The sequence below is a fragment of the Carlito syrichta genome, unplaced genomic scaffold, assembly GCF_000164805.1.
Source record: "Carlito syrichta isolate Samal-C Ts95f unplaced genomic scaffold, Tarsius_syrichta-2.0.1 Scaffold301822, whole genome shotgun sequence".
Classification (NCBI taxonomy): Eukaryota; Metazoa; Chordata; class Mammalia; order Primates; family Tarsiidae; genus Carlito; species Carlito syrichta.
Genome location: NW_007245918.1, coordinates 71,725 through 143,813, shown reverse-complemented (window position 1 = coordinate 143,813; position 72,089 = coordinate 71,725).

Sequence of the window (72,089 nt, the reverse complement as noted above, 5' to 3'; positions counted from 1 at the left end):
CCCTTGATTTTTAAAGGAAAACATAATAATGCATAATAATAAATAAGGGTTAAATACCAACTGAATACATATAAGAAGTTTATATATATGTCACTCTATTTCCAGAGGCAAACAGAAAATAAAAAGATATAGCACGGATGTGAGTCTCCTACAGATGATGTAACGGGAAGGAGGAAACTATTATTTTTATAAGCAAAATATATTTTGAGCTAGTAAATTTAGAAGGCAAACAGAATTTCTCCGAGAGAGAAAACTTTTCTTTTGGTTAGAAAAAAAATGTGCCAAAATATTTGATTTTGGAAGATGAGGACCCCTAGAAAAGGTATAGACAAAGAAAAAGTCCATTGTTTTAGCTAGGTAAGTCACAAGAATTAAGAAGTTTATTGGTGGCTGCTGCTCACTAGTAACTGAAGAGATTTGGGGACCATGAAAAGAACAAAAAAGTTAAACGGGTGACAGGAAGCCCAGTTGAATAAAAAAGTTGGGAGAAAAGTTAGAGAGAAATTCACCTGATAGAAAGAGCCAAGGGATGTATAATATACAATAAAACATTGCCTCTAATTTGCAGTGTAATCCCAAATCTTGGGTAACATCTACTATAGGAAAGATTCTTGGGCCAGAAGAACTTTGTGAAACGGATGGGGGCTCGATGCAACATTCAAGACAATGCAGGACAGAAAAAATGAGATAAAAACAGTAAGACACACATGGAAGCAAAATTTCAGCAGCAACAAGAAATCAGAGTTAGAGGCAGCCACAGAATACCCACCCTTTAAGAATCTGCAGAAATATAAAGTAGAGCTCTAGACTTGAACCAAAGTTTTTTTATCCCAGTTAAAGCTAACCCTCAAAACTAAAGGCATCTCATTTTTACCTCCAGAATTGAAGCTACTAAATATTTGAAGGAAAAAGGGAGAAAGAGAAGAAAGGAAGAAGAACAAAGTCCAAAAGAAAAAGATAGGAGTCTGATGGCCAAAATTTTATATGGAATCAGTGTAGTCCTGAAGGACAGGTATAATTTAGACATTGCAGAAAGGACAAGTAATATTGATATTAATAATGAGATAAAATAAAATGTAAAATAAAGCAGGTGAAATAAATGCAAGTAAACTTAATTACAGCATACAGAAACAATATATTTTAAACAGGTTAAGAAAGATACTCTCGAGTCAGACTTCCCAGGTTCAATTCCCAGCCCTAGAATTTCCTCATCAAACTATCTAAACAATTTACCTAGCCCTCTTTGAGCTTTTTTCTCACCCACAAGAAGGGGATAATAATAATAATACTTTCCATAGTATTAGGAAATATAGTGGGGAATAACTGAAATAATGTTTATCTATTAGAGTTCCATTTCTGGCAATGACTAACTGGTTGTTATGGACCAACATTCCCACTGAGATAAATCAGAAAAACTGAACAAACTGTTTGTTCAAAAAAATTAAATACATTTGACAGCATTGGAGAGTTAAGATAGCGAGAATTTGAGGGACCAAGATCTGGAAAAGGAGAGAAATGAAGGCATGTAATCCTGACATTTTAGGGCCACTTTTTTCCATGAGGTAAGTGCTAGTTCTGAACGTAAAGCAGCTGATAGTTGAGGTGAGCAGAGCCATCTCGAATTCCATGGGTTGGAGGGTCAAAAATTTGACTTCAAGGCCCACCAAATAGAGGGGCCCTGGTAAATACAAAGAATAAATCAGAAATAGTGCAGCCCTCACAAAGAATAAAGTCCAAATTAATTCAATCCCTGATTGGGTTTTTTAGGTGATCTGCCCTTAAGATAACTGCTGCTAGAAGAAAACATCAATGCTCTCTGGAGTAAGCATGACCCGAGCATCAAATTGTCTTTACAATTTTTTATACATAATGCTCAGGATATGATCCAAAATAACCAAGCAAACGAAAAGATAAGAAAGAATCAAAAATCCAGGTAAAAAAAAAATCAGACAATAAAAATAAGCATATAGAAAATCCAGACACGGGTGTTATCCAACCCAGACTTTAAAGCAACAACTAATATGCTCAAAAAATTAAATTACAAGATGTAGAATTTCATCAGAGAATTACAACTACATAAGAAAGAATTCAGTGAAATTCTAGAAAACAAAAAAAAACAATTACTGAAATTAAGAACCGAATGAATGGGCTTAACAACTAATAAGACGCAGCTGAGAATGTGTGACCCGAAAGATAAAGAATGGCAACAAAAATACTAAAAGATTAAAAATTTACAAGCAAAGAGCAAGAGGCATAAAGGATACAGTGAAAAGATTTAATATATTTGCATGAGAGAAGAGAGAATTGGGCATAAGTAATATTTGAAGAGATAGTGACTGATATTTTTACTAAATTCATAAAAGAAATTAAGCCATAGATTCTAAAACTCCAAGGGAATTCATTTTAAAAGAAAATCATGAAAAACTGCTAAAAAAAATCAAAGGGAGACAGAAAAGACCTGGTACATCGTATTTTTCAATGTCTTCAAAAAAGTGACCCACAGCTCTGCTTTTATGGACAGGGAGTATTCTAACTTTCTAGACAGAAGTAAGTTGACATACTCTTAAAACAAAATTACCTAGTTGGAATTCCCACTTACTGCTCTTTTGGCAAATAAATAAATAAATCACACACACACACACACACACAGAGAGAGAGAGAGAGAGAGAGAGAGAGAGAGAGAGATGTTGACAAAAATACCAAACTCTAAAATATTTAAAGAGCTTTATTCGGTGTCAAATGTGAGTGACATAGGCCTGTGGCACAGTCCCAGGAGGCTCTGAGAACATATGCCCCAAAAGTTTGAATTATAGCTTGGTTTTACACATTTTTAGGGAGACAGAAGTTGCAGGCAAAACATAAATCAATACATGTGAGGTTTACATTGGTCAGGCCCGGAAAGGCAGACATCGTCAAGCATAGGAACTTGCAGGTCAAAGGTGGATTAAAAACTTTGCATCTTTCAGAAGACTGTCAATTGGTAGAAAGAGTTAAGCTCTATCATTAAAAAGAAACAAGTATTGAAATCTATAAAAGAAATGCTGAGTTAAGATAAAGGGGGTGGGGAGAGAGGTTGAAGAAGCCAAGGTTCTTGATTGATAGGCGTATGAAAGCTCCAAGTAGCCGCATCAGAGAGAATAGGTGGTAAATGTCTTTTAAAGTGTCTCAAAAGGAGATTCTCTACAGATGTACCTTTCCCCAAGAAACAGCTTTGCAGGGTCACTCCAAAATATGTCAAATAAACATATTTTGGAGTAAAGTATTTTTATTTCCTTTAGGGTCTGCTATCTGTCACGTGGCACTATATCAGCATCAAGTTGGAATTTGGTATTTTATTGCTGCTGAGTCTCTTTTGTCAGTCTTAGGATCTCTATTTAATGTTAATGCTGGTCAGCTGTGCCTAAAAGTCCACAAGGAGAAAAGTATAAGGAGGTGCATCCAGCATCCTTTTCTGTCATGGCCTGGAATTTAGTTTTTCAGGTTTCCCTTGGCCCAGAGGGGCATCTGTTCAATTAACTGGGGGGAGGGAGGCTTAAACTTTTATTTTTGGTTTACATATATATAAATTCATTTACATGTATCTACTTATAATAAATGTACATATTTATTATTATTTAACGCATTCAAATTTTCAGGCCTCACAACTTAGAGCCTATGATAGATTCATCCCAAAACTTAACATTAAAATTAAAAAGTGATGGTGTAAAAATGTATGCTACTATTCAGTTCCAATTGCCTAGCATTAACAATCCACAGTAAGTTTTCTCAAATCCTTTTCACAGAAGGAAAAAGACCCACAAATCTTTAAGGTCTCCTCCTGGACCTAGACCCAACATCTTCTCTTCCCTATTCCATGAGTTCAACTGTCAGAAAAAGAGCTGAAATTTCAGTCAGTACCTTCTTCACCTGTCCCTATATGAAAGCCTGGAAACATGGCTCACTGCACACCATCGATCACCAAAAAAATGCTCCTTTCCATAATTCCACTGAAGCAAAAATGTGTGTGCAGTTTGTAGATGTTGTCAGAGGAAATTGGGACCAGACAGTAGTTAAAGTAATTAAACATATTTTATTCAGGACTGTTGCAATAGTGTGACTGATGCAAGCTTGGCCATTCATTGTCCAAAGCCAAACCAAGAGACAAGCGATGGTGAAATGAAAGTGACTTATTCCAAAAGCTGATAGAGGTGGAAATGACCAGACTCATGCCTCAAAGAAACCATTTTAGTATAAGGCCTTAAAAAAGAAAACTTGGTATGTTGAATAAGTAGGCATGGCACCTGGTATGTCTTGATGGTTTATCTTATGTGGTGGTCCTCTTGGAGGTCTGGTTGGTGTTACCTCACTGCAGTCAGATTATGGATCAAGCATCTTGTGACTCGCCCCAAGTGGGAGGATCCCACCCACGGTCAGGATGTTTTAAGATTAGCCCCTGGGATTTCTAAGCTAGCAAACAGTCAGATAAGCATGCATGGTAAAAAGTAGTGTCTAAAACATGTTTCAAGGCTTAAGATTGAGAGGAAAAAACTTTAAAATACATTTAAAGGCTGAGATAGTTACAACAGAGGAACAGAAACTTCAATATAGAGCTGCGCTCAGTTCTGAATATAGCAAGAGCAAGTGGTAATTTTATAGCCAAGGAGTAGGGTGGAGGTCAGCAGATAGGAAACTACAAAGAGAAAAATCAAGGGAAACGGGGATTCTGGCTAAACCAACCTAATAGGATTCTTGCTGAAGGCAGGCCAAGGTAATCAGAGAATCATCCTGGAGAGTGGTGGAGGGTGAGGAATCCAATTAAATACTAGATATGAAGGTGATCAGATATGAAAGATGGGAGGGAAGGTTCTTGTTAAACTGTCTTAGCAGGATTCTTGCTAAAATTGGTCAATGCAGAGACACTTAAATGAAAAAAAAAAAGTCCAGGGAGCCTGACTAAAGTTTGATTAAGAAGATAATCTTTTTCAATGAGTTATTTTTGTTTTTGTTTTTGTTTTTCCATTTACAATAACTCTATTCTATTTGAAATCTGTTTATTTATACCCAGAGAGTACATTTTAATAAGTTGCCTAGAAGATATCACTTAGTCAATTTATAACTTACTGGTGTTTTACTGGGGGAAAAATTTCAAGAAAGAAAGGAAAGACAGAAAGAGGTAGAGATAGATAAGGAGAGAGGTAGAAGGAAAAAGATGAGGTAGGAAAAGAGAATCTGGAGAGAGAGAATAAAAAATAAGGAGCAGAAGAACAAAAAGGAAGAGGAAAGTGAACGTGGCCACTGAGAGCTAGTGCCAACCACCAGTCCAGTAGAGAACAGGATGTGGCTGACCCAAGAACAAGATACTGAAGAAACTGCACTTATCAACATGGCTTTGTTATTTGGGTTGAATTCTTGTGAACACCTGGATCCTCAGAAAAACTCATATTTATATGCAAGTAAACAAGTGTGCATGGAGTATTTTGTGTATTCAAAAGGAAAACCCAGGGTTTCTTGAACTTGTTTTTGAAGTTGATTCTTTCTACCAAGGATATCAAACTAAGGTTCTGGTAGGTTTCACTCATCCTCATAATGACTTGGGGAAAAATATAAAACTCTTACAATTATTCACATTTCTGGTCTCATGTTGGAACTTGTATAAAAAATAAGAGGTCTTGCCAAAATATAGAATACAATATATCAAAAATAACCCTGTTTGCCATGGTGAAGTTAGAGGGAAAGAGTGTGTGTGTGTGTGTGTGTGTGTGTGTGTGAGAGAGAGAGAGAGAGAGAGAGAGAGAGAGAGAGAGAGAGAGAGAGAGAAACACTGAATAATTTTACATAAACCTGCTTATCTGCTCCCTAAGATTTCTCCAGAACTCTAAGCAATATATCAAGGTACTTTACCCGGTAAATGACATCCTGATCTTTACAACTGAAATCATCTGCTTCTATCCAGGGAAAAGTGGAAATTCTGCAATGACAGACCTCCAACTCTGAAACCTAGTCTTCTTAAGGCTTGATACAATCAGGTGAAGAGGTATAAAGCATGCTAAAGCCTATTCATGATACCAGTCTTCAACAAACAGAATCTAATTAAGGAGTCTCTACACCTCTTCGTTTGTTTTTCCAAGAGTTTTCTTTCTACTGATATTAACTTTTGCTTGACACTGTGAGCTAACATTGGGTTTAGTTGTTCCTTATTAAAATATAGTATGCAAGAAGGAAAACAAGGGTAAGAGCACAGATGAAGCTTATCTTGTTAGAGAACAAGCTCCCTGTGGGAAGAGACATATTCTGTGGTCTAGGTGAACACTTGTGAATGTTTAATGACGCATTTTGTTTCTGGTTCTTAATCTAATGAGAGGAACATGACCGAGTATTTGTTGCACAGACATATTCTTAAAAACAGACTAAAGAACATAAGACAGTTTCCATTCTCAAAGTCCTAAATTCAAGTTGAGAAGACAATAAATTAAAAAATGAAGAGTTAATTAAAGAACAACACAAGGTTAATTAATAAGACAACAACAAAAGACAAGTCATAAAGCAATGCATTTTTAATTTCCGTATGAATTGCACAGCTAATACCTCAAGAGAACATAGAGATTACTTCAAGCTGTGGTGGAAATGAAAACTTTCATGAAGGAAGTAGGACTCAAGCTGGGCTTTAAATTTGCATCATATTTGGATAAGAATCACAGCTTACTATGTGCCCAGGAACATGCTATGTGCTTCAAATGCAGTATCTCATGAATTGTTGCAAAAACCAGGATTGTGTTGATATTCTTGTCTCCATTCTACAGAAAAGAAAACTAAGGCTCACTAAGGCTGTGTAATGTTGCCCAAGTTCAGGATTCAAACCCAAATTTAGTCCTGAAACTCATACCCATAGCATAGTGCATGGTTATTTGATACTCTGTAAAGGTTTAAGCAAAATCAGAGATGGAAATTGCAGTGGCTGATGCACCAAATACACTTACAGCGTGAAGGAGAGGTCATTTGGGCCCTTCAAGATTGAAATTTCTGGGGAACCGAGTGATTCTACTGAACAGATAGGTGGAGTGAACATTACCTATATCCACCAAATTGTAAACAGTTGGGTATGGTATTATTGCAGATTGAGTTATGAGAACTTAACTGTATAACTCAAAATATTTCTATTTCCTGTTTTCTATGAGATTCAACAGTACTGAATTTCTATTAAAGAAAAATGCCAGACTTCCAGAACACTTCATTTGGAACCTGGTTTAATCTACATATTATTTTGCATACGTTTGCATATAGAGTTCAAGAGCTTCCCCACCACCACCACCCCACCACCACCTTATGTGATGTTAATTAATTGACTTGTGCAACCTCCAGCAGCTTCCCCTCCCTTGCTGTCCCTGCTAGCGGCCCACCCAAGGCGCAGGTGTTTCACTCCAGGGCAAATCAGGGACCATTTTGGCAGAAAGCAGTTGACACGACTGCTTATCAGTCCTGGTTTTGAAGCTTTGGAGAAGAGAGGCTGCCCCACCTTGTCCGGAAGAATGACAGTGAGCACCTGACCCCAAGATCCCTGCCCGCCCTCCTTGCAGCTCAGTGGCACAGAGGAGGTATCCGGAAGCCCTTGGACTTTAAATAACAACTTGGGAGAAGAAGAGCGTGGGGGAGAGTAGCCTTGGATTACCTGCAGAGAAGAAAGCAGAACTAAAGATAGAATGGAAAATAAGAAAATCACAGCCAGACAGGGTAAGACAGCTGAAAGGGTAAGACTTTCAGCTGTTTATCTTTCTCTTTGTTCTTCACTCAGTCAAAAACCATGGAGCTATGGAATCCAAAACCCCACGATTTGATGATAAATGGATGACACTCCTTACCTGGAAGGGAAATACAAACTCCCCTGCCTGCGGCAGTTACCATGACCTACAAGATACCCACAGTTAGCTTCCAAATGCCTCGGGAGAAGTCTCCCTTACAAGCTAGAGAACATCCACCCCCGCCGCCGCCCCCAAATTCCCTGTCCTGCCAGTCACCTTGATCGACCACCTATACAACCCAATGCTGGTAGTTGTGTCCTTTCATGCCTGTTTTCCAGAATTGGCAAAAGCCTGGATTCTTGGTTCCTAGAAATTCAGGCATGAGTATCCAGCATATGGTTCTCTCAAAACTGAATAATAATCACCCTTTCTAGCACCTAAAACACCTCCCCACTCAGCTTTTCTCTGGAGAGGTGAGAATGACTTCAGTCCAAGTGTTCCCTCTCCTTGAGCTCAGAAAATGGAATGCGCAAAACAATGAAATAATTTCAGCAAATAGAGATTGGCAACTCAGAGGACAGAAGAAACTTCCTTTTGCCCCCTCCAAATGACATCACACCTGTTTGTGGACCACCTTATAAGGTTGATCTTGAAGGTAAACCAGCTTTAATTATTTTAAGATATTCTGAGGGGAAAAAATGCACAATAATCTGCAGCCTTGAGTCATAAATGATTAGCACAAAAGTTATTGGGACCAGTATCTCTGAGGAATTAGATTTCAGTATTATCTTTTGACATATCTGTGAAGTGAGTATGCTTGGTCTGGGTTGCCTGAGATGAGAATTAAACTATGTCTGTGGTGTCAAGCAGAGTTGATATGATAGCATTATCTAAAAACACTGAAGAACTTGCAGAGCCAGAAAAGAACAACTATAAAAACACAGTTCCTTCCTTAAAAATAATTAGTACTATCATTTGCATAAACCATTAACATTTATTACCTAATTAATATATAACAATAAGCATGAATATTAGTAAATGCCAGATAAACTTTTAACATTTATTTATTACAACCCTGAAATGTTTATGTGAATTTAATGGGACAAAGTTATTAATAATTTTAGTCTTTCTCTTCCCTAACACAGAAGTATATTCTGACTTTCCTGACTCAGTTTATTCCCCCCCCCTTTTTTTGAGTTGGAGTCTCACTCTTGTCGCCCAGGCTAGTCCCTTTCATTTTAAGAAGGTCTAAGCCATTGCCAGGTTTGTTCTTCAGTGTTTTTCTAAAGCCGAATTTAGAGGAAGGATGGGGGAAAGCAGGGGATAGAAAAGGAACAGAAACACCGAGGCTAGACCTGATGGGAGGGTGGTTTTTCAGAAAGTTTAAAGAGCCACTCTGAGAACCAAGGAAATGTAAGAGAATTATAATTGTCAGATAGCAAAGGCAAATGTTTAGAAGTGTTGCTGTGGGCTTTTTAACCAATTCATGATGTTTAAAAATTAACAAGAACTAGAAATATTATAAAATTGCATTTGAGGCTATTTTTTTGATTGCAGTTTTGAGACTGGACCACATGTGGTCACAGCTTCAGTAGGGTTGTATGTGCTAATCCTTCTTAGCTTGTGCTTAAAATGTGAAGTAAAACTGGAAAACTTAAAAAGAAATTCAGAACCACTTTATAACTGCAACCTCTACCCCTTGCCCCCACCTCCATCAACGAAGAGCCTTGCATGCTAACACTTCTTTCCTGTATTGAAATTGGGTTGAGTATTGTGTTTCCATGTACAACTAGTTAAGTAATTTTGTGAGAGCAAACTAAGTGCATGGCAATAGATCAGCATTCCCAGAGCGACCTGAGTTTTCAACTTACCTCCCGAAGTGGCTGTGAAATAACGCAAAGTGTTCATTAACTGTAAAGAATTATACAACTGTGACATCCTGGCAATCGATCTTGGACTGCAAACTGCAAAAAGATACAGAGGCCTGAAGCAACAATCATTGTAATTCAGACTTCTATTGAAACTTCAAGAAAACAGAAGCAAATATATTCTGTCTAGGTAAACCTCTGGGGTCCCATTGCTTTTAAATCTGGAAGGAAATCGGACTTAAGCCCCATCCCATGAATTGATTTTTGGCTGGTTCCCAGGGTACATATATGGACACCCTTTGCTCAGATTTTCTGTCTTGGAGATGTCTCAAACTATCACATCTCGCCTTCTGTGGCCACCCTTTTCTTTTTGTGCTGTACCAAGCTGAATGCACCTTTGCCCGTTAAACTTCCAAAGCGGCCAGATTCAGTGGCTCAGCCTGTAATCACAGCCCTTTGGGAGGCCAAGACCAGTGGATTGCCTGAGCCCGCGGCTTAAAATTAGCCGGGCATGGGAGCGTACGCCTGTAGTTCTGGCTAATTGGAAGACTGAGGCGGAAAGATCACTGGAACCCAGCAGATCGACGCTGGGGTGGCCGTGAGTGTGCCACTGCCCTTCAGCCTGGTTGACGGAGTGAGACTCCAACTCAAAAAAAAATTCCACACTCAAGTTGTTGCATATCACAAACAGACTTTGACTGCAGGTTGGGAATTACAGAGAGAATTCTATCAGAGTGCCATGAACAACTTAAAACTAGAACTTCTGGGTCATTTTCACCTCAGGGTCTCCCCACTGGACTCTGGTCTTTTCTCCACATCCCATTTCCCATCAGACAGCTTGTTTGGGGATCACCCTCCCTGCACCCATCCACCCTATTGTGCTCACTTTTAATATGCAGAGTAATTCTGATCTCTATCTCATGTCCCTTTCAAATCATTCTCTAGAGTTGGGGGAGTGGGGTGGGGTGGGGGAAGCTTCATCTTTCACACCAAATAGGCCATTCGTTTCCTAAACCATGAGCCATCTCCCCTAATGTGAGTATGCCACTGACCTAGCACGAAAACCAGCTGCAGTCCTTGGTTCTTGTTTTCAATAGAGCTTTTCTTTCTTCCTGCTCTATATGCAAGTGCTAGTGAAGGACAAGGAGGGGCTTGAGCTTTTCTTGAATTATCCAGACTATTCCTTCCACTTAGTGCTTGATTTTACATGGCTGGAGAGAGCCTGAGTGTGCTTCAGCGTTCCTGCTGTTTTCCATGTCTGTATAATGAGAGCACAGCTGATCCCTTGCTTTAAAAAAATCCAGCAAAATAGCCAATAGCTTAAGTGTGCAAATTGAAGTTATTACACTGGCCCAGATTGGGTCAATGGCCAATTAAGTGGTTCTGTAGAGGCATACTTCATACTTAGGTGAGGATCCTTCTGCTGCAAAAACAACTTGGAGGGAATAAGTGTGGATCAGCTGAGATTCAGCTAAACCTGTTTCTTGACAATTAATTGCAAAAGGCTGGACATATGGTCCTTGGCTTGGATTTTTAAGTGATTTTAAGAGAATCTAAGAGAATCATGGTGTGGGGGGAAGAGTAACAGCGAATGGAGAAAGGTTCAGATGTGAGCACTGCCTCTACCTAGCAGTGAGAATCTGGGTACCTCATTTGGAAACTGCCTTAAATCATTTCTGCACAGGGATGTCAGGCTCCTGCTGGTCTCCCATAAATCTCTTGGCTTTATTTGTGCGATTGGTTTTACTTGTGGCAGCCACAGCTCTAAGCAATGCCCACATTCAAATGCAGGAAGAGGGCAAAGTCCTAGGCTTTCTTTTTAGAACACTAGAAAGTTTTCCAGTGGCCCACAAGTGTCTCCTCATATTCAGAAGATGGATGGATGGATGGACGGACGGATAGACGGACAGACGAATTGGACATTCATCTGTAAAAGAGAGATAATAGTGCCCACTGAGCCTATTTTCAGGGGTTATTAAACATCTGAAAGAGATTGGTGTTATTGTGGGGTGTTTTGTGTTTTTTTTCTACACCCAGAAGAAATGCTAAGTTTTTCTGGAAATGCAGATATCGTTTATTTCTAAAGGACCATTACTAATGGAAGTTCTGTTGTTGTGGATGACATCTCTTAGAACAAGGCAAAAGGACAGCAAACAAGCTCTCTCTGGCACTTCACCTGCTAGTTGCCCCCCCACCCCATATTCCACATTTGCTATCCATCATCTCCCACCCTGTCCCTTTTATCCTAAAGCGTGCCTGTTAAAGGCTCTGTGACCACTCCAGCTATTTCCTTTGAGGATGATAACACTGCTGCTGAACCTTCATTATTATGCTAATCGAGCTTGGTCTGAGCTGCTTTCATAACTGCCACATTAAAGCGTCCCACGGAGGAGCGTCCTCCAGAACGATTTACATTGCACTTGGTGAATATTAATGAAGGATGAGTTTGGACGAGTTGTTTTTGAACCTGGCCATCAGGTGAAAGGGTCTAGCTTTCACTGCCATAAATAAATAAATAAGTAAACAACCAAACAAACAAGCAGATTACAAAACACAAAGGAGAGGGAACAAAGCTTCAGAGGAGGGAAAAAGGAAGGAGATTTGTGCACAGCACTAACGATTTCCATTTATAATATGCATTGCTTTTTATCAAGCTGAGGATAATTGTCCCTATTTTAGAGACCAGGAACTTAGGCCTCGTAATTGCGAAGAGGCTTATTCAAGGCCTTACTGCTCCTTAGTTACAAGGTTTTACCCCACTTCAGCAGGCAGACCAGTCAGCGACAGAACTAGGAAACCAAATTAAGTCCAACCGCTGAAGGTAAGAAACAGTGGCGACAGAGCAAAGACTTGAGTCAAGTGGGATGCCTTCCAAATTCGAGCCCTAGGCACAGCAAAAGTGCACAGCTGTCTTGTATCCTGATGAAAAGCTATAATAAGCCATCCCCACCCCCCACCCCTGCTTGCTTGGGCTACTTCTCAGAGATGTCCCATGGCAAAGGAAGGAAGACCTGCATGCCCCAGGGGCATTTCTGGACAACTCAGAGGGGAAGATGAAAGGCCCTATCCTGGCAGCATGGCGGGGGGAGGAAACAAATCACCCTTCCCAGCTATAAACCAAGAAACTGGGCTAAAAGAGGAGGTCTGTGCCGCTCCCAGCCCCTGCATGCCAGGGTCCACCAGGGGAGTTCTCATGAGCAGTCCTTCACAACGTCTCAGATCTTCTAAAGGACTCCCAGTTCTTTCTGCTTCTAGCCCAAAGCAATTCTGAAAAAAAGCATTACTGACTTCTGCCCCCTTGAGTTAGAGATGACAACAACATTACATATCCTTCTTACTAAGACAAGTGCGGCCCTGAAATCTTTCCAGTCAAACATGAACATCCCTCATTTATATTAGATACATGGTTTAGTCTTTCCAACTAGCGAGATTAAGCCTCTTATGCATGGTCACTACCTAAGAGTCACTCCTAGCCCCTTCTTTCCTTGCAGGCCCAAGTCTTCTCCAGATGTTTGCAGCAAAACTCCCTTTCTCCCCTATGTCTTCAGCCAAGGACACTCCCTTCCCATCACAAGGATAAACGTTAAATGTTGGATTCATTCAAGTGAGTCATGCTGATTCCTTCACTTGCCAATGATAGATCCAGGCCCAAGCCTGTGATATAATCTTGGCCCATAAGATACAAGGAGAAGATTGCTCTGGGTCATTGGGAAAGTTTCCCAAGGGGACACAAGCCTGGGACTTTGCCCTTTTGCTGTATTAGAATGTGGGCATTGCTTAGAATTGTGGCAATCATGAGTAAAAGCAATCGCATAGGCAAAGCCAAGAGAATCATGGGAGGCCAGCAGAAACCTGACATCCCTTTGCTGCTAAATCTACCAGCTCTGGAACCACCTACTGCAATCTTCTTGTTGTGTAAAAAAATAAACTCTTATTACAGTTTAGGTCATTTTTATCTGGACGTCCTCACACAAGATTGTCCTCATATGCTCCCTTGTTTTGTGGAACAGAATTTCAATTTTGTTTGGATATCCTACACCACTACTAGACTATAGGTTAAACTAATGGCAGTCATCCCATTTTCTTATAGGCATCGGTCTAGGTTGCAAATGTGACCCAAATCTGCCAATGAAATGGGAGTGGGAGTCTTCTGGGGACCCCTAGAGAAGGGTTCTTACTTCAGGAGAAAAAAAGACACAAAGAAGAGTGAGTTTTTCCTTCCTGCTGAATGTCCTCATACTTGGATATCACATACTTGGAGTGGCAGCAGTCACCCAGCGACCATGAGGGACACTGGTCTGAGGATCAAGTTATGGTGCTGAGGTCGGTGAATCCTGCTGTTAAAGGAATTTCAAGTTGGATTTTCAATTACATGGTCATGTAATGAGAAGCTTTAGCCTTATAGTTTCAGAATAGATTACTTGTAGTTCTCTATCTCCCAAATACTCTCTTGAGTGAAAGAGGAAGGGGTAGTATAGCAGCCAGATAAAAGAAACTCACAAACACTGATATCCTATCCTATCTAGGCCAAAGAAGGTGAGTGCCAGTTAAGGATGTACCATAAATACTTGTGGCAATTACAAGTTACTGTAGAGTTGTGAGTTTTTCTTTTATTATGACTTCCGTTTTAATTTAATCATCACTAAATTTTTTATAAGGAAGAAGGAAAGCAAGGACAGATTAAGAAAGCCTGTAAAATGCATTACATCTTTAAAAGATGGATTTCATTACTCACATGCTTGTAAAATGCTTTCATGAATATCAAGTCTCTTCACACTCCTCCCCCACCACAAAAATAAAAGAAAATGAGATAAAGGAAATGGTTGTGGTTCCCTTTGCTTTATTTTCCTGCAAAATGGTTTGAATTGAAAAGCTGGGTGGATTCATTGGCACGTACACTGCATACAGCTATCATCCAGGGTGGGTATTAGGGCAGAACATGGACAAGGACCACTGTTTGGCCTGTGGCCAAATGATCATTCCAGCCGTGGTTGCTACCTATTAGGGCTCTACTTAGGAGCACCAAATGCTTCTAGCCTGTGCAAAGACAAAGTTAAGGAACATATCATTTTAATTAACAAGAGCTTGAGTGACTGCCATTAATCATCAAATACAATTATGCCAAATAGATATAATCAGCTCAGCAAAAAAATTTATTTTGTGATCCTTTATCTTCATTTCCAAACAGAAAACAACATCACCTTCACAAACCAGTTTGACTGTTATTTGGACTGGATTGACTAATGTGCTTTGGGCCAATAGAGGGTTGACAGTCAATTCCCAATTTGAAAAAGGAGTTCTAATACAGGGGGGAAAAATTAATACATTCATAGGGGTGCCAAAAAATGTATACACATTTTAAGTATGACATTCACTCAAAAGATGACATTAATCAAATGACTGCTAGTATCAACATGCGACAGGCAAGACAGTGAAAGAAAATGGTGGAAGCCCGGTTGAGAGAATATCATACTACACATTGCTACCATAATTTAATTCCACTTAGAAAGTAATACACCGCTTAAAATGTGTATACATTTTTTGGCAACCCCTATGTATGTGTATGTGTGTTTATATATAATATATATGTAATACACACACTTACACATATCTATATCAACGACTTGGTTGATATATATATCATATCAATATATAACTTGGTTAATATATATATATTGGTTGATATATATTTTAATTAATATAGTGCAAAGAGTACTTGTCTAGGACCAAAAGATCTATTGTGGTTCTGATTTTGTCAATAAGCAGCTATATGTCTTAAACAAGTCACATTGCCTCTTGGGATCTCATGGCCCAGTCTTATATCCTCCAAAAAGATGTGTCCAAGTACTAATCACTGGTGACTGAGAATGTGACCTTATTTGGAAATAGCATCTTTGCACATGTAATGAAATTAAAGATCTCAAGACCATCATGGATTTAGGATGGGCCCTAACTTTACTGACTGGTGTTCTTATAAGAGAAAAGAGAGGGGACAGGAACATAGAGACAGGGAGGGGAAGATGGAAAGAGATTGGAGGGATAAATCTACAAACCAAGGACTGCCAGCAGCCACCAGAAGCTGGAGGAGAGGTATGAAACAGACTTTCCATCAGAGCCTCCAGAAGAAACCAACCCTGCTGACATCTTGATTTCAGACTTTTGGCCTCCAGAATTATGAGAGAATATATTTCTGTTGTTTTTAGTCACCCCGTTTGTGGTACTTTGTTAGGGCAGCCCTAGGAAAGTAATGCAGATTCTCCAGTTCAGAGATTACACCTGAAGGCATTGGTTTAGAGTCATCACTCTTCCTTCTGTGATTTTGGGTGGAGTTGCAGGGAAATTAAATTGACATAAAAAATGAAGACATCTGAATCCTTTGTTTTGGAATTAGAGTGACGAATGATGTTCAAAATCTCAAATTCTTTTTCTTTTTTCATCTGGATGAGACGTTAAAACACTTCAGACAGGGCTGTTTTAAAAATATTCTCAGCCTGTCAAAAGTAAAAGTGATATAAATCTAAGAGGAAGATCTGTAATTCGACCAGGACAATTAGGGCCTGTATTTACACTGCTGATGAGATTCCAGTAAAACTGCATCTTGTTGGGACATGGAGAATAAAGAAATCAAAAGGGATGATTATTTCTGCAAGACCATTTTGGCTTTAAAAGTTTCTCCCAAAAAGTGAAATTATAACTCAAGAATGAATCTTGTATTCAAGTTGATAGACAGCTAAAGACAAATATGCCACTGCACTCATTCATCAATTCACTTATTCATTCATTCAACAAGTACCCACTGAACTTTGTGCACCAGGAGCTGAGCTACGGGCTGGGGATATATTGGAAACAAGACAAGACCCTGGCCTGATGGAGTTACAACCTAAAGAAGGGGAAAGGTGGGGGAGGCAAGGGGAGAAGGAAAATAAGCAAGTAAACCAACACATATATAATTACAAATTGTGATCAGTTCTATAAAGTAAACATTGCAGGGTCAGACAATGGTAACAAGGAATCTGAGTTATGGGAGGGCCTCTTCCTGGATGTATTATTTAAGCCTATAATATTTAAGTTCTGAAGATGCAAAGGAGACACCCAAATGGCAAGAAGGTAAGGGGAGAGGGAACATTCCAGGTATAGGGAACTGCAGGTAAAATCCCCAGTGTGGGAGAAGGAAGACAGTGTGTCCCAAAGACCTGAAATGTAGCCCGTGTGGATAGAGGGTAGGGTTGGGGAATGACCCTGGAGAAGTAAGCAGGGACCAGATCTTGCCAGGCCTTAAAGACCATGATGACATGTCTAGGTTTTATTAAATGTGCAGTGGGAAGATGCTGAAATGTTTTTAGCAATCTGTGTTTAAAACAAACAAAAAAGCATATTCTGGAGGCTGTGTAGAGGACAGATTGAAAAGGGGCAGGAATAAGCATAGGGAGATATTAGGAGGCTCCAGTTATAATCCAAGAGAGAAACAACAGGGCCTGGACAAGGTGGTAACAGTACAAATGGAAAGAAGTGGATGAATTGAGAGGCATTTCCACTAAATGGCAGCTCGGAACAGTTTGCTTCAATCCACTCTGTGTGCATTTGTGGGGCAGCCAGTCTGTTCTCTGGGTGAAATCACCAAAGAGAAAGGTCCAAGTAAATGTTCACACATGCCAACACTTGGGATATGAACTTGGATTGATTCCAGAATTTCACCAGAAACCCAAATTATTGCCTTTGTATGTTGAGATTATTGCTCCATTTCAGAAACCTGGGTTTGACAGCAACCAAAGAGGCCAAGGCAAACTTAACTCAGCATTCAAAGAACGAGGGAGATAAAATTGTCCTGCCAGGATGTCCCAACAAGGATCACCGGATATGAAGCTGTAGAAAGCAGGGAATGGATGGAAGAGTAGCAGATGTAGGGTGCTTAACCTGGAAATTAGAGTCTCGGAGGACACATCACAAGTGCCTTCAACCATTTAAAAACTCTGACCAAGAAGATCAAGTTCTGTGTGGCTACCAAGTGCAGACTTCGACCCAAGTTAGAAGTTGCAAGAGGCGACTAAATGAAGAGAAACTTTTAAACTGAGAGCAACCCCAGTGGGCTGTGCCACCTTTTGGTGGTGAGATTCTCATCTGTAGAGGTATTTAGGCAGACAGTGGAATACTGAATACTGCCTACCAGGAATTTTGTAGGTTTCATATATCTGGTATGGGCTGGATGGTCCCTAAGGGTCTATTAATCTCCCTTTTAGCATCTATTTGAGTGTACAATGTTCCACAGGTTGGAAGAAGATCCATTCCTCCAAAAATTCCCCAGTCTTAAAAGAAGGCTGTCCAAGACCAAATTCTTCTTCTCCCGAGTGGTATACCAGCTGACACTGTGGACTCCATGTTAAACAAAGAACTGCCAAGAAACTTGGCATTCGTCTATCATTCCTTTACCCGATCCCACTGCCAAGTGGAATCAGGACTCTCACTGGTACCTGCATAGCTGCCTCTCTAACCTTTCTGTGTGAGGAACCACATCAAAACCTTGTCATTGCGATCTATCACAGAAACAAAGACTTGAATATCGCATGTTCTCACTCAAAAGTGGGACCTGAATATTAATCACATCAGCACAAGGGAGGGAGCGGCTGTCACTGGGCACTGCCAGGTGAGGTGAAGGCATGTAACAAGACAAAGCGTACTGGTCCTATACCAGGGGAAGTGAGGGCCAGTTGGAGGCCCAAATTTCACCTGTGTGCAGCCTACTTGTATAGTTAATTTTTACTTGTACCCCACATCTCTAAAAGAAAATTCATTTTTAAAAAGCTAAAAAAAAACCTTGCCGTGCTACAATGCCTTTCCCTCAGCGATGCTAAGTTGGGCCGCACTCCTGGTGCACATGTGAAGCATCATTAAATATCATGACAGGATGTGAGCAAAACATCAGGAGCCTTCGGGGATCAAAGCAACCCAACACAGTTGAAAATCAGTTCTTTAATAGGAGGGTAGGAACAGGAAGTTTTCCTTTGTTAAACAGCAGCCCTAATGACTTCTCCCGGCTTTCCTCATAAAGGCCGCCTAATTATGTCACGTATGTCTGCACCTCACATTCAAGGCCCCCTCAGTGTCTGGGTCCCCTACTGTCAACCTTGCAGCCCTTAAGGTCATAAAAGCCAGAAGAGTCTGCTGCTGGTGACTGGTTTTGTTGCTAGATTTTCTGGCTTTGGTTGGACATACAAACAAACGCTCATTATGTTTCAGTGAGAAAACTAGGGGATGAAGAGTAGCAGTCCTTCCTCCAATGAATCCCTGCTTGTTTCATCTTCTCTAAGTCTCATGGGACCGTCACACCAATATTCAAGATTAAAGGTAGCATCTCATTTCCAGACAGCGAAAGAGATCCAAACGGTATCTCAACAGTGGGCAGACCGTGAATTCAATTTTTCAGCTCAGCTTGTATCAAGACAGAAACTAATTGGACTCCTGGCAGTCTCACAGGTGCCACAATAGTTCCCAAAGGCAACCAACATGGCTAGACCAGCCACACCACATCTTCAAAGAATTCCCTCATCTAGGTCCCTGCAAAACACCTACTATCCGGGCCATTCATTTTGCTACTTGACCACATATCTTTACCCTATGGTTCATCTGCTCTTGCATGCGTCTATCTCTCCCCAACTTGATCCAAAGCCACACGCGAAGGATTGGTTTGGTTTGGTTTGGCTTGGCTTGGTTTTGTACATCTTTTGGCTCCAATTGGGACTTATGCAAATAGATATAAATGGATGGGTGGATAGATGGTTGGAGAGAGAAATGAAAATAGGTACTGCCATGTTCTAAATCATTAATTGCCATTTTAAGATGTGAATCCCAGTCTCCCAAGTGGGTTGTGTGGTTGCTTTGATCACATCTGCCATGTCTGAACCTTAGTTCAGAGGAGCCCTTGCCTTAGGTTAATTTCTATCACAGGAAACTTTTCTCCCTACTACCCTAATACTGCACACTGCAGCAACTCATGAATATTCCAACATCATAAATCTGAACTCTGGCCTTTGGAAAAGACACATGAAAAACCTCCCTAGCAGAATATTTTTTAACTCTTATGTAACCCGTTTCTTCAGGCTCCCTTGTAGTCCATGGCCACTCATTATAACTGCTCCCAACATTTACCCACCTGGCTTTGGAGGTGCTCTGTGAGAGGTGATGTCATGTAGTAGGCATTGCCCCTCTGGAGTCAGACAAGTCTGAGTTTTAAACCTGACTGCCATTTTCTTGCTATGGGGCTTTGGATGGAATACATGACGACCTCTCTGTGCCTTTGTTTTCTCTTCTGCAAATTAACCTTTCTCACTCTGCTGTTGTGAAGGTTTAAGGAGCTGATGCATATACGGGTTGCATGCAACAAGTTGCTCACTAAACAACCACTGTTGTTACTATTTCCTGGTGGTACAGCTTGTTCTTCAGGATTCACGGTGACTCAAGTGGGTGCCCGCCTACAAAAGACGCATCCAAAGCACGAATGTTTCATATTGAAAAATACATAACGCCCGTAAACATTTACACATACATTAACCCAAACCCACTAGCAAGCTTCAGGCTTTTGTGAAAATGTTAAAGAAGTGCCCAGACGCAGGCTGTTATTAAGATTTGACTGCCAGTCTAAAATGGTTCTGATTTACAGATCCTTCATCAGGAAAACAAAACACAATCATGAAAGCTTCCATTTACTTTTACTTAGGGAAAGATATTCGGGCCACACTCCATTTCTCTTCAGTAACAAGGCCACTGCTTCACTCTGGGAATGAGAAGGGAAGATACAACTTAACCCTGCGGGTTGTTATCACTTGTGATGATGCCTCCTTCTCATCTATGAAATGGAACCACAGATGCCTTGCTTATTCCTTGCACGGCTCAGAACTAGCACAGTTGCTGGCACAAAGAAGGCCCTCGATGAATGTTTGCTGAACTGTTGCTGGTCCCAGACAGCTCACAGCATGTTTTCTCTGGCAGTATATGGAATTTTAAGACTTTAGTTTGTTTCAACATTTGAAAAGATGTTAAAACTCAGCTTCTTTAGGGGAGATTGGTTGGGTGGGGGCTGTGAAACTGAAGAGGCAAGAGAATAGAAACATCTGATGTTGGGACTTGCTCCTGAGAAGAAGTAGGGGTTAGGATTTTGCTTGTTGTGTTTGACAGGTTACTGTTGTTAGGCAATCACAAAGGCGCCCCAGTATGTGGTCCATTTGGGAACAATAAAAGAACTACAAGGGCCCAAACCTGCTCCAAGAAGAACATTTTTAGTTTCTCCTTTGAAGCCAACATTAGATTGTTGGCACTGGAACTAAGGGCTGTCTCAATCTGGAGCTATGTTTCATCTCGAGATGCAAATTTGTCCTGCAAATACACATATAGATCGCTCATCGGTGCAGCTTCTGGTACACATCTCCGAGGCTGCTTCCTCAGGGAGATCTGGGATGCTCACTGCTGACTCTCCCTCTGAAGCCTGCCTGTATCCCCAGCCACCAAGGGGAAAGTTTGGTGTCACCGGCCCCACCTTGGGGTGCCTGATCAGATTCTAGTTTCCAGCTATGCCACTCTCACCGCATCAACATAGAATTCTAAGGGCTTTTAACCAGACTCCTCTTCCAATGCAAGAAATCTTTTCACTGTCACTTTGGTCAGTGATCCTACAGTCCCTAAATGAACTCATCTCTTGACAGCGAGCTCACACCTTTGCAACCAAGACCTCTCTTATCATTGAACAGGTTTGACCAGAGAATATTTTTTATACTGAGGTGAAATATGCCAACATTTAATTTCTGTGTATTGGTCTTAGCTCTGCCTAGGGGAATACTAAGAATTCACTAAATTAGTATCTCAGAGGATCAAAGGATATTGGCTTTACCACGGAACCTAACTGTTGCATTGAATGTAAAAATCAAGTTGCAAAACCCATGCAGCTGTCTTTCTCCCCTTCCCTTCCTCTCCCTTCTTTAAAAAGTATTTATGAGCTTCCTTTTTTCTTCTTTCCCTGCCTTCCTCCCTTCCTTCTTTTTTTTTTTTTTTTCATTTTTTGAAAACAAAACACCATTAGGTAGACCCAAATGACATAAGAGCCCTGGGGGAGACAGACCCAAGCTGGTATCAGGGCCCACACGCAAGGATGGCAGGAGTCAGAGAATTGAGAAAGGAACTACATCAAGGAGGACTGAGATCATCAGAGCCAGGTTTCTCAGGATCAAAAAGGAAGGTACAAATATAGAAAGGAAGAAAACTGGAATGTACCTATAATGTTAGATTGGAATTGGAAGCATCAGTATGCATTCATGATTTTCAATATATAGAAACAGATTATATCTATATCACATGAAATAAATATAGACGTCAATTTGTACATTATATAATTTGTAATTCCCTAGCTCTGTCCATTGATAGGGCCTAAGAACAGAAACAGCTCACTAATAATGAGTACATCTATCACCCAAATCTTAGTTTCTAAAAATAATTCTCCACTGAAAGGAGCCAGGGCTTCTTGGAGAAATGGTTGGCTCCGGGACTAGGACAAGGAAAGTAGAAGATGAGCCTGGAACATCTCGTGCTGCCAAAAAATAAGGAAATGCTTAAACAATGATGGGGACATGTCAAAAGGACATGGGAGCCAGCTTGGATGGGCTCCCACTGGCCAAATCTGGAAAAATTAATGCATCAAAATAAATTATTTTAGTAACAGATTGTAGCCATTAAATACAAAAGAAACTCATAAATTTATGCACAGATATGAATTTTTAATTGAATAAATAAATGGGGAGAAAGAAAGCTTCTCCTTATTGTAGAAAGGCAATTACTAAATGTGGAAAGAAGGAGGCATGGCATTAGAAATTCGCCATATGACAAACATCATAATAACAATTCAGCAAGCAACATCAAGAGAGGCTACCACTGACTTAAGGTGAAGTGAGGGATGGGATTTTACGTAGTACCAAAGTACCTCTCACAACACGTTTATTAAATACCAAGGGGGTGAGGGTGAAAGGGGTGACTTTACCGTGGAGAAATCTGCGGACACCGTCTTCATCAAAAGATCAAAGCTAATACCACCAGTAATGGGACAAATAAGCATCATGCACCACCCACCTAACCGATTTCAGTGAAAAGGACACAGAATTCAGGATATTCCGTCTCAAACTGTATAATCTGGATCTAATCAAGCGAAAACAATGGGCCAACACAAATAGACATTCTGCAAAATAACTGTCTTGTACACTTCAACATTTCCAAAGTCATAAAAGTTAAGGGAAAAAAAAAAAAACGAGTCACAGATTGAATGAACCTAGAGGAACAAGACAACCAAACACGACAGGTGACCCAGGAGGAGAGCCCTGCTCTAAAAGATGTTACTGGGACATTGGCAAAATTTGAGTGGGGCCTCAAGAGTTCTTTGTACTATTTTTGCAAATGTATGTAAGTTTAAACCGTTTTCACATAAAGTATTTTTTTAAAAATTCATGTAGACAGTAATCCAGTGCTTTCTGAAGTTTCCCCCTTAAGAAAACTCTCTCTACCTGATGATACCAAAAACTTCATTAATATGATTTCTACCCACTCCCATCCTCCTGCTTTCTGAGACTTAAGGTTTTGAACATTGTTAAGTGCAAAGGGAGAGATAACACTTCAAGCCAATGCTCATTTTAAATAATGTTTCCCAAAGGGGCTTGCAGTAAATTAGATTCATGAGCTACTTGTTAACTGGTATAAGGAAAGGACTTTTTGTGCTCAAAGAAATTTGGAAAACATTGAGTTATACAAAAGAAGGAATGGCCGGGGGTCTGACGCAGGCAGCAGGGTGCTAATTCAATGGACCGGTTGAATATATTTACCGAGCGGAAAGTAGCAACAGTTATTTGCAAAGGGAAAAGTGTTTTCTTACACTATGTTCTTCCATGAGGAAGTGAGACCCCATTTACTGCAGTACTTCTCAGAGCCTTTATGAAGTTGATGTGCATTTTTATTGACTTGAGGGGCAATAGCATTTGGAGTCACTTATACATTTCACTAGAGGTTCCAAAAAACATTTTGGAAAATGCCAGCTGACAGATTCCAATGCTTTAATTGCAGGCATTAAAGCACTGAGAATTTAGATTCGGGTATAAGATGGTCTGAGTTCAAATCCTAGCTGCCCTACTTTGGGCAAGTCAGTTAAATGCACTGTGCTTCCGTTTCCTCATCTGAAAAATGGAGGTAATAAGGGTTGTTACCCTGGTGTTATGGGGATAATTAGACATGATCTTTTTTTTTTGAGTCAGAGTCTCACTCTGTCACCCAGGCTGGAATGCAGTGGCACACTTATAGCCACCTCAGCCTTGACCTGCTGGACTCAGGCAATCCTTCCACTTCAGCCTTCCAAATAGCTGGAACTACAGGTGCGCGCCATCACACCCAGCTAAATTTTTTGATTTATTATAGAGGCGAGGTCTTGCCATGTTGCCAAGACTGGTCTCGAACCCCTGGGCTCAGGCAATCCTCTCATCTCCGCCTCCCAAAGTGCTGGGATTACAGGCATGAATGAGCCACCACACCCAGCTAGACATGATCAAAAGATGAAAAGTTTAGCACAGTGCTAAACTCTTAGCACATGCACAGTGCATGTTTGCACTGTGCATTATTGTTACTTCTCTTATGACTGTTTCCTGGGAGACTTTTTGGACTTGATTAGTGGGCAGGGCCATTAGAGAATGTTACCAAGGTCAAGAGAGGATGGAATGGGCAGCAAGAACCAAGAAGCCGGAGTTCTCAAGACAGATTCCCTCATGTCCCAACTTTGAGAGCACTCTTTTCCAAGCCCTCTCCCTACAATCCATCTGGACACCCCAGGAACCCCAACATGTTATGGGACCTAGACGGAGCCAGACTGCTCTGTCATTCTCCCAAAGCAGGACACCCCGAGAAGAACAGAGTACAACACTCTCCCCTTAGCAAATAACTGCTGCTACTTTCCTCTCTGTAAACATATCCAACTGGTCCAATGAGTTAGCACCCTGCCACCCGCCCCTGGTCCCTTGGCCATTGTCCCCGTGCTACCAGGGAAGAAGAAGGAGGGGTTTGAAGAGTGTGGCTGCCTGCCAAATGGGGTGACCCAAGCTGGAACTCTATGCCCCAGAGTCACCACAGAGGAGCTGACCCCAGGGGGCTGTCAGCTCACCACAGACAGGCTTCACCAGCGCTTCAGAAAATGAAAAGCTTTATTAAACTTTTAAGTCCAGAACAGATGTGTCCAGACATAAATATTCAAAAGAGTCCATCTGTTAGGTAAATCGTCTTCCGATGTAGTAAACGGAGGGAACCTTACGTTAGTGAGACCCCATTGCTATGAGAGCCCAGGAGTGCTGGAAATCCTGCAAACAGATGCTCGTGGCACTCAAAATCAAAGAAGCCTGAGTGCAAGAGGAAACTCTAGTCAAGACCACAGCAGCAGGACCTTTCCCTGCCATACCAGTCAGGGTCTCTGCAGGGCCAGGAACCCCCAGGGGGATGACACCAACGACGAAGCCCCAAGGGAGTAAATGGGCAGGGGCCTCAAGAAAAGATAACCAAATGTCCCCACAAACACCCTCAAGCTAGGTTTTGTTAGACATGTGGGGGTTCTCCTTGAACTCCTACAGTGTGCTTATGTCCCTCAGTCAGTGACTGCCTCAGGCAAGGTGTTTCACCTCTCTGGGCCTGGGTTTCCTCTTTTGAAGGATTTGTTTACTGTACCACGTGCCCACTTTATGTGATACTCTCCAACGAGCATTGTAGAGTGGAAATAATAGTAGCAATAATGACAAGCTTACACTGTATAGCCTTGCTATGTGCCCAGGTAAGGGCTCATGTAATACTCACAGCAACTGAAGAAGATAGTCTGAGTTTCCCACTTTACAGATGAGGAAACCGAGGCACAGAGAGAATGAGTGATTTGCCCAAGACATCAGGACTGATAAATGTTGGGCCAAGATTAACCCAGGCAGACCCTCCACAGGCTGAGCAGGGGGAACTAGCAACATGCTAAAAGGTTACAAAAACAAAAGGTAGGAGGACTGCTTCCTACCAGAAAGGGGCTCACATTCTAATGCTGAAAAGAGAAAGACACATTAGAAGACAGAAGAAAGCATATCAGCAACTCAACAGAGAAAATGTGGTGCTTTGGTGATGAGGGGCTTCTGGGGAGAACGGAACTGGCCTCCACCTTCCAGGCCAGACCCAAAGTCCCTTGGTGTCAACTCCCAGGCTGATTGGCCTGCTGTGTCTCCTCCTCTCTAACCTGAAGCAGCCCAGCTGATCTGCATTGTGTCCTGCACACGCCCTGCATTGTGCTCTATCATGTGGCTCACCACCAACCGGAGGCACCTTCCCTTTCTCCTTGCTAGGCCAGTCTCCCCAACAGGTGCAAGTGTCGCCCTTCCCAGGTCCTAAACAAATATACCCACCCAGCAAGCCCCCTCCCTCCTCAGAAGTCTTCTAGACCTATCAAGTGCTCCACTCTTTGGACAGGTTTCCAGTCGTATGCAGTTAGTTAACTCAGAGGCTGCTCATGGGTAGGGACCATGCCTTAGATATCAATCACGAAAATTTCCAAGAGCCAGATATGAGCTCAGCTACCTACATACACACATACACACACACATACACACACACACACACACACACACACACACACACAGCCTATACTCCAGTTACACTGAGCTTCTCATCCTTCTAGAACAAACGAAGCACCATTATTATAATTATAAGCATTATTATAATAAAAATATCTGTTTGGGCCAAAAAAGACATTTCAATTTAAACTACACAATTCCAAGCCAAACAGGTTTAAGTCAAAAACTTAAAGAGGGAACGTAGTGGCTCAAGTAACAGACATTCCCTAAAAAGCCTTGGAGTAGACCAGTGCAGCTGGACCCAAATGCTCAGACAGAATCCACCTCCTGACTGCTGGCCTTCCTCCCAGGCAGGTGCTCAGGAGGTCCTAGCGAAATGCCCCCCTGCTGCTTCAAACTTATATCCTGCCAACCTAGCAGCCCCAGCAGGCTGGAGTCGGGCACCATCTCTGAACCAATTGCTGCCACCAAGGGAGTCAATGGTCCCATTGACCAAGACTATATCGTATGCCCACCCCTGAGTCCCACAGGGGCAGAGGAAGCAGCCCCATACATATGGGTTGAGAGTGGAAGAGGTATTTCCTCAAAAGGAAGGAATTCTGAGTGCTATTACCAGAGAAAAGGTGAATGGACACTGAGTAGGCAGACACCATACCATCAGCAACAACCAAAACTAATATCCACCAAATCAATTCGTTTGGTGAATGCCTACTACGTGCCAGGATTAGGTTAAAAATTTCTACAGTTGAAAATTAAGCAATATATTTATAGCACTTGGCCCGGCCTGGGCATATAGTAGGTGCTTGCTACATGGCAGTTCCTGGAGACTAGGTAGGTTCTATTACTATCTCCACTTTCAAAAGGGGAAACTTGACTAAAAGAGATTACGTCATGTGTCTCAGGTCACACAGCTTTGACGTGCCAGATATGCAAGTCTTCAAAACCTACTGATATCTGATTCTCTTTCAATAGGCAGCACGGTTGCTTTCATGTTTTTGCTATTGTGAATAGTGCTGCAATAAACATGAGTGTGCAGATATCTTTTTCATAGAGTGATTTACAAAATTATGAATTTCGCAGCAACTTGGATGGACTTAGAGTCTATAATATCGAGTGATCTATCACAGAAACAAAGAACTGGGTACCACATGTTCTTAGTCCTAAGCAGACCTTGAGCAATTATTGTATTACTATAAGAAAGGGATTGTCAGTAGTAGGAAACTGCTGGGGGGGGCATACCTCATCAACAAGGGTACCTGTATAATGAACATTTGTATACCTAACCCTGAATTCAACCCCACATCTTTAAAATAAAAATTTAATAATAATAATAAATAAATGCTTTATCAAGAGAAAAAAAAAACCTACTGATAGCTACTTTCCTTCCCATTCTACCCAGGAAGCTAATCAGGACTGACTCAGAGTATTAAGGATACTTTCACTGCATTTTGTACATCCCTCTATTAAGGCACCTAAAGCCCCATATTGTAACACTTTATTTTTTCTATTCTATGATGCATTTATTTTTTCACATTTCAAGGTTTCTGAAATTAGGGCTCAACATTCATTGTGTATAATTAAAGTGGTAGTGTTTACTCCACACCCAAATCTCTTTTTAAACTAATACTGCATCTTACAATTAATCTATCTTATAATCAAGGATATGTTGTATATTATTTATAGGTCTAGACTGAACTGCAATCTCCTTGAGAAGAAACTTATTCATTTTGTGTCCTAAACACTCAACTCAAAGTCTATTATAAATGTGTTGATTAACCCAAGTAGGGTTATTCAAAGAGCTGTGTCTTTAACATTTATTCACTCAACAAATATTTATTGAGCACTTATTATGTGATAGCCCTTGCCTAGGAGCTATGGATATAATGTCAAACAAACTTGGTAAAGTCCCTGCTCAAAGCAACTTTGCTGTGTCTTAATAGAGAGCATGACTCAGAGGGGAAAAGGCAGAGCCGTGCCACAAAGCTAGCAACCTGTGTGCTATGAGCTAAGATGAGAAGCCAGGAGGTTGCAGAAGATGAGGGTTGTTGAATGTAAGTTTGCAAAGGTCTTGAATCACATGCTGTGGCCTTTAGATTAAAGGTGGGAGGCAAATGGGAGCTCCTGCCGATTTCTGAATGGACGCGTGACAAAATCAAAATAGCACTCAGAGAAAATTAGCCTAGCTGTTGGGTATAGAATGTGCCAGGAGGGGTGAGGCGGCAGGTGGAAATGCCCTCTAGGAAGGAGGCTGCAGCGGAAGTCAGCATGTGGGGAGATCAGAGCCTGGACTCCACAGGAGACTTGGCTGAGTCAATGGCACGAGAAGGTCAGATCCCAAAGACAGAATTGCCAGCCCATTCTGAGAGGGGCAGACCAAAAGAGGAAGCAGCCAAAGGTGACTCCAAGGTCAAAGGTTTAGGAGGCCAGAATTGCCCCTGGTGACTTCACATCAAGGAATAGGGCAGGATGTTTAGGAGGCCAGGTTTCAGGTGCACTTGGGAGACTCAGGCAAAGAGAGAAGGTGAAGGTCAGAACCAGAGAGGAAGAAAGAACATGAACCACGTCCACTAAGTCAAATGCACCAGATATGTGCATACTTGTCCAGAAACCAGAAAGAAACCCTTCTCCATTCTAGTCCTGAAAAGGCAGCTCCATACCCCCTTTCTAACTCCAGAGAGAATGAGAAAAAACTCACTACTCAAATCTTTGTCTTAAGTTGACTTGACAATTGGGCAGAAAACCCAGACTAGGAAAACAGCAAATTGACATAACCTTGAGTCACTGCAGAAGCAAGATAATCAGTGAAGATTCATTAAGCAAGAGAACAAAAGGCACAGAGCCTAGGATCAGACAGAGTCAAAAGCTCAACCTCCAAATCTGCATGGAAGTTCAGTGTCTCTCTATTGTCATATTCTCAGAGACTCTCATTAAAGGCCTTCAGTGCTCACTTGAATTTTTGGTCATGCTCTACTGCATTTTATGGGGAAGAAGGGTTAGGCTACAGAGGCATTTTTGAATGTGGCGATTCTCAGGACATACACCTTCCATATGTTAAAGAGGACTCAGGAGGAGATGAACTTAAAGTACTTGTACAATGCCTGGCACATAGTAAGTGCTCGATAAATGTTGGGTCCTAAAGATGTGTTTGGCTCTGTTAGAGCCTGTGAGAGATGAGAAACACAAACACAGGTACATGTGCTAAAAGAGACACGTGCAATGGACAAACCTTGCCTTCAAGAGCTAAAGATGCTATGTTAGCCCCAATTGTTAAAATAGGAATGAAGAAAACTCACGTCTCTTCTACTTTTGTAATGGTGACTGGATCCTTTCTGTAAAATGCTTAATGCACTACAGCTACTGATCAGAATTGGCATCTACCAGAGTTATCTATCTTCCAGCTTCCTGGCATTTGGGGCCAGATGGAACTGATTGCCCTTCCTTTTCTCTTTCAACAGTCCAATCGGAGGCAAGCACAATGGCACAATTCTTGTCAGGCTTCCTCTGAGTGCCAGGGGACTAAAAAGAAGTGGCTCATAAGAATAGAAGCACTAAGTCCTATGTGCTGCTGGCGGGGATGTAAAGATGGGCCAGCTACTGTGGAAAACAGTATGGTGGGTCCTCAAAAAACTAAATATAGAATTAGTCACCACATGGTCAAGAAATTCCTATTCTAGGTATTACGCAAAATAACGGAAAGCAGGAACTCAAGCAGATGTTTTTTTCACCTGTGTTTACAGCAGCATTGTTCACAATAGCCAGAAAGTGGGAATGATCAAAATGTCCATTGACAGATGAATGGGCAAACAAAATGTGCTATAGACACATGGCAGAATACTACTCAGCCTTGAAAAGGAAGGAAATTCTGACACAAGCCACAACATGGTTGAGTTTCAAAGACACTTTGTCAAGTCAGGTTAGCCAGACACAAAGGGCCAAGTACTATATGATTCTGCTTGTACAAGGTACAGAGAGCAGTCATACTCACAGAAACAGAAAATAAAATGGTGATGGCTAGGGAGGGAAAATAAAGTTATTATATAATGGTTGCAGAATTTCAGTTTGGAAAGATGAAAACGTCCTGGAACAGGACAATAGCCAGAAATCAGAATCCACTAAGGAGTATGCAACGACTCACCTGCCATAGTAAAAAATAATAAAGGAAAGAAAATGTCCTAGAGTGGATTGCAGTGGTTGCACAACAAAGGGACTGTACTTAACGTCACTAAAGTGTACACTTAAGTGGTTACAATGGCAAATTCTGTTATGTGTATTTTACCATAATTTTTTTAAGTGTTAAAAAATAAAAGAGTAGAGACACTTAAAAGAGTCGATATCTTAACGTTCGGCTAATAATGGGAGTAGGGACTTGGAGGAGAAGCCTGCCTTCTTCCTATATCTCTCAGCTTCGCAAGGCGATTTCAGAGTCAATGCCAACCTTCAGGGTCCCCCACTCCAACCTCGAGGTCCTGAGTCAATGCCAACCTTCAGGGTCCTCCACTCAAGCCCGAGGTCCTGAGTCCCCTTTGCACACTTTCCTCTGCAAAGTGCCCGCCTGAAGTCTGCACAACGCTACCTGCGCCAGGACGCTCCTCCGCCTCTGGGCTCCCTCACCTGGGCAGCCATTCTCTCCCTGTGACAGCTTTTCTTAGCAGTTCCCTTTTCTTTCCCACACTGCTCAACCTTCCCTTAATCAGATTCCTGGGAGGAAACTAATTAGTCCAACCCCCCTCTGCTGTTTCCCCACAAAAAGTAGAGACTCCAGCCGTTTTATAGGGGATGTGACTAGACCAGCAGGCACCTGTTTTTCTTTATACTGTCTTAAAGTGGGGAGGCCTGGGGAGCTGTGTTTGAACCAGACGGCACAAGCTGCGAGAAGGCTAGGTGCGGGAATTTGCCTCTGGTTTGTGGCTAAGTGGCAGTGTGGATTCCAGCCTGGAGAAGGACCTCAACTATCTACTTAGGTGGTTTTTGGAGAAGACGCATGGCGTACGCAGAACGTTCCTGGAACACAAGCCTGCCCGTGGCTGCTGAGAATGACAGCACCGGGAGTCCAGCCAAGATAAAAACGGAAACATTTGGCTGTGGAAAGGCTCCACAAGTCTTGGCTGCCTTGATCAGACCCTTAGGAGAAAAACAACAAACACTGAGCTTATATCAAGGGTAGAGGCACCCCTGGGAGACCCCTTCCTTATGATACCAGGGAGGACATGAACCAACTCTCCTGTCATTCTGCAAGCAAAGTCAGCAGTTCAGCTTATACCCTAATCTATCAGGACGGGTCCACAGGCCCAGTGCCCTTCCAGGCACAGCCACGGTCAGAACAATCAGGCTACTTTCATGAAGCTTGAACTAGGAGGGTCATGACTCTTTGAAGAACTGTTGACTTGGGATGGGGGAGGTGATCCTGCTTTGCCATGGTTATAAAATCCCAGCACCGCCAGGGGTTAGGTTTTGTTCCTTCTCTGGGCCTCAGAAGCAAACGATTGGAGTGGTTAGGAGATTTGAGTGTAGGCCAACCCAGGAAGAGAACCCACCAGAGTACTACTCCCACCCACTTGTTTTGTAGGTGAGGTCCAGAGGGAGGTACCCAGCCTCAGCCAGTGAGGGAAAGAGCAGGATTGAGCCCAGGCCTAGTGGGGTGGATTACCTACCTCAGTCTGCACAACTCATCTACAAACACTCTTAACTGCTCTTTAAAGCCCCTTCACATCTGTTAGTTCTTTAAGGATAAAGGTTGAGAATTAACCTTGTTCCCTATTCCCCGAAGTGCCTGACCCACTGCTGAATGTGTGGTCGGAGCTCAGTGAATTCTTTCCAAATAAAGGTAGTCCCACAACAGGCCCAGAAAGGACAGAAGGCAAAAACGAGGGTCTCTATTTGTAGAAAAAGAGGGCGAAGCTCACAGAAAGCTCCAGACTCAGCCAGCGCATGAGGGTTCGGGTGAATTTTGAGACTGTAGAGCCTTCTTTCACTCCCCTGAAATGACATTAGAGTAGATAAAAGATACGAGATGAGACACCCTCATGTACTCACATGACCTCTGGCATCACATTTAGAGTCAGGCTAAGGTCCCTTGCAATCTTGTAACTTTATGGCTCTATCATACCCAAACCTCCCTTCATCCTCTCCTCATCAGACCATCCAGATTTCAAGCTCAACAGTTTTCCCAACTAGTGTTACTCTGCCCTTGTTCACTTAGCGCGTGAAGCAAGGCAGAATTCCCCATCTTTCCCTTCCATGTCCCTTCCGCCTCCCATTCTCCCAAGTGTTGCCGGTGCCCCTTCAAACAAGAAAGGGCAGGTAGTCGTATTTGTAGGTGGTGTTAAAGAAGCAACATGTTGGTTTATACGTAGTTGCCCAGATGACCCCATTCTGCTGACAGCTCTAACATGAAACTACCTTTCTCAGTAGCAATAATATTCTCGAAAATGCATTAGACAGAACATAGCTAACCTGGTGGCCACATATGGCCTCAGCACGGAGGTAAACTCATGTGTCTAATTCTTTGGAGAGCTGGGTTTTTAAAAGGCAGATTTTCCTCTTCGTGTTCATTTACACTTTCATTCTCTATTATACTAATCTCTTTCCTCTCTAAAAGTCTATGGACCTCAGAGGAGAAATCTGCTGTCTCCCTCCTCCTGTCTGTCTGGAGGCCTGTTAGCCCCCAACCCTAATCTGTCTTTAACACCCTCTCTGGTTCCTGTAAACCAGAATGGGACCTTTTTACTGTCAAGAACTATTGTCCCATGGACTAGGTGGACACATGCATAGTCGTGTACGACTGACTTTATTGCTTGGCTTATTTTGGAGAAAACAACTTGTTCAGTTGTTAAATTAAGAATAGGGAACATGAAGCTTTATTTTCAGTAAACAGAACCCACCTCTAGCAATTAAATAAGATATGGCATACATTTTGTTTGCTAATTTGACTTTGTATTCCTTCCATTTCAATTTCTGCAGTTTTTTTTTTTATATTAGTCTGTGGAACATATTTGTGTGTATATCTCAAATCACTTTTTTAAAGTCAAAATATAAAAAAAGTAAATGAATTCAATTCATGTCACAAATAATAAGAAAATACTGTGTTCTATGTATATATGTGTATCTATGGCCAGTGAAATAAAAAGGAGAGGATAGTGTGGGAGGGAAAAGAGGAAAGATGGAAAAATAAAGAGTGACTCAGAGAGCAAAGAGAGAAGGAAAAGAAGGAGAGAAAGGCTGGGTTGCTAGGAACCAAGTCCTAGTAACCTGTTCCTCCCTGATAGCTAATACAGGAATGCACACACACAAGTGTGCACACACACATCTTTCAATTGGGATAATTCTCCCTCCTGCCAGCTGGTTCTCTGGACCTAACAATGAGGATCGCTACTAATTATCGAAGGCCTGCTATGTGACAGGTGCTATGCATTTATTATTTACAATCTTCACCAGTAGCTCTATGAAGTGGGAATTTTACCTGGGAAGAAACTGGGCTCAGAGACATCACTGTAATTGCTAAGGTTACATTGCAGCAGGTGTGAGCTGGCCTTGTCAGTCCAGCATCCCTGTCTTTGCTAACGAGACCTCACTTTCCCTTTGGAAAGACACTTCCCTGACCACTCAGCGTACTCTGTCTCCTGGCCACAAAAACTGATGTAGGGGTGAACATGTTCCCATCCAGGCCCATGAGATTCAACTCAGAATTTGGTTCAAAATATTTAGAAAGAAGATTCTTTCCACTGGAATTGAAAATGAAGTAACCGAAGGAGGCACTAAGGGTGGGAAAGAAAGAGACTAAGCAAGAATGTCTTCATGAGTCCCTTGAGCTCTTGGAGACAGCTATGGCTGCCCTCCCCGGCTTGGAGAACCAATAATTCTATTTTTCCTTTTCATTCATTCTTTCTTTCTTTTTTCATTTACCAGTTTATTGCAAAAGATATAGTTATTGCAAAAGATACAGATGAAGAGCTGCTATGGGTGAGGTGTGGGGTAAGTGCCCTTCCTGTGTGCCCCACCCTCTCTAGGATCTACTCATGTTCAGCTATCTGGAAGCTCCCCAAACCTAGTCTTCTTGGATGCTTCATGATGTCAGCATTCCTTTCTTCAGGGTGTGGAGCAGGCCCTCCCTGGGGTTGGTCTTAAGACCCACAATCAGAAAGGCGGGAGAATATCAGAGGCAGGTGAAGGGAAGGCAGGAGAAAGAGAGATTCTGTTTCCTGAGACCTGAAGCCAAACACCTCCAACACTGTCACAAAAGACTGTAACAGGGTCTATTCTATTCGTCTTTTCACTTTTTTTCAAGTCAGTGTGAATCCTGTCCCTTGCAACCCAAAGAGTCCTGACTAATATTCCTTGTGTGTGAGCTGCTGTTTCAGTCCAGACCCGCCTAACCCCAAGCGCATGCCCTCCCTCCCTCCCTCGCCACACTGATGCCCCAGAATGTAGCAGATCAGGCAAGCCCACCTTTGTGTCCCTCTCCCTCAGCTGGGAGCCACGTGCCTGTTTGCTGCCTTCCACCTCTCCAACCCCTGCCAGTGCCCATCCATCCCCTAGAAAATGCTGTCTTAGAGCACAACAGAGAGTCACCAAGCAAAGGTCTAACTCTGCTAGATTGTGGAGTCTGAGCCATTTGAATGTACACGTAATTGTACTTGTTGGTTGTAGCAGGAAAGGAAGAAATGCTGAAAAGATCATTTAGACAACTTATCTCAAAGAAATTAAAACCAAGACAAGAGTTGGATCAAGCTGAGTCTGAGCTCCCATCTTCAGCATAGAGATTTCAAAAGAGGGAAAAAGTTAACATAATTCAACTCTGATACTGTGGCACAGTATAAAACAAGGACACAGATCTAAACCTAGGATCTTAGACGTGATGTGAGCTTACAAATCATCTGACCTGACATCACCAAGAAGCAGAACCCTCTCCAAATATCCCTAAGCTTTGAGCATTAGTCTTTGAATGATCCCAGTGACAGGAGAATCACCACCTAGTAAGGCAGTCTATGCTACCACTGAGCAGTCCTGATTATTAGCAAAGTCTTTCTCAAATGATGAAATAAAAATGATTAATATAGATGGAAAGGCAGAAGAGGGGGAGAAAGGAACCCCCAAAAGGCAGGGCCATAGGGGAAATTCTGAGTTTAGAATCAGAGTGGAGGAGGAAGAAGTTGGGTGGAGTGAACAATGGAAGATATAGAGAATATCAGAGATTGGAAAAAGTTTAATAAGTCTTACTATGCATCAAAAATATATTTACTTCCCTTGGAATTCTTCCCAGAGATACCAGTAAAGTTTTAATTTAATTTAATTGCTTTTGGTTGCTGGACTGTTCCTTAGACTGCAATTCTCTTCCAAGGCCAGGCCACAGGAGACCCAGCTGTGAGTGGAGTTATATTCATTCCAAATCTACTTCTTTGTAAATTCCACCCAAGTTATAAGGGAAAGGATATTGGGATGAAGACATGGAACCAATCATGAACTTGAAGTATATGGTGGAAGCTCAGTTCTAAGGCAGAGAGCTAGAAATGAAGTTACTACAAGTAGAGTCTGTGATCAGAGAGGGAATTCCTCGAAGAATGACCAACTCCATGGGGCTGAGCTCATTAAATCTGAGTTCATTAAATTTCCTAAGGACACTCTTGGTCCCAGCAACTGCAGATTGAGTCAAATGTGGGGAGAGGCCAGCCATGGAGATGGGGATCCATGCAGATCATCAGAGTATAGATCTGTCAGGGTCATTTAGTTGTAAGCAACAGAAGATGCCTTTGGTGGATTAAGCAGTTAAAGGATTTACTAAAAGGATGTTGGACAACTTATTGAGAAGGCTGGAGAAACAGCTCTAGGCTAACTAAACTTTCAGAAATGACATTTAGCATCGTGCACCACGACACAGGACTTACCAGGTTAAAAGACAAAGCCTGCTGCTCAGTCTGTAATCCCAGCACTTTGGGAGACAGAGGCAAGTGGATTGCCTGAGCCCATAGGTTCAAGACCAGCCTGGGGAACTTAGCGAGACCTCATCTTTACAATAAATCACAAAAAATTAGCCAGGTGTGGTGGTGCTTGCTTATGGTTCCAGCTACTTGGAAGGCTGAGGCGGAAGGATCACCTGAGCCCAGCAGGTCGACACTGGGATGGCCGTGAGTGTGCCATGGCACTCCAGCCTGGGCGACAGAGTGAGATTCCAACTCAAAAACAAAAAAGACAAAGCCTGCACCCCCCCACACACACACTACTGCACCAAGCCCTGAGTACATGTACCACTGCAACAGACTATCCACTGCCAGAGCAAAAGCCACGCATTTCTGCTCTGCAAGTTTGATTTGTAGCCACTACCACCCTCAATAGACAAATGTCTTTACTGTCATCCTTCCTAGACAATTGGAATTCACATTGCGCCTAAGTCCTTACATTGCTCATGTCTGAACCGAAGTCTACCATTGTGGCCTCTAATGGATAGGACTGAGGTCACTAATGAGTTTGGATGAGATTTGGACTCATTAAAGTATACTGTCCTCCCCAGTATGGGTGAGCATCATCCAAGCTGATGAGGACTGAAATAGAACAAAAAGTGAAGGGAGGGAGAATTCACCCCTCCTGCCTGACTGTTGAACTGGGACATTGGTCTTCTCCTGCCCTTGGACTAACTTACAACCATCAGCTCTCCTGGTTCTCAGGCTTTCAGATTTGGACTGAACCACACCACTGGCTTTCCTGGGTCTCCATCTTGCAGATAGCAGAATATCATGGGACTTTTCAGCCTTCGCAATGGTGTGAGACAATTTTCACAATAAATCTATTTTTGTGTGTGTGTGTGTGTGTGTGTGTGTGTGTGTGTAGAAGGCACTGGGAATCCAAAAGTCATTAGTATCCAGCAGCTTAAAAAATATTACAAATAAATGCAATATTTATTATTTCAATTTAATTCAGAGCTTTGCAAATTAATGTGGCATAGTCTGACTTGGGACTTACCATTGGTTTAATTAAAATCCATTTTGCTTCCTACATATCCAGCCTTAGACTATTCCTCCCACTTTTTCATACTTCATTCTGTCAACCCAGTAGCAACCTGCATTTGAATCCAGCTTTTAATGTATAAGTTCCGTTTGCATTACCATTTGATATTACCTTCACAGCACTATGAAGTGCTACCAATATTTATAAAGGGCCTACTATGTGCCTGCACATACTAATATGCTTGTACACTCATTGTCACTGCAATTCTATGGAGCAGGCATTCATTTTCCATTTTATAGAGGAGAGAACTGAACCCCAAAGAAACCGAATGACTTTCCCAAGGTCACATAGCTACTATTTGACAGAACCAAGCTTCTGTCAAAACACGGCTTTCTGCCAGTAAATTTTGGGTTCTTTTCACTGCATCCAGTGGCCTTCTACAAGTCAGGAACAGGAGGAACATGCCAGGAACACTGACACTTGGAGAAAACTTGGAGGCTTTCTGCTGCAGCTTTCTCATTCTGTAGACAAGGATACCAAGACCAGTAGGAACAAGTCACCTTCCAAAGGCCACACAGGCAGTCATTGGCAAACTGGACAAGAGTCTGGGTCTGCTATTGTTCTGCTCTGACACAAGTGAGCAGTTAAGTGATTTGAAGACAAGAGCTGAGAATTAGGACCACACCTACCTCGTGTTCCTCCTCACAGTACCTCAACTGCCTTTTTTGCATCTTGGTCAGCACTTTAACTTATGGGCATGGATAAAATGTGGAATGTCACAGCCCTGGAGCACAGAACAATCAGCTCTTAGGGAGTAAAATTTGATCAATGTAAAATGGGAGAAAGAAAAAGGCTGCTCCTTCACATGTGATTTATCTTTCCAATCCTTCCCCTAAGTCTCACCTGCCAAGCAAACACATCTGCTGAGTCACCTGCCAAGTTTGAGTTTTGTTGAGGTTCATTGAGAAGCAATGACTGGCGTAATCATGCTTTACACACCAGAGTTTCCCATATTTTCCTGCTTCATTTCTTCTTGTTCCTCATCTGCACTGACCTAAGCTTATATCTTCCAAATAGTGTCAACACTTTAATCCTTGCCTGAGACTCTGTTTTCTAAAAAACTCTAAAAAACCAAATGTTGCCTTCTCTCTTCTCAAAAAAAAAGTGCATGTATGTTTTTATTTCCTCTTGCCCCTATAACCCAATTCTGTAACCAAACTCTTCACTGCCTTCCAGGAGAGCTGATATAATTCCCCTCAGGATTTCATCCTTCTCCTACAGAAGTCTATATTAATAAATCCTCAGGAGTTATGAAGTTATCCTTTTCTGATTTGTTTGACATTATGATCCCTTGTCCCCAAAATCCACAGATAGCTAAATTAAGATGCTCTTTTTTTTGAGTTGGAGTCTCACTCTGTTGCCCAGGTAGAGTGCAATGACACCCCAGCGTCGACCCTCTGGTCTCCGGCGATCCTTCTACTTCAGCCTTCCAAGTAGCCGGAACAGCAGACATGCACCACCATGCCCGGCTATTTTTTATTTTATTGTAGAGATGCAGTCTCGCCAAGTTGCCGGGACTGGTCTCGAACCCGCAGGCTCAGGCAATCCATTTGCCTCGGCCTCCCAAAGTGCTGGGATTACAGGCTGAGCGACCGAGTCCAGCCAGCATTAAGATACTCTTAACTTCAGGCCCTGGTCATCATCTTTTTTCTTTACTCTTTACCTTCTTTTTCATTCATTCCAGTCTCTCCTATTCACTCCCTTACTCAAGTAGTTTCCCCATCACAGACACAAGGTTCTCTCTAAATTTTTTTTCTTCTAAGTCTGCTAAACTCCCTTGTCCAGCTTTCAAACATCTCTTGAAATGTCCGTTTTCTAACACGTACTCCCTAAAAGCCATAAATGATGTCTAGTTACTTCCCCTGCTCAATTTCAGGGTTAATAGGGTATGATGCTCCAGATAGCATATATTGTACATATAACCCATACCTGGTATTCCTGGTGCTCCCAAACATACCTGTCTTAGAGCGCTTATCCCTGAGAGTTGTAATTGTTAACGTGTTTGTCCTCTATGTAAATTGTGGTCACTTTGAGTTTAAGGAGCTTATCTTACATATTTTAGTTTTTCTAATGCCTTATACATCATGACTCTTAAATGGCTGTTGCATAAATAAATGAATGAATAAAAACATTTATTTATATGATCAATTGCATGTGCATCAAGTTCCAAAAAATCTATTTAGATCTGTTGGTACTCTGGAAGTTGTTTTGTTTTTGTTTTTTTTATCAAATACTGCTTGAAAGGCGTGAGATACTAATTAGGAACTTAAAATGCTATTATATCCCAATGGAAAAATAAGAAAGATAGTTACAAGCTGATATAGTTTGGATATTTTTTTCCTCCAAATCTCATGTTGAAATGTGATCCTCTATATTGGAGGTGGGGCCTAGTAGGAAGCGATTGGATCATGGAGGCAGATCCCTCATGAATGGCTTGGTGCTGGTCTCCCAGTGATGAGTGGGTTCTTGGTGTATTCGTTCATGCAAGAACTGATTAAAAGAGTCTGGTACCACCTCCTCCCTTTCTTGCTTCCTCTCTTGCCATGTGACATACCTGATATCCCCTTGCCACCCACCATGTATAAAAGCTTCCTGAGGCCTCACCAGAAGCCAGGCAGACACCAGTGCCATGCAGAACCATGAGCTAAATAAATCTCTTTTCTTGATAAATTACCCACCTTCAGGTATTCCTTATACATACCTGACACATGCATAGCAATGCAAGACAGACTGATATACGGGCAATGCAACAAAATAGAAACATACATGACCCATAGGCATGGAAAAATACTCCTCCTCACTAGTAAGCAGAGAATTGTAAATTAAAAAAATAAGACATGATCTCTTTACTTATCAGATGGCAGAAAATAAAAAGAGAAAAATTATTCAATGTCCACAGGAGTGTCGGAAAAAAGCACTCTCACGTATGTATCATTGGTGGTGTATGAATTAGCATAAACTTTTGGAACAAAAGCAATTGGACAGTATATCAGATTTTTTTATGTATACACATTCCTTTTGATGGAGCAATTTCAATTTTCAAGAACATATCTTACTAAAGACTAGCAAAAGTGTATGTACAAGGGTGGTTATTAGACATTGCTTTTAATAACTAAAATATGGAATATTTAAAATATTTGTTAATAGAGAACACAATGAGTTATGAATATTTGTATTATAAAATACCAAGTAGAGCTTAAACAGATGAGGTAAAGCTTTTTTTATAGAAAACCTGCCAGGATATGATGCTAAGTTGAGATAGATAAAAAGATCACAGAATAATACAAACAGTTTGGTCCCATTTATGTGAACAGAAATGATCTGCATGTGGATGTGCACAAATGCAGAGCAGTAGGCAACACTCAAGTGTTAACAGTAGTGACCCAGGGGACAAGGAAGGGAACCAGGTACAAGAGGAGGTGATTACATGGGTTAAACTCTTTTCATTCTATATGCTTCTGTGCTGTTTGGATTGTTTGCAGTGAGCATGTGTTCGTGAATTACTTTTGCAAATTAAAGGAATGACTGACTGGTATGATGCAGATATCATTTGTGTCAATCCTTAGATCCACTGAACATGGGAAGTGAAAGAAGCCATAGCATCGTTTATTCCAGGGGTTTATAAATTGCTTTCCTGGGGTTCCACAGGCACACCTATACTTGATACAGACCATACTTAACTCCACTGCACATTGACTTGTATTTCCAGGAGTTCATATTCGTGCAGTCTTCACACCAAAGCTACTGCCTTCTCTGTTTAACTAGAAATCTTCCGAGACTTCAAAATGCACTGTTAAGAGCCAGGCTCGGTGGCTCAGCCTGTAATCCCAGCACTTTGGAAGGCTGAGATGAGTGGATTGCCTGAGCCCGCGGGTTCGAGACCTGCCTGGGCAACTTGGCAAGACCTCATCTCTACAATAAATCAAAAATTAGCCGGGCATGGTAGCACGCATCTGTCGTTCCAGCTACTTGGAAGGCTGAGGTGGAAGGATCACTGGAGCCCAGCAGGTCGAGGCTGCGGTTAGTGACCATGAGCGTGCCACTGTACTCCAGCCTGGGTGACAGAGTGAGACTCCAACTCAAAAAAAAAAAAAAAAAAATGCACTGTTAAAAACAACTACCGTTTGCAGCTACTTATGCATATGAAACAGTACTTTCTCATTGATGTACTTCCAAAATAATTTGCAGAATTAAATGTACACTTAAGCCTGGATGACAAATGGTACCCTTAACCCTGATTTCGAATGCTACATTCATCAAAATAGCCCCCGTTGTTCTCAGTGTCTGAGTTTATAATAGGCAAATCTATAAAATAAATTCATGTTAATAAAATACTATTTATTTATGTTAAAGTCTACATATGATTTTGGTTTTTAGATCCCAGAAGGGAAAAAGCAAAGGCTTGAAAACCACAGCTTTAGCCCAACCTGCTAATTTTTCAAATAAGGAAACTGAGCAGAAGTAAACAAGAGCGATGCCGAGATCCCACAGTTCATCGGTCAGAATCAGGCAACCCAGCCTGAAGCGGAGCTCAGCAGTGAGTGTTCAGTATTGACCTTCCTTGACGTCTGCATGCCAAGCTCTTTTCACACACGTCATCTGATCTAATCTCACAGTAGTTAGTGGAGTAGGAGTTGTAATTTTGTCAGTGAGATAAACAAGTCTCCAAAATGTCAAAAACTTTCCCTAAGTCACACAATGAATAGCTGGATGCCTTATCCTCTCAAAAGAGACTTCTTTTAAGAAAGAAATTGGTCCCACCGGCTTTGGGAGGCCGAGGTGAGTGAATTGCCTGAGCCTGAGGGTTCGAGACCTGCCTGGGCAACTTGGCAAAACCTCATCTGTACAATTAAAAAATCACCCGGGCATGGTAGTGCCTGTAATTCCGGCTACTCAGAAGGCTGAGGCGGAAGGATAACCGGAGCCCAGCAGGGGGAGGCTTCAGTGGCCGGGAGCGGCCACTGCACTCCAGTCTGGGTGACAGAGTGAGACTCCGACTCAAAAAAAAAAAGAAAAGAAAAGAAAAGAAAGAAAGAAAGAAAGAAAGAAATTGGGTCAGATTGATATAGGGGATGGGTAGGTGGGGTGGCTTGTCTCTACTCTAGATTATAAACTCCTTGAAGGCAGATACTATACTGCCATTTCCACAAAGCTGCTAATATGAAAAAATATGCTCACTAATTAGATCTCCAATTTACAAAGCTCTACTTATCACCTGCTTTGTGTGTAGCCTGCATTGAGTGCAATGGGAATATTCAAAAAGAAGATACCATCATCATTATAAAAATGTACTTGTGTGCTTCCCTAGGCAGGGTTCCTGGTTGCATATAATATACACTAATTTAATTTAACTTAAATAAAAAATGAGTTCATTAGAAGAATATCAGATTGAAGGAATTCCTAGGAAGAATAGAGAATACAACTCTAAAAACAGGGAGAAACAGAAGCCAAATAGGCAGAATAACATCCAAAATCATACCACCCACCACAAAAATCAGGCTATGAGTGTCACACACCACCCAAGGGCCCTACCAGCTAAAGACACCATTTGCTGCTATTGTTCCTGCTGGAGAAGGTAATTCCAAAACTGAAGTCTGCTTTATTTTTTTTTTTTCTTTTTGAGTTGGAGTCTCACTCTGTCACCCAGACTGGAGTACAGTGGCCGCTCCCGACCACTGCAGCCTCAACCTGCTGAGCTCCGGCGATCCTTCCGCCTCAGCCTTCCAAGTAGCTGGAACTACAGGTGCGCGCTACCATGCCCAGTTATTTTCTTTTTTTTGAATTGGAGTCTCACTCTGTCGCTCAGACTGGAGTGTAGTGGCCGCTCCTGGCCACTGCAGCCTCGACCTGCTGGACTCCGGCTATCCTTCCACCTCAGCCTTCTGAATAGCCGGAATTACAGGCATGCGCTACCATGCCGGGCTGATTTTTTGATTTATTGTAGAGATGAGGTCTCGCCAAGTTGGCCAGGCGGGTCTTGAACCCGCGGGCTCAGGCCCTCCACTCATCTCAGCCTCCCAAGGTGCGGGATTACAGGCTGAGCCACCGAGCCCAGCCCAGAATCAAATTCTTAAAAGCATGCATCTAATTGACCCACTGTAGATTACAAATCCAAGCATAAACATCTGATTGGCTCAGCTGAGATTGCATATCCAAGAACTAACTGCCAGGAAGCTGAGAGAGAAAGTTTTTGCCCTCCTCTGGCTTCCACTGTGGGAGATAGGCCATGCCTCCCTTCATGTATTAGCTATCTATCGCTGTGTAACAAATCACCCCAAAACTCAGCAGCCTTAAACAATAAACATGTATTTGTATACAGTTTCTGAGAGTCAGGACTCTGGAAGCAGCTTAGCAGGGTGGTTCTGGTTTACAGTCTATTATGAAGCTGTAGATAAGATGTTGGCCAGGGTAAATGTCATCAAGTTTGCCAGAGGCTGAAGGATATACTTTCAAGATAGCTCACTCACATGGCCAGCTAGTTACTGGCAGGAAGTCTCATCTCCTCACTCTGTAGACCTCTTCATCAAGCTTCTGTGTGCTCTGCATCAAGCTGGAGTGTGCTCCTAACATAGCAGCTGGCTTCCCCCAGAGTGAGGGAGTCAAGAAAGAGCAAAGCAGAAGTCATGAAGTCTTTATGACCTGTCCTCATAATCAGATACCATCACTCCTGCCTGTGCTACTGGTCACACAGCATAGCCCTGACACAGTGTGGGAAGGGACTGCACAAGGGCATGTTGACAGGGAACGGGCATCTTCTTGGAGGCTGGCTAATATACTTGGATTTTCCCCAAAGAAAGAAAGATGTAAGAGACTGGGCAGCCCATAATAGTGAATGTCCATTGCAGGTACTTCCTAGTCACAAAGCCTGCCTTCTAGCTTGTTAACACTCTGGTAGAACAAAAATCTGATAACATATAAAATAATGTTTTCTCCATCTAACATAAATAAGTGTCAGATTATATATGTTCTGGGATATCATTCACTACTTTGTGTAACATGAAAAAATGGACTGTAATCCCGCGCCTTGGGAGGCTGAGGTGAGTGGATTGCCTGAGCCCGCGGGTTCGAGACCCACCTAGGCAACTTGGAGAGACCTCGTCTCTACAATAAATCAAAAAAATTAGCCGGGTGTGGTAGCGCGCACCTGTAGTTCCAGCTACTTGGAAGACTGAGGCAGAAGGATCACTGGAGCCCAGCAGGTCGAGGTTGCGGTGGCCGGAAGCGGCCACTGCACTCCAGTCTGGGCGATAGAGTGAGACTACAACTCAAAAAAAAAGAAAAGAAAAAGAAAAAATGAAGATAGGATAGCGCTGAAGACAACTTCATGATTCTACTTGGGCTTAGCCTTAGAAATAATCATTTGCACATACAAAGCTGGGATTCAATAGAAAAACAAGTGTTTCTACTTTGAGTGTGTTCCTAGTTGTTCTCTGTTTCTCTGGCAGCAGTAACACCAATAATTGGGGAATACACGACCTGCTGAGGTATTCCTAATCTTCAGAATCAAGCTCCTTAGAGTCTGCTGTTTTTTTGATGGATGTTTCCATATCTGATTGCAAATTAAAGACAGCAAAGATGTTTGAAAAGCTAGCCGGGCTCCAGGTATAGAAGCACAGTTTGTTCTTATTTTCTTTCCTTTCTCCAAACTGCTTTCATCTTACGCATGAAAACAGCCTGTCCCATCCTCTCCTGCACTTGACCAGTTAACCTGACTTGTTTCTGTTCTATTCCTCCTCTCCAGTTCAAAATTTCTGCCCCAATACTTTCCTTTTATTTCCTTTATTCAAGAATAAGATTGCCTCTACATGTTCCCAGAAAAAAAAAATAAAAATAACCAGCCTTCTTATTTGTGTTCCTATTCAAGATAACCAATGTTATTCTCACAATTCTGAGCCAAGTACCTAAGAGAGAATGGAGTCGGTTTTAAATATTAGGGCATCTGGGGTGCCTGTTAAACGAGACTCCATGACATTCCTAGCCCACTCTAAGCAAGAAACAAAACCTATCTCTATGTTTCCCAGCAAATTAATGTGCATGTGACAAGAGCTGTAATCAATAAGTAACTTGATAAAGTGGATAAAAATTGACTCAAGGGGGAGTGGAACATCCTATTAAGCAAATTCAACCCAGACCACTTTCAATCAGCCGTACCAAACTGCAGAACTCACAGGCTGAAGTCTCTGTAGGAGAAGCTAGATCAATATTTTAAACCCAAACTCCTTAACTTTGTACTAACAACAAACCAGAAAGAAAAAAATGCCCTCTAAATTCAAAGACAGAAAAAAGGATGGGGAAAGCAGGGCAGGGGCAAGAAATATGTAGGTTGTAAGTTACACACAACTCCCAAGGATAAATCTGTCTTTCTTGAACTACACAAATGCTTAAATCCACCAGCCCAGTCACAAACGATCCTTCATGAATACTGAAAGAGGAGAAGGAAATATTCAGGTCACAAATTTATCTGATTGAAAGTCAGGAACTAAGTGAAGCCTGCAAAAGCTTGATTTCTTTTTCATTAATATTGGGGGAGGAAAGAAAATATTCCAAGGCACAGAGGAAAGGGAAGCATTGCAGGCTGCAGTTTTTTTTTTTCCCAAATTGCATGAATACCATCATACAAATATTTTCATTTGTGAAGAAAGTGTGATTCTGTGTAAAAGAGGTCTCATGAATAAGTACCAAGCATTCAAAGCAGATCTCCTTTGGAATTCCAGAAGCATTTCTGCCGCCCTACCTGAGCACCAGCCTCTTCTTACCTATCCACAATAGCCAATCAAAAAAGCAATTCTCAAAATTATAGTCCGCTGAGAGAGGATATCAAAGGGCTGAGTTTTGCAGGGCTTTGATTGGATTCTAACTTATGGGGGCCAGCAAACGTCTACTCCTATAAGGTCCAGATAAAGGGATGAAAAGTAAGAAACAATGCCGGGATGATAGCCAGGGTAAATTATTTTATAGTCATTTTTCCTCCACCCTGGTCCCCCTCAAAAAGAAATTATCTAATCAAAACTACTTTCAATCACTTTCACTTGCAACTAAATTTACTGTGAATGGATTGAAGGCCTACTAAGTGTTAAGCACTACAGGATATGTAGGAAAAACGCTTATGGCAGGCTTCTCTCTCAAAAGGCTCCAAACTATTCAGTGAAGTCTGGGTGAAGGGGAGGCAGCTGATAACTCCTAGAGGCCCCCTTGTTGATGGGCATTGGAGGGTCAGCCAGGGGTCGGGTGCTACCAGTCACACTTTGGGAGTTTGTAAATGTGACTGAGCAGAAATAGCAAAGGCTTGAATGAGAGTCCGATCGTGGTCATGCCACTGAATTTGAACAAGGTACTTCATTTATCAGAGTCTCAGTTTATCTGCAAAACAGAGAAAATTATGCCTACATCATGAGGGTACAGGGAAAATTAAAGGAGATGTCAAGGAAGACTGCTAGGAAAGTGCCTGAAACCAAGCAGGTGCTGAGTGAATGTCAACTACTTCCTCTCTTTCTCATAAAGAAAGTCTTTGACAAGGGTTCAAGGCTGGCACAGAGGAAACACGGTCTATCACTCCACCTTCGTGTCTGGTACAAGGGTACCTGAACACGACAAGGCAAACTCCCCGGTCTACTCAGGCTCTGTCAATTCACCTGTTCACTGCTGCAGGGCTGAGCAAAAAAAAAGAATTGCTTCAGAGTGGGGAGAAATTGGATCCAGCCCTGAGAACGATGATTGAGGCATTTCAGAAATTGAAAAGTTAAGGTGAATAGACAGTTACCAAAACCATTCCTCCTCCTTTGTAACTGAACTAGACAGTCTGCTGATCCTCAGTGCAGGTGGAGGAAGGGCCCCTGCAAAGGGCCCCCCACTCACCCAGACTCCATGAACACCCATGAGCAAAGAAATGGGCTAGGCACTTTGGAGGATTCAAGAACAGTTCAAGGTGAGGTCCGGTCCCCAAGGAGCCTACAAGCAAATCAGGGAAAGGAGATAGATATGGATCAAAAGTTGTGTGTCTTATCTACCCGTGTTCATAGCAACCACTATTCACAATAGCCAAAAGGTGAAACCAACACAAATTTCCATAAACAGAGGAATGGACAAACAAAATGTAGTATATACATACAAGGGAATATTATTAAGCCTTAAAAGGAAAGGAAATTCTGATGCAAGCTACAACATGGGTAAGCTTGGAGGACTTGATGCTAAGTGAAATTAACCAGATACAAAAGGACAATTATCGTAAGATTCCATTTATATGACATATTTAGAACAAGAAAACTCATAGACAGAAAGTGGCATAGAGGTTATGAGGATCTGGGAGGGAGAGGTAATAAGAAGTTCTTATATTAAGCCCATGAAGGACATAGAGCTTCTGCTTGATGGTTACACACATTGTGGATGACACTGAATTTGTGCACTTAAAAATGGATAAAAAAAAAACCAATCCTAGAATTTGAGTGGAACCACAATTATTCATGTGAACCCTGAATAACCAAAGCAATATTGAGCAAAACAAAAAAAGTTGGAGGCATCACATTACCAGATGTCAATATACATTATAAAGCTATAGTAATCAAAACAGTATGGTACTGGCATGAAAACAGACATATAGTTCAATGGAACAGAATAGTGAGCCCAGAAGTAAACCCATGCTTTTAAAGTCAATTGATCTTCTACAAAGTTTCCAGGAACAAATAATAAGGAACAGACAGTCTTTTCAATAAAGGTGTTGGGAAAACTGAATATCCACATACAGAATAGTGAAATTGGATTCTTATCTAACAACATATTCAAAAATCAACTCAAAATGGCTTAGAGACTTGAACATAAGACCTGAAACTGCAAAGCTACTAGAAAAAATATAAAGAAAAACTTTTTGACACTAACAGTGATTTTTTTGGATCTGACCCCAAAAGCACAGACAAAAAAAGCAAAAGTAAACTAGTGAGATTGCATCAAACTAAAGTTTCTGCACAGCAGAGGAAACAATCAACAAAGTGAAGAGACAGCCCGCAGAATGGGAGAAAATATTTGCAAATCATACATCTGCTAAAGAGTTAATATCCAAAATATATAAGGAACTCAAGCAAGTCAACAGCAAGAAAATAAATATAACCCAATTTAAAAATAGGCAAAAGGACCCAAATAGACATTTCTCAAAAGAAGACATACAAATGGCCAACAATTCTATGAAAAGGTGCTCAACATTACGTATCAGGGAAATGCAAATTAAAACCACAATGAGATATTACATCACACCTGTTACAATGGCTATTATCAAAAAGTCAAAAAAGGCCGGGCACAGTGGCTCACACCTATAGTCTCAGCACTTTGGGAGGCCAAGGCAGGAGGGTAGCTTAAGACCAGGAGTTTGAGACCAGCCTGGGTAACATAGCGAGGCCCTGTCTCTACAAAATAAATATTTTAAAAGTCAAAAGATAACAAATGTTGCTAAGGATGTAGAGAAAAGGGAACCCTTGTGCCCTATTGGTAAGAATGATTAGTACAGACATTATGAAAAACAGTATGGAGGTTCCTCACAAAATTAAAAATAGAATTACCACATGGTCCAATAATCTCACTTCTGAGTATATATCCAAATAAAATAAAATCACTATCTCAAAGAGATATCTGTAGTCCCACGTTCATTGAGGCATTCATCACAATAATCAGGATGTAATCAACCCTGTGTCCACTGACAGGTGAATTGGTAAAGAAAATGTGAACTATGTACACACACACACACACACACACACACACACACACAGACACACACACTCTCTCTCTTTCTCTCTCACACACACACACGTAATACCCTTCAGTCTTTAAAAAAAGAAGAAATTCTGTCATTTGCAAGAACATGAGTGGACCTGGCGGACATTATGCTAAGTAAAATAAACCAGGCATAGAAAGACAAAAATTGCATGATTTCACTTCCATGTAGAATCTAAAAAAGTTGAACTCAAAGAAGCAGAAAGTAGAATGGGAATACCAGGGGGAACCAGGGGAGCAGGGTGGATTGGGGAGACGTCGGTCAAAAAGACACAAACTTTCAGTTACGATGAATACATTCTGGAGGTCTGTTGCATAGCATGGTGACTGTTTAATAATAATGTATTATATATACAAATTATAAGAGAGTATATCTTAAATGTTCTCACCACAAAGAAATGATTAGTATGTGAGGTGATGGATATGCTAATTAACTTGAATTAATCATTTCACCATGTATACATATAGCAAAACATTACGTTTTAGCATCACCTAGGATACCAGGTCCTAAACCAGGGGAAGTGAGGGCCAGTTGCAGGTTCAAACATCACCTGCAGGAAACCTGCTTGTGTAACTAATCCTGACTTGTACGCCACATATCTATACTAAAGAAATTACATCTTATACCATAAATACTTTAAATTGTTGGTTACACTTTAATAAAGCAGGGGAAAGTGGTTTAAATGATAAATTGTGTGTTATCTATATTTTAGCACAATAAAAAGGTATATGTCAATTATAGTGTCTGTCAAGGCCAATCCCCCATCTAAGGGGACCACTCCCACTGAGCCCCTATCTCATACATTTTGTTCTATGTGATTCCCTCCACTCCTAGCTATAAGAGATGAAATCAAGAGTATTTGAACAAATGAGTCAATTTGTAGGTGTGCTAGGCATATATGATGTGGCCCAGATAGAAGAACAGACTCGAAGCCCATCTGATACTTGCTGAAAAATTTTTACTTACAATGCAAAGAGTTGGAGGCCCTTGGTAGAGACAGTTAATGCTGAAAAGTTGTAGCACAGAGTATAGGACCATGCTGGACCATGTGCAAGCTAAAATTGGGAGGATGTCAAAATTACAAATAAGAAAACAGAAAAAAAATAGCGAATGCAGATAGTCTCTGCCAACCTACCTGTCAAGGTCCTGGCAGGCAAAGGACTACACACTCAAGCAGAGTAATTTGAGAAAGGTTGGATAAAGAGTTCGTGTTCAGAGCTGGGAGAAGAGTTCACGGAAAACTAACAAATGAAGATGCAGGACCTGAAAGCTAGCCACAGCAGGGGCTATTACCACCCCTAGGCCTGAGGGACCAGAGAGGGAAGTCATCAGAACCAGGAGAGGGGAACTGAACAGAGAGAGCTGCCTTAGGCAGAGGGCTGCAGCCTACCCTCAGTAAGCTTGTAGGAAAGGAAAGGGGGAATGTGTCCTCACCCTCCTCCTGCTCCCTTTTCTCCTGCCCTTCCTCCATTGGTCAAACCAAGCCAGAGCCAGTGGGCAAGCCACTCAAGCGTAGAGGAAGAGTGCCCCCCTTACAGCGGCCCTTTGCAGAGGAGACAGCAAAACTGAGCCTGTGTCATATTGTAGCTTCATCTGATGAGCTGAAATAGAGAATGGACTGTGAAAGCTGAGTGACTCCAGTTGGCCAAGCCTTTATTGGACTCTTATACAGATTCCTTCTTCACCAATGAACAATGGTCCTTGTTTGGGGAATTTTTAAATATATATTTTATATTAAAGATGTGAGGTACAAGTCAGGATTAGGTACATAAATAATCTATGTGCCGGTGAAGTTTGGGCCTCCAACTGGTCCTCACTTCCTCTGGTTTAGAATCAGGTATGCTTTATGTTGTTATGTCTCCCCCCATTCCCTCCCTTCTCTGGCAGTGTCCTACGACTGCCGATCCCTCCCTTGTGCTTTCATGATTAACATTCAGGTCCCACTTACGAATGAGAACATGTGGTATTCGGTTCTTTGTTTCTGTGATAGATCACAAAGAATGATTGTCTCCAATTCCATCCAATTTGCTGAGAAGTCCATGATTTTGTTCTTCTTTATGGCTGGGTTGTATTTCATTGTGCATATGTACCACATTTCCTTTATCCAGTCTATCTTCAATCAGGCTCACACCTATCAAGAGTGGTGGTTTAGCTGGGCTCGGTGGCTCAGCCTGTAATCCTACGCTTTGGGAGACTGAGGTGAGTGAATTGCCTGAGCCCGCGGTTTCGAGACCTGCCTGGGCAACTTGGCGAGACTCATCTCTACAATAAATCAAAAATTAGCCGGGCGTGGTAGTGCGCACCTGTAGTTCCAGCTACTTGGAAGGCTGAGGTGGAAGGATCACTGGAGCCCAGCAGGTCGAGGCTGCGGTGGCCAGGAGCAGCCACTGCACTCCAGTCTGGGCGACAGAGTGAGACTCCAACTCAAAAAAAAAAAGAGTAGTGGTTTTCTGTCCTTAATTGGCATAATCATTCTGAAACCCTATTCCTAAGTCTTTTTTTAAAAGCCGGTTCTTCTTCCTCTGTGAACAACTCAGTGGATTTATTCACTGGTGTGTCATTTGGTAATTTAATAAATACAGTTTGCTTGTCTTTGTTTCTAATGGTCTGTGTTTTATGTGGTTCAGCCTCCAGGGTACAAAGTAGGGCAGGGAAAGGTGAAAGGTAGATCTGGAGGAATAAATTAAGCTATTCAGGGTAAACAATGTACAAAGAGTCGCAAAAGGAACAGACAATGGGAGAAGCAGGGTTCCTAAAGTGGTAACGCAGAGGTCCAAGTTCTGAAACTCTTGTGTTCTCCAAATGCCTTAGGGCTGTGGATCCAATCTCTAATCCTGCTCTATCTCAAGGCCTAGTTCTTTGGCCCTGCTTGGGTTCCTGTGCCACTGTCCCCTTAAGCACCAAAGATGCTCATGATACATGAAGTCACCTTGACTGCCCCTCTGGAGTTCCCAATAGGACCTCTCCTGTCCACCTAGGGACCTTCTCCAACTCCTCCCAGGACCCAGTGGGTCACCATTAGAAGGGTGCAATGCCCTTTTTCTGAGCTGTAGGCCATTCAGCAGCTCATAATTAGTGCCCTCTCCCCACTGAAGTCACCAAGGTGATGGGGTGGGGAGCCCCCAGAGCCCCCATTCTCCTTAACATTCTGTCCCTTCACCTCTCCTGGAAACCTGTATATATGTCTGGGCAGGGACTTGGGAAGTTACAAAAGGAAATAGGACACAGGAGAGGATCAGTTCAAGTTTTTAATAATTTATTATTATCCCAGTATCATCCAAAAAGAAATGCAGTATGTTTTCTTCTCAGCTCTTAGAAGCCAAACTCAAGCACAAAGGAGCCTTCTTATCTTTTAATGGCTGTAGTTACCACGATGGATCATTCTAGAAAGTTCAAGATTACATTTTCTTCTTCTCCTGCTGGGGAGAAGGATGAGAAATGGAGAAGTTGTAGTCAGCCTCCTTCAACTACATTTATAAGAAGGCCCAGAATGTAGGGGACCCAAGAGAAATTTGGCTCTTGCAACCAAAAAGCCAGACTCAAACCCCAAGTCCCAAGGAGAAAGCACCATGGGTGAGAGTTGTCAGAGCCAAAGACTCTGCTAAATATGTCACATTAAATCACCCATCAGCATCCAGGCAGCAAGTAGGGGGAAGTCAGTATCCCAGCATGGTTGACTTAAGGATGGAGGGCAAGGAGGGGTTAATTTAAGTAGACATGTGCACTATTTAATCTGCAGTTGGAAATTCTATAGCCAAAACATGTGGAAAGCAGGTTTGTGAGCATTATTTTGCAGAATTTTCATCAAAGAAATCCTCTCTTGGGCACATTTCCCAGGAAAGAAGAAAGTAGAAACATGTAGGATGTCCTCTGTGTCCTTGACATTGTGTATGTGGGAGAGCGTGTGCAAAAGAGTATGTGTATTTAGAAGTGTGAGTGTGCATGTGAGAAAGCATGGGTGTATTTGGTATGTGATGTGTGCATGTACCGTGTGTGTGTGTTTGTACATTTTGGATCATGTGAGGGTAGAAATGAGAACAATCCCAAAGCAGAAAGCCCCAAAAGAGGACATATCTAAACCCTGAGAGAATAAGAAGTGCCAGAAAGGGGCACTAGCAGTGGAGTAAGCTGTACAACCTGTTCCTGGGGAAACCCCCTCGAGGCTATGAAGACCCCATTACCAGCACCAACATCACTACTCAAGGCCAACTCCACTAAAGATGGCCCCAGGATGGGTCTAACACATGGGGAAAGTAGGGAGTCATCTAGGGAGCTAAAAAGAGGCCCAGTTGCTCCCCTAAATTTTATGTTCTCCATTGACCTGCTACAATGTTCCAAATTCTCACCAGGAAATTCATCTTTGTCCATGGACAATTTCCTCTGCTCTGATGCAAATATCCCTCCTAAAAGTCTGTATGGAGGGTTCTCAAACGTCAGCAGGAACCATCCATCTGAAGGCTTGTTAAATCTCAAGGTGCTGGACCGCAATGCCAGAACTTTTGGCTGAGTATATCTGGGGTGGGTCCCCTGAATTTTTACTTCTATAAGTCCCTGGATGATGCTGCTGGTCAGGGGACCACATGTTGAGAACCACTGGCCCACATTGATAGACTCTGATAGTTTCATTGAACAGGCTTCTGCCATTTGACAGAGACAGATACTGAAGGGACAGGATACTGGAGTATAAACTTAGACAGCAGAGGCCAAGAAAAGTAGACTTAGACTGAGGGGCTGCTCTAGCATACTTCATTCGGTTCACGGACCCAACCTGCACCAGTAAATTCTGAGAAGGAAGAAAAGCATGGTGGGGGGGGGCAGGTGGGAAGTAGGGGGACCTCTGCTCCTTTTCTCTGTCATAAGGGCACACTGCTGGCTCCCTCCCAGGTGTGTAGGCAGCCCATGGTTGCTATCTGAAGACTCAGACTTGGCAGGTGTGGAGCCGCCTCTGGTCCCTTCTTGTTTATGTTTACTGTTCACGTCCAGAGCTATTTCTCCAGACTCGGTCGTGTTTACCCGAACACTGTAAATGAGAGTTCTGCATGTGACTTTGAGACATCTGTTTTCCCTTTGCATGTTTCTCATTCTGATTCCTCTCTCCCCTCCTTCTTGTCTTTCTCTATCACAATACAGTTTCCCAGAAATAGAATTCCGACAAGCTCCAGGAAAATCCGAAGAGTCCACTCTGTTTAAACTACAATTGAAAATCTTCCTGCTTGATTCAACCACTTTGAAACAGAGAGCACGTGTTCCTTGGAGCTGGAGACAAAAGGGCCACCCCTTCCCCCAAACCACACAGCTCTGCAGGATTGTTTCAAGACTGCAATTAGAAAGGACTTTTTGGATTTTAAAAATGGATTTCTAAATAGTCCACGTGGTACTTTTTTTTCAGAAAGACTCATTTTAAAGGTCCAGTTAGTACTCTTTTGTATATTGAAGAGTTCTTTTTAACTATCACAGGTATTGTGGGGGTCAGACCAGAAGCAAGAACAGAAACTTAAAAGATCAGGAATAATCAGCCGACCAGTGAAAGATATTCATCACTGCTCAATACTTATACAAAGAAGCCTCTAAAATGCATAATGCAAAAGATTGTGGCCTCACAGAGTAAAGAAATGGCTTGGAACAGGAACAGCCAGATTAACTTATTCCTGCTTCAATCAGCAACTCTTTAGACTCGATTTTGTTTTGAGCAGTCCTTCAAGTTGAACACTAAAGCTATGAGCCCAAACTCCCCAGCTCCCAATGCCAAGCCCCCACATAGAGCCCCTCTGTGACCAAATGGCCAGCACGTCCCTGCTTAAGCCCTTGCAGGGGTCTCCGTTAGCGACCCTTTCCCCCCATCCACCAAACTAATCTTGCTCCTAGCAGTGTGAGCAAGGCTAACACACCTCCCACACACACACATGCAAACACGCACCCACAAAGCAACTACCTCTCTCCATCCTGGCTGCCGTCATATCATGAGATGTGTTCCAACAACAAAATCACTGTTCTGTGTATTTCTTGGCATTTATAGCAACACCTTGTCAGGCTTCCCCAAATCCATAAATACTGTATCACAAAAGTCCTCCTTTCCAGCCCAATATGGAGGAATACAGCCATCTGCTTTTAGATTTCAACCGTTTTCACTTTGTTTTATGGGAGGGGATTAGGTCTGGATTTCCTCAGGTGCCTGGGTTTCATTCTACCGCCTGTCAGTTTTTCCATCTCTGGCCACATGTGCAGGTTGATAAACGGAGCTCAGACACTCATCCCACCTAACGAATGGTCCCTGTCAGCGAACTTTAACCTCTTTGGTGTTGTCCATTATGAAGCGCATCTTTCACTCTCCTGGGGATAGGCTAGAAAAAAAAAACCCTGCTCAGGGATGATGTAGCCAAATGTGGCTATTCAGCAAAGCACCATGGCTGGAGAATTCCTCAGACAGAAAAGACATTCCTCAGGGGATGATTCTTAGCTTATGAGTAAGCAGGATAGCTTTTGGAAAAACAAGGTGATATGTCAACAAACAGCAATAGTGTCCTTGAACAAGGATGAGAAGAGTTCACATCTACCTCCAGGTGCTAGTCAGGTGTGTTGTAGGTCAAGGGAGAGAGCCCTAGCACAGCTTAGAACAGAGATTCTCAAACTGTGATGCAGTCCTCGGTCTGGTATCCCCAGCACCACGTGCGAACTTTTAGAGATACACCTTCTTGGCCACACTCCAAGACCTACCAATCATTGGCTCCTAGGTCAGCATGGGGTGGTATGGGTAGGCCTGTGTCGCTGGGAACCTGAGTAGCATCATGGGGAGGGGACTGAACTGAGTTCAAAGTCCTAGATTACAGGCCTGGTTCTATTACCAGCTGGCTACCTGACTCAGTCACCTCACTTCTTGACATAGCTGTAGAAGACAGCTGATTTTCAAACTTGGCTGCATATTGGAATAATCTGGGATTTTCTTTTTTAAATACAAATGGCTGTAGCAAAGGAAACCATCAAGAAAGTAGGGAGTAAGCCTACAGAATGGGAAAAAATATTTGCCAACTGCATATCTGACAAAGGCCTAACATCCAGGATCCACGAGGAACTCAAACATGCCAAAAGAAATAAAAACAAACAGCTACAATAAAAAATAAAGTGGGCACAAGATATGAATAGACACTTCTCTAAAGAAGACATACAAGCAGCCAACTGACACAGGAAAAAAGGCTCGGCCTTACTAATCATCAGGGAAATGCAAATCAAAATCACATTGAGATGCCACCTAAATCCAGTAAGAATGGCCATCATTAATAAAACAAAACAACAGATGCTGGTGAAGATGCAGAGAAAAGGGAACACTTCGACTCTGTTGGTGGAAATGAAAACCAGTTCAACCTCTATGGAAAACAGTGTAGCAGTTCTTAAAAGAACTAGAAATTGACCTTCTATATGACTCAGAAATCTCCCTCCTAGAAATATACCCGGAGGAACTTAAATCGCTCTACAAAAAAGCTACCTGCATACACATGTTTATTGCGGCACTATTTACAATAGCAAATCAACCATGATGCCCATTGAAACTGGACTGGATTTTAAAACAACGTGGTACATATACATGATGGAATATTATGCAGTCATAAAGAAGAAAATATTATGGAATTCGCAGCAGCTTGGATGGATTTAGAATTTATAATTCTCAGTGATTTATCACAGAAACAAAGAACTGAGTACCACATATTCACACTCGTAAGCAGATCCTGAATATCTACCATAATACAATAAGAAAGAGATTGGTAGTAGCCAGAAACTGCCAGGAGACAGAGGGAGCACATAACATCAATAAGGGTAACTGATCTCAAACCAGGTGAAGTGGGGACCAAATGGAGGCTCAAGTTTACCTGCATGATGACCACTTGTATACCTAATTCTGAATTGTACCCCACATCTTTAAAATAATTTTTTTTTTTTTTGAGTTGGAGTCTCACTAGGACGCCCAGACTGGAGTGCAGTGGCCGCTCCTGGCCACCGCAGCCTCACCTGCTGGGCTCCGGCAATCCTTTCACCTCAGCCTTCCAAGTAGCCGGAATTACAGGCATGCGCTACCACACCCGGCTGATTTTTTGATTTATTGTAGAGATGAGGTCTCGCTGCCCAGGCGGGTCTCGAACCCGCGGGCTCAGGCAATCCACTCACTTCAGCCTCCCAAAGGCATGGGATTACAGACTGAGCCACCGAGCCCGGCAAAAAATTTTTTTAAATGCAGATAGCTGGGTTGGTTCTACCCCCACCCCCAGAGATTCTGCTTTAATTCTCCCCAGGCGACCTTAATATGTGGCTAAGGTTGAAGCCATTGTACTAGATGGCTTTTAAGTCTTATTAGCTCTAAATCTCAATTATTTGGTCAATTCTACATAGTTCTAGATAAGTATCAGAGTTTTTTTGAATTACAAGGACCTAAGACTGAGACAATTCCTAGGACTTGATTTGTTTTATTACATCCCTAATTTAAGTGGGCTTAAGAATAATAGTAATAATTGAGAGTTCTGATAAATTAGGTTCCTGTTAATTGAAATCATACTCTAATATATTTCTTTTAGTAGATTTCATATTTCATACTGGGAGATTCACAGTATCGACTCCCTCTCATCAGAATCTCCACTCTTAAATTTTATTTAAGCAATTGGATAACTTGCCTGTCTATTTTTTCCTTTGAAGTCAACTTATAAATGTATAGTGAGTACTGTCCTCTAATACCAACTTATGATCTTTTTCAAATCCACATGTTCATTTAAGTTAGAGGGAGATATTTTAAAAATAAAGATGAACTGTTTTCAATATCCCTTCTGAACCATTGCATTGCATTTCACCCCTTCCCATGTGAATTTCTTGCTGTTGTATTTGGAAAAAGATACTGTGGTTTTGGTTTCCATTGACTGACCTATTTAGCTTCCCCACTTTGGATAAGTTTGGTTAGGTGAATCAATTTCTATAGTCTCCTCTGAGTTGTCACTTTTAGTGACAAGCAGAAAATTGAAATTTGCAAGCCATTAACTAGTAAGATGGTACATGAGATTTCAAGATTTGTTTTTTAAAAAAATCACGGGTCAGATTAGGAATTCTTTTTTAAAAAAAAAATAAGCTGTCTCTATTTATACATGCTGTATTTCTAATAGAGTTTTAATAAATTTAAATGCATCTCATCCTTATGGGAAACTGAATCACAGCTGGCAGAGCAATCAGGAACCGGGCACCCCCCTCCTAGTTTCTTTCTCAGGCTCTGTGATGTCTGCGGGCTGCTCCCTCTGAACATTTGCTTTCATCCTTCTCTGTCCAAAGACCAGCTTTCTCTAATTTTCCCACATTCATGACAAAAGATGGTGCCCCACCCCTTTTGAGTTTATAATACCCACATTCCAGCAAATAGTCTCAAATTCGTGTGACTCTCAGCGACAGCTCCAAATGCCCAGGACAGAGGATGTGATAGCCCAGCACAGGTAAGTGTACACACCTGTTTCGGAGGCCCCTGATGGGTGAGGAACAAATATGGCTGCTAATACACTCCGTGCTGGAGAATAAACAGTAGAGCTCGAAGAAAGGGAAACATCAGGAACTGGGCAAATTCCCCGAAAGGAGTTTACCACTGTTACCCCCTTGTTTGAATAAGAGAATTTAGGCAACAGGTTCTTCAAGATTCACCATTTTTACTCCATTTTGGGTGTTTATCATGGCTATCGAAGACACCACCGTCACTTTAGACCTCTCATGCCTCTCTCAGCAAAGGGAGAGGCAGAAGATCATCCTATATTCTATGTTGTCTTAAGAATAACTTGTATGACAAAAACTGGTAGTTGTTCCCAATGCCTACTTCCTCTTCTCCTTTAGCATTAGAATTTGTAGTTAGGCATATAACCAGCCAGAATAAAGGTTACATTTCTTAGCCTTCTAGCATCTTGCTATGGCCATTTGAATAAGTTCTGGCCATCAGTGTTGTTGAACAGCAGTGATTGACCACTACTTTTGAGCTATGCTCATAAAAAGAAGGGGTTCTCCCTCTCCTCTTTCTCCTTCCTTCATCCTGTTGCTTAGAACATAGATACAGTGACCATCTGGACAGCCAGACTATGCCTTTGAGAGGACACCAAGTTGGTGGAGCAGCATCACAGAAGCCAGGTTCCTAATGACATCAGAGACCGGAGCCACCATTTCAGTAACACCTTTTACATGAGAAATGCAGGTCTACCTTGTTGAAACTATCATTATTCTTATATTTCTGTCACACACTATCGAAACTAACAAATGTCCTCACAAATCCTTCTTGTACTATCACAAAGTTCCAGAACTTTAGTGTTCTGATGTAATTCAGAATTTATCCATTCCAGCCCTTCCCAGTACAAATGAGGACTGAGCAGCTCAGGAGAGAGAATTGACAGCCTCATCACACATTTGGAACTAGACCAGGTCTTTTGATCCCTCCCCTCCTACTCCTAGTCCCAGAACCTTTTCTATCATAGTGTGTTGTTAGTAGGTATCCACTAAGTAGGTAACGAATATTCAGCAGTGTATGATTAAATTTGGCTTTTAAAAACTTTTTCCCACATACAAGATGATGTGTGGATGAAACAATGGCAATCCCCTCCTTACCGAGGAACAAAGAGTTCTGGTTCAGAGTCTGTCTACTTTTATTCCCTCACAGCTCGCACTTCAGATCCTCGCTGTACCTCCACTCCCTCAAAGCCAGATTTAGCATAAGGTGGGTGCAGCGGGACGTGCAGGAAGACATTTAATCTCCCTGGGTCTCCCATCCCTTCTTTGAAAAATGAAATTAGACAAGATCCATTCGACTCTGAAATTCTAAAGTTCTGTTAAGGCTGCAGTCTCTCCAGTCTGATCCTGACAAAAACTGTGATTTCTTTTGAAGCCGTTTCCCACCTTCAAAGGACAAAGCTGAGCTTTTTAACACAAAGGCTTCAAGCACCATGGCTCCCATACTCCCCACTGCCCGGGCTTCAAGAAAGCCCTCCTGGAACTAGAGGAAGGGGATATGGTCGGCAGAGTGACATGAGCCAATCGGAGCAGCTCTGGCTGGGCTAACCCTTTCTTGGTTCTTTTCCTATAGTTTGTTATTTTGTAGACTAGGATGGAAACAGCTGTGATTCCCTGTTCCCCAGGGTGCATCTCGGAAATTGGGACCTTCCAGAGCTGAGGTGGGAAAGAAAGAGCAACGAAGAACCTGTTTTTAATCTTTCATTCCATGTGTTGTTCTAATTGTTTATAATAATAGGACCTGCGTTTGGAATTCCCGTTTTCACCCATTTTGTGGGGAAAGAAAGGCACATATGAAGGGGGACCTCCCCAATCCAGAATTTATTTATTTTGAAAATGTATATTTATTCTTAAATGTTTAAACTTCAGTCACCTTCACAGTACTCTCTGTTTGATGCAACATATATATCGAGATGCTTTTTCCACTGTTCAAAACAATTTTTGAACTCATCCATTTTGATGCCTTTTAGTGCTTCTGCTGTATTTTGTTTCACCTCTTCCACATTGGCAAAATGTTTCCCTTTGAGAACTTTTTTCATCTGGGGAAACAAAAAAAAAGTCACTCAAGGAGAGATCGGGTGAATAGGGAGGGTGGAGCACGGGGGTCACGCCGTTTTTGGTCAAAAACTGCAGAACACTCAGCCTGGTGTAGGCAGGTGCATTATCATGATGGAAGAACCAGTCACCTGTTTGCCACAACTTAGGACGTTTCTTCTGCAAATTGTGATGCAACCTTCTCAAAACTTTCAGATAAAAACTTTGACCGTTTGATCCAGAGAAACAAATTCCAAGTGTACTACAAAGGGTCTGCTCCAAATTCTGTTTTTTTGGGGGCTCCTCCCTCATATAGCATACACATACACACAATATGATGGCTCCCCATCTCAGACCCATCACCTGCTTTTAGGAATAAAAATAAATATGTGGAGAGATGAAATCAGAGAAAAGTGGAAAGGGTCCCGCAAAGTTGTTTGCCTCTACGTACCAGTAGGAGTGAAGAACAAAGAGCACAGAGGAAAATCAAACTAGCACTGAACAATATACATACAACCATCTATTTCCCACTTATAAAAATAATTTAACATCAGAGAAATGCAAATCAAAACCACATTGAGATACCACCTAACCCGAGGAAGAATGACCATTATAAATAAAACAAACAACAGCAGATGCCGGTAAGGATGCGGAGAAAAAGGAACACTTCTACACGGCTGGTGGGAATGCAAACTCTTTGGAAGACAGCATGGCAATTTCTGAAAGAACTAGAAATTGACCTTCCATATGACCCAGCTATTCCTCTATTAGGAATATACCCAGAGAAACTCAAGTCATTCTACCACAAAAAATACCTACACACGCATGTTTGTTGCAGCTCTATTCACAATAGCAAAAACATGAAACCAACCATACTATCCATCAAAGTTGGATTGGATAAAAAAAATGTGGTACATATACACAATGGAATATTATGCAGCCATAAAGAAGGACAAACATATGGACTTTGCAGCAACTTGGATGGATTTAGAGTCTATCATACTCAGTGATCTATCACAGAAACAAAGAACAGAGTACCATATGTTCTCACTCATAAGTGGACCTTGAACAATTATCATAATACTATAAGAAAGAGATTGGCAATAGTGGGAAACTGCCAGGGGAGGGAGTTGGGATTGGCAGTTGAGGGAAACTGCCAGGGGAGGGAGGAGCACACCTCATCAACAAGGTGCCTTCATAATGATGTTTGTATACCTAACCTGAATTGTACCCTACATCTTTAAAATAAAATAAATTTTAAAAAAGAAAAAAAATGAGCCGGGCTCGGTGGCTCAGCCTGTAATCCTGCGCCTTTGGGAGGCTGAGGTGAGTGTATTGCCTGAGCCTGCAGGTTCAAGACCCGCCTGGGCAGGCAAGACCTCATCTCTACAATAAAATCAAAAATTAGCCGGGCGTGGTAGCGCGCGCCTGTAATTCCAGCTACTCGGAAGGCTGAGGCAGAAGGATGGCCGGAGCCCAGCAGGTCGAGGCTGCGGTGACCAGGAGTGGCCACTGTACTCCAATCTGGGCGACAGAGTGAAACTCCAACTCAAAAAGATTTAAAATTAAGCTTTTCAATATTTGACTTTTTTTTTTTTTTCTATTCACACTTTAAATCCTCATTGTACCTGCATTCTCTACCTACAAAAGTGAATGGAGTCTTCACAATCCTCTTGCCAGGGAATTCATACTAAAGCATCAGCAAGGCTGGGACATGGGATAATCACACACCCACTGGGGGCAATTTCTGAAACCCTTAAAGAGGATTTTTAATCTGCAAAATACATTTGGGGGGTAAAACTCACCCCTCAATCAGAATTGGGGAAGACAATTGAGACTTGGAGGGGTGGTGTGTTTTTTTCTATCCTGTGCTGGTACAGAAACAGCACCTAGATGAAGCCACATTATATCCCCTGCCAGAAAGAGCTGCCCAGGAACTAGGTAACCCCCTGTGTATTTCCGGTCTCTGAATGTTTCACCTTTCCCAGTTCATCTCCCAAGCCCTGGGAAATCCTGAGTATTTGTCTGCTGGGCCATTTGCCTGAGACCAAAGGAGAAATCCAGATGCCACACCAAGTCCCAGCCCAAGCAACTCCTCGCTGATGGGTGGTCACAAGATGCCAGGTCCTGCCAAAAGGGAAACAGAGGTACAAATATCTCCAAGTTAAGCATGAGGGTCTCAAAGGCAGGCTAATTCATTCAGTCTCTCTTGAGAACAACGCTCCTTCTCTTTCAAAATGAGAAGTTGACTAGTTGTGCTCCGAGTGGATGAAACTAGGAGGGAATGGTGAACTGCAGCCTGGGACACTTAATACACATTATCTCATTTAATCCTCCATAACCACTTAAAAGCTGTTATCCCATTTTAAGATTTAGAGGCCGGATGCAATGGCTCAAGTCTGTAATTCCAGCACTTTGGGAGGCCATGGTGAGGGGATTGCTTGGGCCCACGGGTTCAAGAACAGCCTGGGCAACTTGGCAAGACCTCATCTCTACAATAAATTTAAAAATTAGCCAGGAGTGGTGGCACTCACCTGTAGTTCCAGCTACTTAGAACACTGAGGCAGAAGGATCACCTGAGCCCAGCGGGTCGACGCTGGGGTGGCCTTGAGCGTGCCACTGCACTCCAGCCTGGGCGATGGAGTAAGACAACAACTCAAAAAAAAAAAAAAGATTTAGAGAGATTAAGTTACTTGTCCAATATCATATGATTTGCTGGTGGTGAAGCCAGAATTCCAACCCAGATTTAAGCTCTCGACCATTAAATCACAAAACCTGCCAAAGCATATAAGAACCATCACTGAAGCAGTTATTTGGACCCAGGCTCAAATGTATATTGTTGTCCTCTATTTCCCGAAAGAAGGCCTCTGAGAATAGTCCTCAAGAGGGACTATTGACAACTGAAACAGCCTGTTACCTTCCACTTGTGAGTTGCTTTCCTTCCCACGCTTTTGCTACACTGTGGTTCACATTTCTGGAAATTGATAGTTAGGCTAATAAATTTTTTTCCTAGATTTCTATTTTTGAATACTCTCCATTGTAAAGAGCACTAGTTCTAGCAACTATCAATTGTTTCTACAATTGGGCTTTTCTACCTGTTTCTGGAAAGTTTTATTTTAAAAAAAAAAAGTTGTATGTCTGACGTTATCTTTTACTCCTGTCACAAAATCTCTCTAAAATGATTTATCATTCCTATGCCTCTTAGATACTCAGACTTTTCATTAAGGAAAAAAAAAAAGTGCAAGACCTCCTTTGCAATAGGTAGCTTGGGTTTCAAAGATATACCAGGAAGATTTTTTATGTTCTCACCCTGGACCAACACATTGGTTTAGTGAGTCACTCCAACTCTGCATTTGCACCAGTGGGCATGTGGGCAGAGCATCAGGGAACCAGTGTAACTCTCCCCTTCTGGCCTCTACTGCAACCCCTGACCTCTGTTCCACCAGTTGATACCAACTACAAATGACTGTGAGTTGCATTCTTTCCCACTGAAGAAACTGTCTTAAGAAAAAAGACTATTCTTTATCCACTTGAGATAGCTACTTTAAGTTTCAAAGCTAAAAGGTTGAAGAATGCTAAAGAAGCAAAAACAATCACTAGGCAATGTTAATTAAACTTAAATCGAATTACTAATTAAGAACAGATCCAGGGAAACAAAAGTTTCTTCAGTCAAATTGAAATCTATATGTGAATTATAAGTTGAATGCATGCTGTTTAGCCTTTCAACTGTGGGTCATAATACAATTTCAGGAACTTGCTTAGTGAGGACAAGGAGCTCCTGAGATGCCATTCACTGCATTCAAATTCTAACATCTCCTTCAGGGCAACAGTTTAAACTAAGAAGATAATATATTAAGATAGCCTCTGTTTTCCTAAATTCAACCTTACCAGTATTTGGGAACACTAAATTCTGAAAAGCACATCATAAATTTAAAAATTTGACAAGCCACTATCTCTTCTTTAAACTCAATCATGGACCATAAAAAAATTATGAAGTTACATCTCTCCAAAATGCACGCAGGCTCCAGAACCAAGGGAGGCTTTACAGATCAAAGATGAAGGCAGAGTCTATAATACTGAGTGACCTCTCACAGAAACAAAGATCCGAGTATCACACACATGTTCTCACTCATATAATGGACCTTGAACATCCAATAATACTATAAGAAAATGACTGACGGTACTGGGAAACTATGGGGGGGATGGGATTAACAGTAGCAAATATCTGCCTGGGGATGGGAAAACACCTCTTATCAACAGGGTGCCTGAATGAAATGTAATTGTACACCTAACCCTTAACTGTACCCCACAAAACCATAATAAAAAAATATTGATTAAATAAAAAAAAAATGAAGGCGTGTGGTCCCAGGAGACCTGGGTAGCCTATTGCTGCAACCCAAAGATGCCTCCATATCTTGTAACTCTTGAAGTTTTGCACTTAAAATGAAAGTTAGAAGCTGACAGACAGCAAGAGACACTCAGATTCAAAGTGAAAATAGGTGTACTAGCCATTACCACACACTCCTAGAAGTCAGATGCAATCTTGAGGAGTTCACTCCTCTTCCAGCTGCTCTTAAGTTATCTGAGTTAGTGACTCAGTGGCTCAGGAGAGGGATTGGGAGTGCCCAGTATGACTGGCGGCTCAGTAAAGAAGCTGCAAAATTGAATTACATTCATTCTTTCTTTCTTTCTACACTAATTTATCAGATTCTATTCTGTGCCAGACAATATTGCACATAGCATAAAGGACTGCTGAGTAGTATGAAGATCCAAGCAGACTCTTGGACCAGCCCTTGGAAAATGTGTGATAGGAACAGCACATGTAGGAAGCAACTCAGCTTCCATTTGCCCACTTGGGCTGCCTCTTCCTCTCTCTCCCTCCCTCTTTTCTTCTTCTTTTTAGGTTAGAAAATATAGTTTATTTAAAGCTAAATTAGAAAGAGAGAGAGAGGAGATTCACCTCTCCAAGGTGACAAGCTCTCTTTACTCCCTGCCCCCTCAAACCTGTTTTAAGAAGAGAACCTAAAATCAATCACTTCCATGATGTTCCATGAACTCTCCACACACTGGCTCATTTTATCCCACCTTAGCTATGTATGGAAGGCAGCTTAGACTAGCAGGGGCTGTAGACAGCCACAGACTTCAAAATATCTTCAGCAAAGAAGCCAGCAGGAGTTTGATAAAACCTCTACGGAGCACCTGCCACAGACTTCTCACCTCACTCAGTTTCTGAGAAACTGGTTACTTTAGACTCTTTCTTCTGCCTTTCAGCTTCCTTGGACTTTGTAGGTAGGTTTGCATAGACCTGCCCACAACAGAATAGCCAGCATTCCAGACCCTGGTTCTGTGGCTGCACTGTGAACACTGGTATTACAGACACCAAAGAAACAAGTACAACAAGTGATACTTGGAACCTGCCCACACTCTAAAAGCAGGAGCCACTGTCACTTTACATGTGCTCACACTTCAGACCCTGACTTTGTGAGTGGTTCCATAGGCACTGCACATCAGACACCAGTGCTACCCCTACCACGAGCCCACCCATGAGCCAGGCCCAATGCCAAGAGGAGTACCCTCAGCCACAAATTTTCCCATGAGCAAAAAAGAGATCAGAAGTACCCCTGCAGTCCTCAACACTAAAGATCCTAATAGACCTCACTGTAGTTGTGGATATACCCACAGTCTTGACCACTGAGGGCCCTTGGAATCTTTGCCAATACTGACTTCAGTTGACAGAGCTGCATGAACACTATGCCATTGTGCCCTCACTAAAGCTGAAACTACAGCACCCTACCCAACTAGCACCCTCACATCCACCTAAAGGTGAAGGTCTTTCCTCACTGACACTAGTCTTTAGAGTCTGGAATGGGTGACTGCTCAATATATAGACATCAATACAAAGCAACAAGAAATATGAACCAAAGAAACATGTCACCATAAACAAGCACAATAATTTTTCAGCAACAAACACCAAAGAAATGGAAGTATGCAAAGAATTTAAAATAATTGTTTTAAGAAAGCTCAGCAAACTATAAGAAAACACTGATAGACAGCTTAACAAAAATCAGGAAAACAATACGTGAACAAAACTGGAAGCTCAACAGAGATAAAAGTAATTTAAAAGAACCAAACAGAAATTCTGGAGCTGAAGAATGCAATGAATGAAATGAAAAATATAATATATAATGACAATAGCAGGCTTGATCAACCAAAAGAAAGACTCTGTGAAGAGCATTTTAAAATATCCAAAGGATTAAAAAAATACAAAGAACAAAAAGAAATGAAAAAAGTCTATAGGTTTTATGAGACACCATAGAAAACTAACATTTTACCATAAGAATTTTAGAAACAGAAGCTAGAGAGAAAACGACAGAAAGCTTATTTTAAAAAATAATAGTGGAAAACTTCCCCAACCTTGAGAAAGATATGAGCATCTGGGTACATGAAACTTAAAATCTCCAATCAGTTTCAACTCAAAGACTTGATCAAGACATATTGTAATCACACTGTCAAAAATCAAAGACAAAGAGAGAATCTTGATAACAGCAAGAGAAAAGAGATTCTGCACATAAAAGGGATCCTCCATAAAATTATTAGCAGATTTCTCAACAGAAATGTTGCAGGCCAGGAGAAAATGGAATGATATTTTTAAAGTCCTGAAAGAAAGAAAAAGAAAATCTGCCAACCAAGAATATTTTACCTTTCAAAGCCATCCTTTGGAAATGAAAAAGCAATAAATACTTTCCCAGACAAACAAAAGCTGAGAGAGTTTATCACCATAAGACCTGCCTTACAAGAAATGCTAAGGAAATTATTCAAGCTGAAATAAAAGGATGCCAATTAGTAAACGTAATATGTTTCATAAAAACATATGAAGGCATAAAATTAACTGGCAAAAGTGTATAATGATAAAATTCAGAATATTCAAATATTATAGTAGTGGTGGGTAAATCACTTAAATCTCTAAAATAAAGGTTAAAAAACAAAATTTTAAAATGTCCATAGTGACAGTAATTTGCTAATACATACATACATCATGTTTAAAAAGCAAATTGTGATATCAAAAACATAAAATGTGGGGAAAGGGAGGAAAAGTTTAGAATTTTTGTATGAATCAAAGTTGAGTTGTTATCAGCTGAAAATACCATTATAATAGTAAGATGTTATATGTAAGTCTCATGAATACCACAAAGTAAAACCCTATAGTAGACACACAAAAGAGAACAAGAAAGGAATCAAAGCATATCAGTAAAGAAAATCAACAAATCACAACAGAAGACAGCAAGAGAGGAAGTAATTACCTATCAGTAATTACTTTTAAATTTAATGGATCAAGTTCTCCAATTAAAAACAAAGTAGCTGAAAGGATTTTTTTAAATGACTCAACTATGTGCTGCTTACAAGAGACTCACTTTAGCTTTACATATATTGAAATTGAAGGAATGAAAAAAGATATCTCATGCAAATGGAAACCAAAAGAGAGCAGGGGTAGCTATACTTATACAAAATAGACTTTAATTTAAAAACTGAAAGAAGAGACAAAAAAGGTCATTATGCAATGATAAAAGAGTCAATTCATCAAGAGGATGTAACAATTCTAAATATGTATGCAATCAACATTGCAGCACCTAAATGTCTAAAGAAAATATTAATAGATATGAAGGGATAGATAGACAGCAATACAATAACAGTAGGGGCTTCGTTATCCCACTTTCAACAATAAATAGATCATCTAGATAGAAAATCAATAAGGAAACAGAAGATATGAACAACACTATAGATCAAATAGACCTAACAAGACATATACAAAGCATTCCCTCCAACAGCAGCAGAATACACATTCTTCTTAAGTGCACATGGAAAATTCCCCATGATATATTCATTATTTGTTAGGCCACAAAACATGTCTGAACAAATTTAAGATTAAAATCATATAAAGCATCTTTTCTGACCACAGTGGTATAAAGCTAGAATCAACAACAGGAAGAATACTGGAAAATTCACCAATATGCGGAAACTAACACACGCTTTAACAACCAATGGGTCAAAGAAATGAAAAGGGAAATTAAAAAATATACTGAGACAAATAAAAATTGAAACACAGCATACCAAAACTTATGGGATTCAAAAGAACAGTTTTCCAGGATTTCCTTCTTTTTTTGAGGTGGAGTCTCACTCTGTTGCCCAGGCTGGAATGCAGTGGCACACTCATGGTCACCCCAACATCAACCTGTTGGGCTCTGGCAATCCTTCCACCTCAGCCTTCCAAGTAGCCCGAACTACAGGCACACGCTACCACACCTGGCCAATTTTTTGATTTATTATAGAGATGAAGTCTCACTGAGTTGCTCAGGCTCACGGGCTTAGGCAATTTTTTCACTTTGGCCTCCCAAAATGCTAGGATTACAGGCTTGAGCCACTGCACCCAGCCTGGTTTTTGTCTTTTTAAAGAGGACTCATTTTATTTATTTATTTATCTATTTATCTATTTATTTATTTATTTATTTTTAAGAGACTGTGTCTCCCTATGTTACCCAGGCTAGATCTGAACTCCTGGTTCATACAACCCTCCTGCCTCAGACTCCCAAGTAGCTGGGACTACAGGCACATGCCACCACACACCCCCACCACACACACACACAGAAAAAAAAAGCAGCTCTAGGAAAATGTATAGTGAAAAACACCTATATTGCAAATAAGAATGATTCAAATAATCAAATAATATTATACCTCAAGGAACTAAAAAAAGAAAGAAGGAAAAAAGCCTAAGCCCAAAATTAGTAGAAGAAAGAAAACAACAAAATTAAAGCAAAAATAAATGAAGTAGGATAAGAAACAATAGAAAAGGTCAATGAAATTGAGTTGTTTTTTGAAAATAAAAACAAAATTGACAAATCTTTAGTGAGTTTAAGAAAAAAAGAGGAGACAAATAAATAAGATTAGAAATAAAAGAGGAAGCATTACAACTGATAGTTCAGAAATACAAAGGATCCTAAGCGACTACTATGAACACTTATATACCAACAAATTGCAAAGCTTAGAAAAAAATAGAAAAATTCCTAGAAATATACAACCTACCAAGACTGAGTCATGAAGAAATACATAATTTGAAAATATCAATGAGTAAGGAGATTGAATCATTGAACACATTCTAGTGTCCTATAGCCCTGTAGGAAGACAATATTAACAATAATATATTACATGGTTTCAAATAGCTAAAAGGAGGTCACTGAATGTTTTCAACATAAAGAAATAACAAATGTTTGAGATGATGGATATGCTAATTACCCTGATCATATCACTACACAATATATGTATCACAGCATCACTATGCATCCCATAAATATGTACAATAATTGTGGCAATGAAACTTTTTTAATTTAAAAAAAGAAATAAGGCCCAGGAGATAATGGCTTCACTAGTGCATTCTTCCACATATTTAAAGAAGCATTACTAATCCTTCTAATTCTCTCAAAAGATTGAAAAAGAGGGAATACTTCCAAACTCATTTAGGAGATCAGCATTACCCTAATGCCAAAGCCAGACAAGAACATTGCAAGAACAGAAAATTACAGCTCAACATTCCTGATGAACACAGATGCAAAAACCCTCAACCAAACACTAACAAACTGAATTCAAAGTACATTAAGAGGATCATTCACTATGACCAGGTGAAATGAAAGAATGAGTCAATATATGCAAATCAAAAACTGTGATACACTACAGGAACAGAATGAAAGATAAAAAGATTATGACCATCTCAATAGATGCAAGAAAAGCTCTTAACAAAAGTAAACATCCTTCATGATTAAAAAAAAAAAAGTCTCAACAAACTAGGTATAAAAGTATATACCTCAATACAGTAAAAGTCGTATATGTCAAACCTACAGCTAACATTATACTCAGTGATAAAATTTGGAAACTTTTCCTTTAAGATCAGGAACAAAACAAGAATGCACATTCTCAAAATTTCTATTCAACATAGTACTGGAAGCCCTAGCCAGAGTAATTAGGCAAGAAAAAGAAATAAAAGGCACCTAAATTGAAAAGGAAAATTGTCTCTGTTTGTTGATGGTATGATCTTACATATTAAAAAACCCTGAAGACTCCACTAAAAAACTTTGGAACTAATAAATGAATTCAGTAAAATTACAAAATCAACATACAACAACCAGTTGCATTTCTAAATGTTACCAACAAATTCTCTAAAAAAGAAATTAAAGATGCAATCTCACTTATAATAGTATTAAAAGAAAATACCTGAGGGGGAAAAAATTAACCAGGGAGGTGAAAGATCAGTAAAAGAAAAAAAAAGTATAGCGGTTCCTCAAGACATTAAAAAGAGAACTACTGTCTTGAGAGGAAGCTGCAGGAAGTGGCCAGCACTTGGTACCAAGGCCCAACAAGAGTACAACAAAGGAACCAGAGGCTGAGATCCACAAAAGAAGATGCAGAAGCGTTGCCATCGCCATTGTCCTGGAACCTAGACAGAGACGTGATCCAGCATGCCCCACTGAGCAGCAGAGCAACATTTTGAGACTGGGTAGTGAGCCCCACATCTATCTGGGGTTGATGATCATGAACCCCAAGTGCAGCCTCCCCAGAGGACTACTATTTGACCCAGATATCTCACTTTTTAGTATATATCCAAAGGAAATAAAATCAGGGGTATCTGCACTCCCATATTCATTGCAAAATTATTTACAATAGCCAAGATATGGAAACAAGATAGGTACAAAGTAGAATAGTACTCGGATTTTTAAAAGAAGGAAATCCTGCCATTTGTGACAATGTGCATAAACGTAAAGGATATTATGATAAGTGAAATAAGCCAGACACAGAAAGACAAATACTACATGATCTCACTTGTGGATCTAAAAAGTCGACCCATAGAAGGAGGTTATAGAATGGTGGTTACAAGAGTTGTAGGGTATGAGAAATATACAAAAATCACAGTTATGAGAGGAATAACTTCTGGATACCTCATGTATACCATGGTGACTATAGTTAATAATACTGTATTGAATACTTGAAATTTCCTAAGAGAAATCTTAAGTATATGTAAATGTGAATTAGCTTCATTAGGGAAAACATTTTACAATGTATTTGTAGATCCAAACATTCTTTTGTACACATTGAATATTTACAATTTTTATTTGTCAATTATACATCAATAAAGCTTTAAAATAATGATGATAATAATAATAATAATAATAATGGTCCCTACAGTTTTGAAGCTAACCTAAGGCTTTCCCCCTTTCCTTCTCTGCCCTTCCCAAAGACACTGTCAGAAGTCCCAATGTATAAGTGATTTGAGAACTCAATGGTGCCACAACAACATTTGTATATCACTTTACTACTTCATATGTCTTATTATCTTTGCTTGATTCCTCAAACTAGATATATGATATGAGTGATGATATTTACCACTTACCATGAGGAAGCAAGTTCAGAGAGTGCAAAAAAGATTAACTTCAAAATCACACTGTTAGCAAAGGCAGAATCAGAACTCATATCCAGTCTTCTGGTTCCAAGTCTGTACTCTTTGCACTAAATTGTGCTTTGCTTTCATCATAGAAACCTCAAACTATGTGTACTTAATTAT